General features: G+C 35.5%; 2 protein-coding genes across 2 annotated transcripts; one reads left to right on the forward strand and one right to left on the reverse strand.

Annotated features, from left to right (window-relative positions):
- The first annotated feature begins 343 nt into the window (after positions 1–343).
- LOC123668054 (P protein-like) lies at positions 344–30,483 on the forward strand. Its single transcript, XM_045601847.1, has 16 exons — positions 344–419; positions 3,870–4,072; positions 6,799–6,958; positions 7,343–7,376; positions 8,208–8,343; positions 9,291–9,451; positions 12,314–12,517; positions 13,899–14,014; positions 14,446–14,584; positions 15,600–15,735; positions 19,243–19,445; positions 23,090–23,183; positions 24,220–24,362; positions 26,336–26,446; positions 27,394–27,541; positions 30,270–30,483. Exons 2-16 carry the CDS (start codon positions 3,886–3,888, stop codon positions 30,446–30,448), a joined length of 2,151 nt encoding a protein of 716 aa, XP_045457803.1. The 5' UTR covers positions 344–419; positions 3,870–3,885; the 3' UTR covers positions 30,449–30,483.
- An 8,148-nt stretch (positions 30,484–38,631) lies between these two features.
- On the reverse strand, positions 38,632–66,745 carry LOC123668273. The gene is made up of 18 exons (XM_045602037.1): positions 66,631–66,745; positions 62,633–62,714; positions 61,989–62,087; positions 57,752–57,855; positions 56,656–56,754; positions 52,764–53,540; positions 52,440–52,516; positions 51,822–52,124; positions 46,705–46,846; positions 45,698–45,793; positions 44,824–44,940; positions 44,304–44,417; positions 43,286–43,408; positions 42,655–42,810; positions 41,629–41,772; positions 40,767–40,909; positions 39,825–39,927; positions 38,632–38,931 (listed from the first exon to the last, which is right to left on the reverse strand). The coding sequence occupies exons 1-18, from the start codon at positions 66,667–66,669 to the stop codon at positions 38,632–38,634; spliced, it is 3,018 nt and encodes a 1,005-aa protein (XP_045457993.1). The 5' UTR covers positions 66,670–66,745.
- Between the last annotated feature and the right edge of the window lie 2,979 nt (positions 66,746–69,724).

Consider the following 69,724-nt stretch of genomic DNA (forward strand, 5'->3'; position numbering starts at 1 on the left):
TGGTATATATATTAAATATACGTAATTATATTTATAAAATAAAATATACGACAAACAACGTGTTAATTTAATTAATTTAATGATAAATGGTTCATTATTTGCATAGTAATTAGTTATATACGTCAAGAATCTATTTAAAAAAAGTGAACAAAAAAATCAAGATTAAAAAATATATCTTATTATTGTTGGAGGTCGTAACTGCTATATATCAACTATTATTATTAATATAAGCACCATTGAAATACTTTAAAATTGAAACATCGATATCATTCATCGTATACAATATAAAAAATCGATATTTCGAGGTATCGATACCTTTAGACCACGCCTATTTAACATTGATTATCTTTATTTTAGTTTAGTGTCGAATCATGCGCAGGCGGAGACGCATCTTTTTAATTTGAATTGTAAATATTTCGGTAAGTTATAAACAGAATTTATTTATTTACATTTTTATTTAAAAAAATAATTTGTTGAATTAATGCTTTTGCTATAATGTTAAATCTTCCGATATATAGTAAATAATACTGTGTAAAGCTATTTATAGAGTAGGTATATTTTATAAAGAGTATATTTTTCCGTTGTCAAGGCAATATCAGAGTAAAATATGTGTTAATGAACTAAGATATAACAAAGTCGTTTTGTGAATATATGATTAGCAGTACAATAAGTAATTATTGTTGGCTTATTAAAATGCAAAATCGCCTCTCTTTCCTATTCTTCTCAGCAGAATTTACACTCCGAATCAGTGGTAGCTTCACGTTATCTATAATTTAATTTTTACTAATGTAATTCCTATTTTTAAAATGACAAAAAAATCGACTTCAATTACATCGAAAAGTAAACGTAAGTAGACGAAAAAATAATCATATAAATGTGCGTTATCAAAGATTATTAAAAAAGCAGTCATAATATCTCAATCATATTTTATTAGAAATACAAAACAATCATTAGCTGTCGATCAAAATAAGAATCATCAAAATCGGTATATCCAGTGAAAAGTTATGCGGTATAATACAACGTAGGTCGACGAAAAAATTGTCAAGTTAATACGCACTATTACCTATAACTAGAAAAGAACTTGTCTGATCTCAATTAAATTGAAATGGGACCATGTGACATACACTACCGTTCGATTAAAACAAAAATCATCAAAATCAGTCTACCCAGTCAAAAGTTCTGAGGTAACATACATAAAAAAAATACAATCGAATTGAGAACCTCCTCCTTTTTGAAAATTGGTTAAAAAGTGCTTATGAAGCCTGATCGAATTAAAAAAAATGAACGAAAGCAATAGCAGGTTAAGAAATCCGAAATTATTTTAAACAAAAAAAATCGTATGTAATTTGTGTACAATATTCTAAAGTATAATTATGTTCGAAACAAAAGGACACTTTGTTGACCATTTATTTACATACAATATGTAACAATAATACATGTAATATTAACATAAACAAATATTAGTAATTGTGTACGCGATTCTTAATGAATTTAATTTTTTTCACTTACCAATTAGGAACGTCTCGGTGTTAACAGATGTGCTTATTTAATATTCATAGTTATCACCAGCTGGCCCCGCAAACGTTGTTTTGCCATATATTTTATTAACCTTCTCATTCCCCCGCCCCCCCATAACTTAGGGGAATGAAAAATAGATGTTGGCCGATTCTCAGACCTACCCGATATGCACACAAAATTTCATAATATTTTATTAACCCTCTTAATCCCCCCCCCCCCCCTCCCTTATAACTTAGGGGTATGAAAAATAGATGTTCGATTCTCAGACCTACCCGATACGCACACAAAATTGTATGAGAATCAGTCAAGCCGTTTCGGAGTAGTTTAACTACAAACACCGCGACACGAGAATATTATACATATATTAGATCATAGTAAGGGGTCGACAAGATCGATGTTTTTGTAGCAACTTTTTTTTTACAAATTTCTAGGCTGGTATCAAGGCGGAGTCTTTTTTTATAGTTTTTCTTTTTGGTTTACAAATTGCGCGTTTGATCCCCCCCCCCCCCTATAGGTCCTCAAGTGATCAATGAACGACCCCTAATTATTTTGTTTAGTAGGAAAAATATAACATTTTTAACGGGTCCCTTTCACTGTGTAATGTGCACTACGATTATTTTAATATATATTAGTAAACCCAGCAGACGTTGTCCTGCCCGGAAAACAGCTACCAAATTTGATTGTTTTCATACCGATAGCAGCACTACCTCCCGGGTCCAATTAAGATACATCTACCCTATCACCCAAGTTGGACCGAATTACAGATACATACAAAATTTGATAAAAATTGGTTTAGTAGTTTCGGAGTTTATCGCCCACATACATCGTGACACGAAATTTATATATGTAAATATATATAGTAGTCATTATAGCATTAATAATACATTGGGTATGATAATTGTGTTTGCTGGCAAACGACAAAAAACCGACTTCAATTATATACGCATTATCAAAGATTATTCCAAAAGTTGTAATCAGATATCGATGAAATTTAAATGTGACCACATGATAAACATCGGCTTTCGATTAAATTAAAAATCATCAAAATCAGTACACCCAATAAAAAATTATGCGGATTTTCGAGAGTTTCCCTCGATTTCTCTAGGATCCCATTAGCAAATCCTGGTTTCGTTATCGTACCACATTTAGGATATCACCTTTCCAACAAAAAAGAATTATCAAAATCGGTTCATAAACGACGAAGTTATCTCCGAACATACATAAATATATATAAATAAAAAGGGAGGCAAACATCTTAACCTTAGCGTATTAATATATAAGATTTTAAATATATTTACCTCAAATATAATAAGTATATAAAGTCCAACATATACGGTCGAATTGAGTAACCTCCTCCTTTTTTGAAGTCAGTTAAAAATAAAATTAAAGAAGAAATTGATATCGGCATTTACGTCTAGAAACTGTGACTGTAAAATAAAAAAGTAATTAATCTTTCGTTTAAATATATAAATTAGTCGGCAAACAAGCGTACGGCTCACCTGATGGTAAGCGATTACCGTAGCTTATAGACGCCTGCAACACTAGAAGCATCGCAAGCGCGTTGCCGACCCTACCCCCAATTCCCTCCAGGAGCTCTGGTCACCTTACTAACCACGGCAACACAACACTGCTTGAAAACAATGTTATTTAGCTGTGATCTGTAAGGTCGAGACTACTCCAGTCGGACTGAAATTTCTTGCTGGCCCTACCACAGTGTCAACTATAATACATTTAAAGTCACGTGAAAATATAAAATACCAGATATTTTGACAAAAACCTTATCTTTTTAGTTTTATCTCTTTGACAATTCGTCTTAAATTATTTTGTTATCTTAATTTTATGATCGCTCGCATTTTGTCAAGTAGATACTATGTAAGCCCTCAGAACCGCATCAGTGAAATGCTTACAAGCTGATCCATTTATTAGATTTAAGACAATTTAAATTATATACAAGTCTACATAACGTTTTACTGGGTGTACCGATTTTGATGATTTTTTAATTTAATCGAAAGCCGATGTTTATCATGTGTCATTTAAATATCATCAGGATCTGATTACAACTCTATTTTTCTTCTACCTACGTTGTACGTGTATGTCGATGTAATTGAAGCCGTTTTTTTTTTGTTTTCCAGCAAACACAATTATCACGTCCCTATTTCGTATTCTTGGCTTGCACCACCCATCGTAGAATGCTTCCCCGTGCTCTTTTAGCCCTAGGATAAATACGCCTGAGCAATTAAGAGTCTTCGGACGCTACCACTCCAGAACAGAAAATACCAAATTCAACTTAACAAACACAGTTTTACAATACTATTATAGACTTTTGACAGTAAATTATAATTAATTTACAGATAGCATTTAAGAAGAATGGATAGAATTCGACGTGCCTTTAGAAAGAAAAACGATTCGAACCAAATTCTAAACAAGAGTACGTACTCCCTGGTATCATGTGGGGAGCTTCCACCAGACACGTTAGAGTTATGGATCACCCTCCCAGAAGAAGTCAAGTACGATCCCTCTATGGAAGAAATAAGAAAAAAAGTGGAAGAAATCGGTAAGCTTAATTTTTTATTAATCTGAAAGCTATTTACATTTGGGCTCATTGTGAGCCAAAATAAATTTGTTTCCAGTCATTTGTAGTTATTACAATAGAATAACGTGAAAATTAAAAACAAAGACTACACACGGTACCACTAGAATATGAATCAGAGAAAGAACTTGTCAGGGATCCCGAAAAACCATACACGAGCTTAAACGCTTAGACCACGACAAACATCTATAAAGCCAGTAAAAATATTTCTCAGTACGAAGATCCAAACCGTGATCACTGCCAACGCGTCGTGTTTGTGAGCCAAAATAATTTAAACTATTAAACATTTAGATGTGTGCAAAAATATAGAGATTCATTTATAAAAAAGATAAAATAACATTGATCAATTTGTTCAATAGAAGAAGGAGTTACATTTTATTAATACTAAGCTAAGCCTAGAACTACTCTCTTTTAGAAAATCAGTTTTAAGCGTACATTGTCTGAAACCATCCATAACATACATCATTCAAAACCTAACAAGATATTCAATTGAGACTGATAACATAAGACAACTCCAAAATAAGCCCAACCAAAACAAACAAATTCCTTAACTGAATTGTCATTTCATATTTTTCCTTTAAATTAGCAGAATTGAAAATGGACACTCGTTTTGACACACCTATACATGGTTGTGTCAATCTTTAGCGTATTAACGTTGATTTTACATGACATCATGGCAAATATACTTTGATATAATTTATTGTAGATTCCTAAGTATTATTTACATTAAAACTTAGTTTTGAAATGAAATTTTTGAGAGTGTATTGAAGTAAAAATAAATTTTCCTGATTTTTTTATATGAAAATTAAATCATCAATCGTACCGACGACGGTGATAATACAAATATTAAGATTATCTTGTAACTTGGACTAATCGTCCAACATGGTTCCTCCCGCATTACCTTTAATGGTTGTTACTGTTCTGTTTTTAAATTTTATATATGTACTAGCTGACCCAGCCCGACATTGTTTATCACATAAATTGTATCTTTTTTTTCTGTAAATAAGTAAATAAATAAATAAAATAATTGTGTTTGCTCGCAAACGAAAAAAAACCGACTTCAATTACATCGACGAGTAATACAACGTAGATCGACGAAAAAATACTCAAGTAACTGCGCGTTATCAAAGATTACTCAAAAAGTAGTTATCAGATCTCAATGAAATTTATATGTGACCACATGACAAACATCAGTTTTCGATTAAATCAAAAATTATTAAAATCGGTACACCCAGTAAAAAGTTATTGCGGATTTTCAAGAAGTTCCCTCGATTTCTGTGGGATCCCATTATCAGATCCTGGTTTCCTTATCATAGTACTAAACTAAGGATATCTTCTTTCCAACAAAAAAAGAATTATCAAAATCGGTACACCCAGTAAAAAGTTATTGCGGATTTTCAATAATTTCAATCAATTTCTCTGGGATCCCATCATCAGATCCTAGTTTCCTTATCATAATACCAAACTAGGGATATCTCCTTTCCAACAAAAAAAGAATTATCAAAATCGGTACATCCAGTAGAAAGTTATGCGGTATAATACAACGTAGGTCGACGAAAAAAGCGTCAAGTAAAAACGCATTATTAGATATAGCTCGAAAAGTAGTAGTTAGATCTCAAATAAATTTAAATGGGACCAATTGGCACACACCACCTTTCGATTAAAAGAAAATTTGTCGAAATCGCTCCACCCAGTCAAAAGTTCTGATGTAACATACATAAAAAAAAATACAGTCGAATTGAGAACCTCCTCCTTTTTTGGAAGTCGGTTAATAAAATAAATTGCTGTGGCTCAGTTCGTAGTATTGAATCAATTTTTTTTACTAATTCATTTAATACAATCAAATTAATATTTTCTAAAAAAAATAAAAAAATATTCATTCATACGGGATAAAAATATATGCAAAATTTTATATTCAAACACGCCATCTACAATAATCTAGAATTAGAAATACGGCGACATCTACCTGATATCTATGCAACTTAGATACCAAAATTCCATCTATTAGGATTTTATAAAACTAACCGATAAATAATAAACATTTTATTTGCAATAACAAATATTGATATCAATAATTGAGATAAACAACAACTGTCACGTTTAGGTCGTTTTACATTGAAAAAAAATGTGCTATATTGATTCTATAAAGATTTTTGATTACGGGGATTCTTTAACTAATATTTTTTTTATCAATCATATGTTTTATTATGCGCCGCGTTGGCGCAACGGTTACAGCCATGGATTGTACCCGTTGTGCTGGCGGTTGCGGTTCGATCCCCGCACATAACAAACATTTGTATTGGCCATACAGGTGTTTGCCGTGGTCTGGGTGTTTGTGCAGTCCTTGTGGGTCTCCCCACCGTGCCTCGGAGAGCACGTTAAGCCGTCGGTCCCGGTTGTTATCATATACACCTGATAGCGATCGTTACTCATAGTAGGGAATATATCCGCCAACCCGCATTGGAGCAGCGTGGTGGATTAAGCTCTGATCCTTCTCCTACATGGGGAAAGAGGCCTATGCCCAGTAGTGGGATATTACAGGCTGAAGCGTATGTTTTATTAACGATGGTGAAAGAGTGGCGATGGTGAAGTGGTGGTAAGTTGTCCATATGCTTGTTTCCCACCCTATCGGTATAAAATAAATACTTGCATTGAAATATTAAATATGAACATATTACAATTACTTTCAGAAACCAATTCCAAAGATACCAAAGAGATTATACCCAATAATTCAGAAATAACCCAATCAAGAGAAGAAGAATTAGGAAATGACGAAGACGTAACATTAATGGATGATGTTAAAAACAGAAATACAAAGTACAACAATGTTTCCGATCAGAAGAAAGACAAGTAAGCTATAATGGTACAGTTGATAGAAGTAAATATTCCATATCTTAAAGGTATTTTAGGGTGGACTGTCGTCTTTGCAAAATATATGTCACATTTAAAAGGATCGAAGAATTACAAAAATTACAAATCCTCATAAAGTTTCGTACATTTTTTTTTACATTACTTCTTTTTTTCAAATATTTTATGCACGTAACATCCGTAAGATAAATCTTCAGATATTTCCTTAATCCTAACGAAGAAAAAAAAACTATTTTTTATACAAATATCAATAAAATTAAGACCAAGTTTTCACCTCTTCATAATGCAAAGCTTTTGAAATATTTATCAAAACTAAGTGTATTTTTTACGATATTGTTATTACATTTATATAAATTTTCTTTTTAGAGCTTCGCGAAATTTAACAGGACATAATACGCAGGTAATTATAATATAAGGTTTTCTTTCGACCTGTCATATACCACTTTTGGGCATAGGCCTATTTTTCCATGTAGGAGAAGATTGTGGCTTAATCCACCACGCTGCTAACTGTCTGTTGGCGGATATGTCCCCTACTTCGAGTAACGATCACTATCAGGTGTATATGATAACAACTGGGACCGACATCCTAACGTGCTCGGTGTTTGGGCCTCTTCACGCACCACTACACCAGTTGTTTTTATAATTATATGGAAAGCTGTGTGTCACTCATTCACTTTAGCTTATCGCAGTCTACTGCTGGATGGGCCTCCCCAAGTTTGCGCCAGACATCCCGCTTTCCAGCAATCCTCATCCAACCACCACCGGCAATCTTACGTAGATCGTCAGTCCAGCGGGCCGGAGAACGTCCCACACTGCATTTGCCAAAACGCGGACTCGACAAACGCAAAATTTATGTTAACTTTAGTTGAAAACTTCTGTCAATGTTGGAAAAAATGGAATATACTAGGGTCGCAAACAAGCGTACGACTCGTCTGATGATAAGCAGTTACCGTACAAGTACGTCGCCGACCCTACCCTCGTCCGTCCAGGAGCTCTCTACCTTACACAGCGCTACTTGAAAACTATTTTGCCTGTGATTTTCCGTAAGGCTGAGGTACTTAGTCAAACTGCTCCAGATTTTGAACAAGTATTTTCTAATTTTCTCTATCTTTACAAAAGGCAGGAATTTTATAATTTAGCGTCACCTTAAGTGGATAAAGCTCCAACATATACATAATATACAATTTTATCATTTCAAGAGCATACAGATAGAACATTTCTATACTTTTAGTGGAAAAAAGCAAAACACTACATCAAAATGACGGTACTTCTGGGTTGTTGGACATTTTTCACCGCTGTTTTTCTGTTGTACAATGAAAAAAACGAAGTTTTCAAAAACACCGCCGTCAGTATTACTGAGGAGAAATGTAAGTGAGTAATGTCTATCGTTTCATATTGAGTATCTAACGGTAAGTTCAATAAGCTATATCAAATTTTGTTTAGCGTCTGTATCACCACTTCACTTCATTTATTGCACTCCACTGCTGGACATAGACAAGTTCGCGCTAAAAATGACGTGAACTCATGTGTGTTACCCATAGTCACCACGCTGGGCAGGCGGGTTGGTGACCGCAGGGCTGGCTTTGTCGCGCCGAAGACGCTGCTGCCCGTCTCGCCCTGTGTATTTCAAAACCAGCAGTTGGGTGATTATCCCGCCATCGGTCGGCTTTTTAAGTTCCAAGGTGGTAGTGGAACTGTGTTACCCCTTAATCGCCTCTTACGACCCTCCTCGCCTCTTATTAATTGAAGTGAAACAAGTTCAAATGATACAGAATAAGCTGTATTGGCAGTCAGTGAAACGAGCTCTAAGTCTTATAGATAACAGGTCAAACTCGTTTTGAGGCCACGTCAAAATTATATCTCTAGTTAGTAAAAATAAGATAGATTAGTGAACCGATCGCAAATGATATTTAAAAGAAACTCAGTATTCTTGTTATAAAAAAACGTAATCTTGATCAATTATGATTCTCATCACACGTATACTTGACTTCAAGCACATTTATCTAAAATTCAATCTGCTATTAAAATGTCACAGTGATCAGCCTGTAACATTCTACTGTTGGGCATAGGCCTCTTTTTCCATGTAGGAGAAGGGTCGTAACTTAATCCACCACGCTACTCTACTACGGGTTGGTGGATATATTCGCTACTATGAGTAATAATCGCCATCATCTATGATAACAACCGGGACCGACAGCATAACGTGCTATCCGAGGCAAGGTGGAGGGACCAAAAAAATGTCACGATAACTCTGTTTAATGAAATCTTCACTTTCTTCTATCAAATTTCTTCTATCGATCCCATTTATTTTCAGATTATCCTCTAAATGTAGAAAAAAGCAGTTCAATACAAGTAAAACTCTCAGGCCCATTTTTATCTGAGCAAGCTGAAGAGAAGCTAAATTATAGCGAACGAAAAAACTACTCACAGTTAATTGTCTGGATTGAGAGTCTTAATGACAATAAAACATTTGAGGTAAAGGCTTAGGACTCCCTTATATAGTTATACTAGCTGACTCGGCAAACGTTGTCTTACCGCTAAACGCTATTTAAAAATAGGGGTTGATGGTAGAAGGGTGAAAATTTAGGTTTATATGTATTTTTCAGCGCCAAACCATAATAAAATAAGAAATATATGATTTATCTAAAAATAAAAAAAATATAGCTGTGGACTACCCTTGACATTTAGGAGGATGAAAAATAGATGTTGTTCGATTCTCAGACCAATCCAATATGCACACAAAATTTCATGAAAATCGTTTCGGAGAAGTTTAACTACAAACACCGCGACACGAGAATTTTATATATTAGATATAAGACAAAGTTAAATTTAAAAAAGGGCTAGGATTTTTTTTTGAAGTAAAACTTCTTTACACACGTTTGAATGCGTGACGAGAACGTTACGAAAAGTGTGATCGGGCGAGGTAAACGGAAGTTGAGAGGGAGATATAAATTAGATGGAGCTAAAGAAGCTTTACTTCAGTCGTGTGGTCTAAAGCATAGAACCCCCTCATTTGAAGGAACACAGTAGTTGAACACACTATATGCATGCTTAAAATTATATCTACAAATTCGGCTACAATCATCGAAAATACATATTGGCTCATTGGCTTAAGTAAGCATGTATTTGGTTCATCTATACATATTCTGAGGTAGGGCACAGCAGGAATTTCCTGCTCAAAATATGGAGCAGCCCGACTGGGGTAGTACCTCGACCTTACAGAAGGTCACAGCTAAATAATACTGTTTTCAAGCAGTGTTGTGTTCCTGTAGGTGAGTAAGGTGACCAGAGCTCTTGGGGGGATTGGGGATTGGGTCGGCAACGCGCTTGCGATGGTTCTGGTGTTGCAGGCGTCTATAAACTACGGTAATCGCTTACCATCAGGTGAGCCGTACGCTTGTTTGCCGACCTAGTGACATAAAAAAAAGATAATAATAATAATAAATTGGTGGGAATCTTTACTAAAATTTCAGATAACCGAGACTTGGGCAATAATTCTCCAATCAGACATAGATCTCAACGAGGGTGAACTACGTACAAACATATTTCCCATTAAATACCCATCAATGAAGTATAAATTACGAGCGGCTACAAATGCAACACAGATCGTACCTTTTACAATGAGTTATACAAATGATCCGCTAGATGCCAGTACTGGAGTGATATTTGCTGTTGTATTATTATTTGGACTTTATATACTTATTATATTTGAGGTAAATATATTTAAAATCTTATTTTAATACGCTAAGGTTAAGATGTTTGCCTCTCTTTTTAGAAAAAACCTCACAATTACGTATCGTAAATTATATATAATTTTATAGATAATTGCTTGCTCTACCGGTATCAACTACTAAAAAAATATTATTGCTTATTTGTAAATTAACTAATTATTAAATTATATATATGACGGCTTTAATTTTGAAACAACGTCAACACGATTGACGGTCGGTAATTTTGTTATTGTTCAATTTTAAACAAAGTCACGTATAAATATTTTTTTGTAGTTTTGTAAAGTGATAATTATTATACATATTTAGTGCGAATTATTCGCACGGGTATTGCTAGTTAAATTTAATACGCTTGTAATATAATGAAGCTTAATTTTAATAATATCCTTTAATTGTTAAGAGGAGAAATACTTTGGATTATCAAAAATGTCACATATGGTAACGTACCATTTTTAAACTAAATACAAAGTAAATATTTAAACAAAACACACTTCCTGGGCCTAAACAATTGCTTATATTAGACTATTCAATTTAATTCCTCTAATTTATATCCACTGTATAGATATGTATACGCAACTGTAACATCCCACTGCTATGCATAGGCCTCTATGTAGGAGAAGGATTGGATCTAAATCCACCGCGCTACTCAACTACGGGTTTAGCAACGCGGTGGATTAAACACACTATACAGTAAGGTCCAATATACATATCGACACCAGCAATTTATACTAAGCTAACTCTTAAAAGTGAACTTTACAATAGAGGCTTATAAAAGGGAAAAACGTAATACATTTTATATTAATAAGGAAACTTATTTGAAATTTGGTATCTTTAATAGTTAAGTTATTCATTGCAATTTCACAATTTTTTTATTACATATAAAAACACATTTTATCAAGTTCGCATTAAAAAAACAAACTTATCGAAAAGTCGAATTGGCGTAGTATAAATTGTTGGTGTCGATATATCAATTCAATATATATTTTTTTCATAACACAAACACAACTATTAAGTATTGAAAAAAAAAGAAATTGTTATAAAAATTGATTATATTAATTTTTAACTGATTTCAAAAAAGGAGGAGCTCACTTAATTCGACCGTATATATATATATATATATATGTTTGGGGATAACTTCGTCGTTTATGAACCGATTTTCATAATTCTTTTTTTGTTGGAAAGGAGATATCCCAGAGGTGGCAACATGATAAGGAAACCAGGATCTAATGATGGAATCCTAGAGAAATCGAGGGGAACCCTCGAGAATCGTAGTGACGACTAGTGTGTATGTTAATTTCTTTCGTCAACTTACGTTGTCTATGTAACTGAAGTCGGTTTTTTTTTTCGTTTGCAAACAAACACAATTATATCAATCACTTCTAACCAATGCATAAACATAATACACATAATCGTTTTCTCCCTTTATAATAAAACAACTATTTCGAATTCTATGTGACCACGTCAGTCCTCCCGTGACCATTGCTGTAATGTATCCGAAACGTCGAGAAAAACTTAATATTCCGCGATAAAATTTGAAAAAGTTGTTTTATTACAATGAGTGACATTCGCGTAAACATTAAAAAACGCTTTCTCCCTTGTCGCCCATCAGGTTATTAACAGAACAATGGCAGCGATAACAGTGTCGACGTGTTCGCTCGCCACGCTAGCTCTGGTTGGAGAACGGCCGACTCTAATGGAGCTGATCACGTGGCTCGACGTGGAAACTTTACTGCTGCTCTTCAGCATGATGATCCTGGTCGCCATCATGGCGGAAACTGGAATATTTGATTTCTTGGCTGTTTTTACTTTTCAAGTAGGTGTCTTGTGATGGATTATTGCGTTTTTGCAAATATTACACAAGTATTTATTGCTTCGTGTTAAATAGTGTGTGCTTGTTTCATTGTTTGCTGATAAATCTATCAGCATGAAACGGTATCCAAAAGATAAAAGTTTCACTAATTTTCTTTATTACCATCAATTTCCTAACACTACTCACTTTATGGAGATTCCTAAGGCCCTGTTTAACTACCTGCTGATTAATCCTATCAGTAACTTACGTCTGTAATAAATAAATAATTAAATCAATATCTACAACATACACACACGGTCGTCTGTTCCTAAAGTAAGCAACTTAATGCTTGTGTTATAGGTAACAGCCGACTGGTATAGCTACCTTTAATTTTTTCGATAAACATACTTATAAATAATACACATATCAATATATAAATAAATATTTATATTACACCCAGACTTGAGGTGGGACTCGAACTCACAACCCTCGGAGCAGAAAGCAGAGTCACTCCAAACTTTGTATCTGCGTTCCTTCAAATGGGGTCCTTCAGTTTCTGTAGGTGGATCACGTTTATTTATTTAACTATTTATTTTATTTATCTGAGAAACAAACAATATAAACATCACATACAATTAAATTCCTTAAATAACACATTTGTCAATAAAGTTTTCATCAACAATAATAAACAGACATGTCATTTGAAAAGTTGAAATTTTAAACTAATTAACAGAAATTGAATTAACTAATAACTTTATAATAATGTATCTTAACAGGATAACTTTGCATGTCGTGTTTGCTTTAATATGGTTGTACATTTATAAATGTAGTCTATGATAAAATTAATATTTTCAAGTATAATAAATGTAACAACTGCTAGCAAACCATATTAAATAAATAAATAAATAAATAAAATATCAAAATGAAAAAAAAAAAACAGTTAAATATAAAAATTATGTGATTTAAAAAAAGTACGTATTAATAATACATATATCAAAAGATTAACAAATATAACTCATTCATTTATTTAGCGTAAGTTACTTTTCAGAAGTTTCACTTCTGCCGTGTGTGAGTGCACACACACACTTTTTTATAAACAGTTACAAATGTTTTATACCAGTACTAGCGACCCGCCCCGGCTTCGCATGTTTGCAAAAACTATCAGTGTTCCTCTACTATATTATACATGTATTATACATATAAACCTTCCTCTTCAATCACTCTATCTATTAAAAAAAACCGCATCAAAATCCGTTGCGTAGTTTTAAAGATTTAAGCATACATAGGGACATAGGGACAGAGAAAGCGACTTCGTTTTATACTATGTAGTGATACTTTACTAATGGGTCCATTGCTTAGGAAATAGATACGTTGAAGGTAAGCCATTATCTATTATAATTTTCAGGTCACCAAAGGCAAATTGTGGCCATTAATTTTCTTGCTTTGTATCGTGACGGCGGTCCTGTCGACTTTCTTGGACAACGTCACCACTGTACTATTGATGTCTCCAGTTACAATAAGGTGATCAATTCATATCCATACTAATATTATAAAGCTGAAGAGTTTGTTTGTTTGTTTGAACGCGCTAATCTCAGGAACTGCCTACTTGTCCAATTTGAAAAATTCTTGCAGTGTTAGATAATCCATTTATCGAGGAAGGTTATAGGCTATATAACATCTCGCTACGACCAATAGGAGCGGAGCATCAATGAAAAATGTTTCAAAATCGTTTTTTTTTTCTTTTTCTTTTGAGAGCTTCTGCTGCTTGCGCTGCGTGAACAGTTAAAGTTTCGCTAATTATTAAAGTTAGCGTTAGCCCAAAGTAACTATTCCAAGCTAACTCTTATAATTAAACTTTTTTCATTTTTTATTTATTAAGCTTTATTGCACAAAAAAAAGAAGATAAACAACATTTATTTTGCTTCATACACATACCATGCTTTATATTTCAGGTTATGTGAGGTTATGGACTTGGACCCAGTGCCAATATTGATCTTCATGGCGATATACAGTAATATAGGAGGCACAGCGACCCCTGTCGGCGATCCACCAAATGTTATAGTAGCTTCTAATAAGGCGGTCATACAAGCTGTGAGTATAAATATTATTTTGATTTTCAATCGCTTCAGCCTGTAATATCCCACTACTGGGCATAGGCCTCTCTCCCCATGTAAGAGAAGGATCAGAGCTTAATCCACCACGCTGCTCCAATGCGGGTTGGCGGATATATTCTCTACTATGAGTAACGATCGCTATCAGGTGTACATGATAACAACCGGGACCGACGGCTTAACGTGCTCTCCGAGGTACGGTGGGGAGACCCACACACACGACACATGACAAACATTTGTATTGGCCATACAGATGTTTGCCGTGATCTGGGTGTTTGTGCAGTCCTTGTGGGTCTCCCCAGCGTGCCTCGTAGAGCACGTTAAGCCGTCGGTCCCGGTTGTTTGGTTTTCAAGGTTACTGTTTTTTTTACTTTATGTTATGTTTTATAGCCTACTTTATATGATTGCTATGTTTATTAAAAATTAAGTTTTCTAATTGGATTGGCAGATCCCGAGATTAGAACATTGTGAGTCAAAATAGCAACATTTTTATTTGTAATATTTTTTTTCTTTTTTTTTTGGTTTTGAAATATTTTTATAAATCAAGTATTTAATATTATAATATATTATATTTTATTGTTTTTATTCTATAAATGTATTTTAAATTTTTCAAATGAAGTTTTTGAGTATTGCAACACTGTATGTAACCATTTTAACAATGAAATGAAATATCTTAAAATTACATTAAAAATCAAATAAATAAAAATAAATAAATATCATATAACATACACACACGGTCGTCTGTTCCTATGGTAAGCAACTTAATGCTTGTGTTACAGGTAGCAGCCGACTGTTATAGTTAAATATTTTTTAATAAATATACATAGATAGAAATAATACATATATAAATATATAAATGCAAATATTACACCCAGACTCAAGCGGGAATCGAACTCGCAACCCGCGGAACAGAAAGCAGGGCGATTACAAACTACGCCAACGGGCTAGTCATAAATTTTCTATATAATTTTAATAATATTTGTATATAATTTCAGGGTATTAATTTCACGAACTTCACGGCCCACATGTCGCTCGGTATTTTACTCATCTTAATACAGACATCAGTGCAGTTGAGATTTATGTACCGAGACAGTAACAGGCTCCGTCAGAGGGTTCCTCGAGATATTCAAGGTGAGATCTACGATTTTACTAGTAATAATAATTTTTGAGGATATTTTACTAAATAATATTTAAAAAAATAATACATAATTTTTATTAGTATTAAATGGTGAAGTTTACATAGTGAAAAAATATAGGTATTGCGCCAAATTGTACTTAAATGTATAAATGTATGTATGGTAAAACCGGGAGAGATGCCACAGTGGGATAGATGCCTCATGTTCTAAAAACCTAACATGCCGAACTCACAAATAAAAATTAATCGCATAAGTAGGAGTCGAAGTCATCCCGTCCCTCAGATATCCACAGATATTTGTGTAGCAAGGACGCGTTTTGATCGTGTGTGTAATTTTCTCCGTGGCGAAATTTACAAACACGTCAAAGTTTTAAAGGTTAGTATTTAAGGTTGTATAATTTTATAAATAGTAATAAATTCCGTTATATTTTTTATCACGTCTATATACTGGATCATTGAGTCTGCATATAGTTGTAAATAGATGCTATTTTGTTTATAATTTATTTAAAAAATACGTAGGCATCTATCCCAATCACAAAGGATAGTTGCCCTGATTTTTTGAGGTATAGGTGCCCTTAGGGGCATCTATCCCTTCATTCACCATATAAAGAGTAAGTTTATATGTATAATTTTTTTTTGTGTTCGTTATATTTTTTATGCATTTACGTATATTTATGTTTGGATGTTTTACTGATTCTAGCAGAATTATGCCACGAAAATATAAAAGAAAGGAAGAGATGCGAGCTCGAGTATGTTCTTGGACTATAGAAAACCTACAGTCAACTTTCGATGAGAAAGTATGATTGTGCAATGTGCATGTTTACACTTGATATGAATTTTTTAGACCAACAATTAAGAATTTATACTTTTGTTGAATAAATGCTTGTAAAATTTAATTAAATTTATATATATATATCATGTTGAGACTTAAGAATTTATATTTTAGTTAAACAAAAGCTCTAAAATATTTAATTGGGTATAGTAATCTGTGTGATATAAAAATTATATTCTAATTATAACAATTAAAAGATATAAAATAATTGTGTTTGCTCGCAAACAAAAAAAAACCGACTTCAATTACATCGACGAGTAGTACAACGTAGATCGACGAAAAAATAGTCAAGTAACTGCGCGTTATCAAAGATTACTCAAAAAGTAGTTATCAGATCTCAATAAAATTTATATGTGACCACATGACAAGCATCAGCTTTCGATTAAATTAAAAATTATTAAAATCGGTACACCCAGTAAAAAGTTATTGCGGATTTTCAAGAAGTTCCCTCAATTTCTCTAAGATCCCATCATCAGATCCTGGTTTCCTTATCATGGTACCAAACTAGGGATATCCCCTTTCCAACTAAAAAAGAATTATCAAAATCGGTACATCCAGTAGAAAGTTATGTGGTATAATACAACGTAGGTCGACGAAAAAAGCGTCAAGTAAAAACGCATTATTAGATATAGCTCGAAAAGTAGTTGTTAGATCTCAAATAAATTTAAATGGGACCAATTGGCACACACCACCTTTCGATTAAAAGAAAATTTGTCGAAATCGGTCCACACGGGCAAAAGTTCTGATGTAACATACATAAAAAAAAAAAAAGAAATACAGTCGAATTGAAAACCTCCTCCTTTTTTGGAAGTCGGTTAAAAACACAAAAAATTTTTCATTGCTATGGCCCATGTTTCTTGGAGACAATCGATGTTTTAGGAGTAGAACTAACCTAACCTAACCTAACATTTGGTTTGGGTTTTTCGTTTACACGGTTTAAAGGGCATCTATCCTACTCACTATTTTCATGGTGGGGGCAACTATCCATATAGGTAGGCATCTATCCTCAAAAAAATAGGTTCACGAAAAGCTAATTTCTGCTTAATCTGCATTGGCTAGGTTGAAAAAAATAGTCATAATTCAACATAAAGGATTGAGCTAGCTACATTAATAAAAATTATTCGTATAAAAATCATATTTTTAAAATTAGGTGGCTATTTCGAAAAGTGAGGCATCTATCCCGGTTTTACCCTATATTTTAATTTATTTTTACTAGCTGCATGTACCCTGCGCTTGTTGCTACGCTTTTTTTTTCTTTTTTTTTGGTCGTACCAACGTAGAAACCTTTATAGGCTCATGCAAAACACTTTACTGAAGATAATCACATGATCAAATGCATAGTTTACGATTCTATAAAGGACATACAGACAAACATTCATTTCTGTATGTATATACTAGCTGACCCTGCAAACTTTGTTTTTCCATATATTTTATTAACCCTCTTAATCTACACCTTCCTTATAACTTAGAGGTATGAAAAATAGATGTTGGCCGATTCTCAGACCACGATATGAACAAGAAAATTTCATAAAAATCGCTCCAGCCGTTTCGGAGGAGTATTGTAACTAATATTGTGACACGAGAATTTTATATATAAAATTTCTATAGAATCGACAGCGCTTACAAATAATCAGTTCAATTTTTAGTTTAAAATCACAAACTCCACACTATAAAATACAATACAATACATACTGTAGTAAACTTAGAACGTTTCTCATCATCATCATCACTTCAGTCTATCACAGTCCACTGCTGGACATAGGCCTGCACAAGTTAACGCCAAAAATGGCGTGAACTCGTGTGTGTTGCCCATAGTCACCACGCTGGGCAGGCGGGTTGGTGACCGCAGGGCTGACTTTGTCGCACCGAAGACGCTGCTGTCAGTCTTCGGACTACGTATTTCAAAGCCAGCTGTTGGATGGTTTTCCCGCCATCGGTCGGCTTTTTAAGTTCCAAGGTGGTAGCGGAACTGTGTTATCCATTAGTCGCCTCTTACCACAACCACGGGAAGAAAGTTACAACGTTTCTAAGGTTATATAACTGCCAAGTTTTTGCAAACGAAGGTAGGGACTGAGTCCAAACTAGAAAACTGTGTTTAGGATATCACTTCCAATTATATCTGGCCTAGTACAATAGTTAGCAAAATGTTATGGATACGATTTCAACCGAGGGTCTTGGTTAAAGTCAGATTTATAAATAATTGAAATGGAAATGGAATGTCATAAATTTCTCTTTTTATAAAAAATACGAATAGAAGATAGAGCAATTAATAATTTGCTGTTAGAGTGTCATGTAACTTCATATCCCAAAATAGTGTAATTATAAATTTAGTTGACATAAATGTAAGAGAAATTTGATTGTATTTTCTGATGCTCCAAGTATTAAGCTTCTAATATAAATAAATAAGCGCTTCACTCTCAACACCTTCAGTAGGATTATCTCCTGTTTTTGGGTCCGGAAACACATAATACACAAGCACAAACGCCCAGACCACGACAAACATCTATATGGCCAATAGAAATGTCTGTCGTGAGCGGGGATCGAACCCACGACCGCCAGCGCAACAGTCAGTACTGTGACCGCTGCACCAACGCGTCGTCAGCTAATGTCACTACTAGTTCAAAAATATCTATGTGTAAAAGAAAATTATAGCTTGGATCATCTTTTACAGATTTACAAAACCAAATTTCAATATGGCGCAGAGCAGCGGACTCATTGCCGCATTTAAGCGAAGGTGTCAATATTGTTAGAGAGAGATTGGAAAGGAAAATAACTAAAATAAACCTAAAACTGCATAAAACTATCAAAGAACGGGAAAAAAGGGCTTGTCCTAAAGATACATTCCACAGGACGCTTGGAGAATTGAGGGATAAGGTTGGTAACATGATGTTGTAGTCATAATTGTTTCCTAAGTATTTCGTTTGTATGAGTTCACGTCATTTTTGACGCCAAGTTGTGGAGGCCTATATCCAGCAGTGGACTGTATTAGGCTGAAGTGTGTGTGTGTGTGTGTTCTTTTGTACAAAGAAACGTGTGATTCATTTTGGCGTAACAGACTAGCTTACATGCGATATTCACCTTAAATCAATAATGTATTTAGTTATGACTCAATTGTAAAATATGTAAGTAATGTCCTCAAGGGAAACTTGTTAAATCCAAATAAATCAAAATTATAACACGATTGATCTACAGGGAGGGAAAACTGGTTCACTATTTAACATTATGATTGGTTGATTTCGAGCTAAAATAAAAAAGTATGAGTGTACTTAAGTACGCACGTTAGAAGTTATACTTCCGCTGCTAACTTCTTTGTTGACTAGCTAACTTCAGGGTTTCGGTTTTATGTGACGGGGTATGTGCGTGTGGTAAAAATTTACTGTCATCATTTTTTCCCTAACACGCCAAGAAGTATAACTTCGAAAGTTTCCATTTACTAATGCTAATGTATAGCAATGTTTTATTTTGAAATGAATCAATCCGTTCAAGCTTTTAGAATATAAATTATTAATCGGCCATTCTCCGATTAGCAAATTTTTCGTGTCCGGGCTTGTTTAAACCGTAATATCATCCTATTCAATCATGCACTTTTTTATATATTAAAGATAGCATCCGTACCTAGCTGTAAAAAAAATATTGGCTTCTGTTTTAAGTAATTAACACTAAATTAATTTAACTTATGTTCAAAAAATCTCTGTTCTCTAATTACCGTGGCGTGTCCGCACACCAACTTAATCTTAAAACTTGCTTATAATTTTTATAGCGTATAGATTTACTTTGATCCATTCAACGTTTTAAACGATATTAAGCAGCGTCTATCGCATAACAAAATATCAACTCAATAGAACCAGTCTACAAATAATTATTATGAAGTAATCGTATGTCCAATGGAAACTTCTAATTACCGTAACATCTGCTGTTCTCGAGTGCACATCCCTAAATAAAAGTATTTGGCACATCACTACCGTACGCATCGCGTCTCCTCAGTATGTACCGAGGTCCATCAGCAGTTGTATGACTCTCATGTTAGTGTACCGCCAATGAAGCACGTAAGTATATAATTACCGTAGCCTTGGTTAAAAACTTTTCTAATTACCGTTGTTCTTATTTTAATACTAGATTTTTAAGATAGACCCAAGTTGATCATGTAAATGAAGACAGTACTTTGGCCTCCGTACGTTATAATAAGCTAGAATTTGTATACTGTGTCGGTTTTAAACATTTTTATGAAAATTTATCGTTTTCTAATTACCGTATACTAATTACCATATGTTTATAATTACCGTTGTATGAAAAAGTAATACTTGTTTACCGCGGTTTTCGTAGATTATTATTATTATTGTCCGTAAATATGTCTATATTATATGCTGACCATTCATCAAATTATTTAATTTATAAGATAAACCTAAAAAGACCAAAGAGGAAGTTAAAGAAAATAGAAGACTTGCCGCGCGACAATGCCGAGAACGAAATAAAAATGCCCCTTTTTGTATTAGCAATCAAAAAAAAAATAAAGGAGAAAGAAGGGTACAATAAAAAAAAATACTGCCTATCTGCGAAATGTCACCAAAAGCCGGAAGAAAACTCAAAAAAGAAGTAGAGAAAATTTCAGAGCTTACTATAAAAGACAAAAGGAAAAGGGAAAATTGAAAACAATCGAGGAAGAAGTGACCTTAGATATAGAGGTGCTTGATAACAATATAACAGATCCTCTTGAAACTTTGTCACACCACATCTCAATGATTTATCATACTCGCTGCACTAAAAAGTACACTAAAAGAGTACAAAATTGTCCCGAAAATCCCAAATCAAAAAAAGAAGATAATCAGCAAGACGAAATTTTTCTGCAGTCGACTTCTTTTGAAAAAGAATTAGTTCCCTTGAAAAAGGCACCAAATTTTAAACCTTCTTTAACCACATCAACGCCGCGTCCATCTAGTGCTCTGTCATCATTTTCTACTGAAAGTATGTTATTTTATTATTAATCAATAATGAGCATTTGACCGAAAATAAAGATACAAGTGTGAATATTACGGAACGAGCGTCTTCCTTGTGTTCAACACCAACTTCACCAACTTCACCATCTTCAAAGATAACTGTCGAGAAACCGATACGTAAAAAAATCTCACTCTTATTGTTATTTAGAAGGCATGTATAGAAAACACATAAAGAAATGTCATATTTGAGACCAAACAGTAGAGCTAAGAAGAGCAAAAGAAAAGTACAGGAAGCAAGCATTGAGACTGAAATATAAAACACGCCACATCCAAAACCAAAACAAAGTCATGATAAAGAAATAGAACCAAAGTATTTACATAGTAATAATATAGGGACTACTGTAGAGAAAACCAAACAAGACGTCCAAATTTTTGTTGAGCAAGATGAGATCAGTCGCATTTGTCCTGGCAAGAGAGAATATATTTCAAGAAAAACGTGGCGTGAACTCATGTGTCTTGTCTTGTCTTGCCCATAGTCACCACGCTGGGCAGGCGGGTTGGAGACCGCAGGGCTGGCTTTGTTGCACCTAAGACGCTGCTGCCCGTCTTCGGCCTGTATATTTCAAAACCAGTAGTTGGATGATTATCCCACCATCGGTCGGCACTTTCAAGTTCCAGGGTGGTAGTGGAACTGTGTAATCCCTTAGTCGCCTCTTACGATACTCACGGGAAGAGAGGGAGTGGCTATATTCTTACTGCCGTAACCACACAGCATATTCTAATATTATTTCTAATTACCGTTACATTAAATATATAAATTTTCTAATTACCATACCCATAAATTTTTTAAGTCTCATTATCTAGAAAACCACAATTAACTGTTACATGCCAAAATGATTATTGAATTCGTATTTTTGATTTGTTTCATATTTTAATGTGTTTAAGTCAAATCAGTGAAAAATAAAAAACGTCACGGTAATTAGGCAAAGAACGCCGAATTGGAGAATGACCGTAATCTTAGACGATCGTTCTAGTGACCATCCTAGTAGATCGTATAAGTATTAAAATAGTTATCTAATATATAAAATTCTCGTGTCGCGGTGTTTGTAGTTAAACTCCTCCGAAACGGCTTGACCGATTCTCATGAAATTTTGTGTACATATCGGGTAGGTCTGAGAATCGAACAACATCTATTTTTCATCCCCCTAAATGTTAAAGGTAGTCCAGCCCTAAATTTTCTTTAGATAAATTATTTATTTTTCATTTTATTATGATTTGGAGATGAAAAATACATATAATCCTAAATTTTTACCCTTCTACCACCAACCCCTACCTACATCTATTTTTCATACCCCTAAGTTATAAGAGGGGGGGGGGTTAAGAGGGTTAATAAAATATTATAAAATTTTGTGTGCATGTTGGGTAGGTCTGAGAATCGACCAACATCTATTTTTCATTCCCCTAAGCTATAAGGGGGGAGGGGATTGAGAAGGTAAGTAAAATATATGGCAAAACAACGATTGCGGGGTCAGCTAGTTTTACTATAAATTCCTACTAAAATAAGTTGTGATTTTTATTTTCCAGTACAAAATCCGTGACAAAGTCCTGCTCGTCAAGTCGGTGATAGCAGTAACGTTTGTCGTCACAGTTTTCTTCCTGCACTCTATTCCTGAACTTAGTAAGTTACTTACCCTATTGAATAAACCTCATAAAACATGGATAATGCAGACCAAATTCTTAAATCTCATAGCCTCTCATAACTCGGTATGAGAATTTGGCACAGTTTTCAGTGAGTTCTTGTGCCTCAGTCTTGAATTAAAAAAATGTAGCTATGTATACCAGGAGTAAAATACAGGCACATCGCCTATCCTTGGAACAGACGACCATGAGTGTATGCTAAAGATAAAGAAGACAATATTATTTTATCGATTACAATAAGTGCTGTGTGGCTACGGCACCAAAGAATATAGCCACCCCCTCTCTTCCCGTGGGTGTCGTAAGAGGCGACTAAGGGATAATACGGTTCCACTACTACCTTGGAACTTAGGAAGCCGACCGATGGCGGGATAACCATCTAACCGCTGGCTTTGAAATACACAGGCCGAAGACGGGCAGCAGCGTCTTCGGTGCGACAAAGCCAGCCCTGCGGTCACCAACCCGCCTGCCCAGCGTGGTGACTATGGGCAACACACATGAGTTCACGCATTTTTGGCGCGAACGTGTGGAGGCCTATGTCCAGCAGTGGATTGCAATGGGCTGAAATGATTACAATAAAGAAATGCGTTTGTTTATAAGCTAGACAATTTAATCCCATTATTTCAGAAGAACAAAGTATTGGAAGTCTTATAAAATAAAGTAGCCGATTTGGTCCAGCTGATATCCATTTGCACTTAGCCTAGCAACGTATTTGCGATTAATATTTCCACCGACTTTTGAAAAAGGGAGAAGGTTCTCAGTTTGACTTGAATTTGAATTGATGATTCTTTTTGTAATCGAAAGATGGTGCCTGTCGTGTGGTCCCGTTTTAATTTGAGCGGGATCTGACGAATGATTTTTGACTTAACACTAATAAAGCGTGTTTACTTGACTATTCTACCCACTACCTATGTTGTATTACTTGTCGATACAATTGAAGTCAGTTTCTTTTTCCTTTGCGAGCAAACTCAATTCTTTTTATGTATAGATTAATATAGTACATTGTTACATCTTTCAAGACCGCGTGTCTCTCGGTATGACGGCTCTCCTGGGCGCCATCCTGCTGCTGACGCTGGCGGACCGCGAGGACCTGGAGCCCATCCTGCACCGAGTGGAGTGGTCCACGCTGCTGTTCTTCGCTTCACTATTTATTCTTATGGAGGTAAACGTACATTTTATTTTGTGACTCTTTCTCCCTCTCACTCTCTTTTTTGCTCTTTAGCTCTCGTTTCAGCCTGTAATATCCCACTGCTGGGCATAGGCCTCTTTCCCCATATAGGAAAAGGATCGGAGCTTAATCCACTACGCTGCTCCAATGCGGGTTGGCGGATATATTCCCTACTATGAGTAACGATCGCTATCAGGTGTACATGATAACAACCGGGACCAACGGCCAACATGCTCTCCCAGACACAGTGGGGAGACCCACAAGGACTAACAACCAGACCGGAAATAAATATTTGTATAAACACTATTTAACTGAGGTAGGACACAGTAGGAAATTCCTGCTCAAAATATGGAGCAGCCCGACTGGGGTAGTACCTCGATCTTACAGAAGACCACAGCTAAATAATACTGTTTTCAAGCAGTGTTGTGTTCCTGTTGGTGAGTAAGGTGACCAGAGCTCCTATAAGCTACGGTAATCTCTTACCATCAGGTGAGCCGTACGCTTGTTTGCCGACCTAGTAATGTAAAAAAAATCACACAAACATCTACTCCGAGCGGGAATCGAACCCGTGATCGTCGTTGTTTAGACGCCGGCGGCACGGCACACGCACTGCTTTGTCATTAATGATTCTAAAGAACTATTAAAATAATACAGCTTAAATATGCTTCAGTTATTATATTTTATTTGACGTGATACAATTTATGTTTCTAAAAAAAAAAAACCTAAGTTACTCCTAATTACATCGGCTATCTGCCAGTGACAGTTCCGTCAAACTCGGTCAGCCGTTTTACCGATTAACCGGAACAAGCAGACAGACAAAAATTGTAAAAAAAGTATTTTGGTATATGTACCGTGTATAAATCTATACGCATTTAGTAAAAAGCGGTTATTTTTTAATATTACAAACAAACACTCCAATTTTATTTATTTGTGTAGATAAGTTTTGGAACACTCTTAGTCTTTTATGTCTTCAAGACCTTGGATTGGGGGAACGAGGCATCAACGTCAACGGTGAATTCATCTCTCACCTTCGTTTCGCCGACGATATTGTCATCTTTGCGGAGACGCTGGATGAGTTAGGCCAAATGCTGGCCGGCCTAAACGAGTCCTCCAGACGTGTCGGTCTCTGTATGAACTTGGATAAGACGAAAGTTATGTTTAACAACCAAGTCATACCGAGACCGGTATCGGTCGATGGTACCCTTCTCGAAGTTGTTTAGGATTATATTTACCTAGGCCATACTATCCAACTAGGCTGCAACAACTTCCAGAAGGAGGATGACAGGAGGATTCGGTTGGTTTGCTTTTTAATAAATTATAAGTCATTCAAATTAATATTCTTTACGGATAACATGTAGAATTAGGTCTCCTTTATCATACCTATTATAGATTTTTCCCAACAGTGAGATGATAACTCTACATTACAATTCACTACAGTAAGTATGTAATATATATAAGGAGTCCACTCCTAAAGAAATCTTAAGAGGCACGTGGTAAAGGTAGACTTGATTTTACCGCTCAACTCTTACGAGAAAAAAACGAGTTAGCTTTAGACCACACGACTGAAGTAAAACTTTCTATCTTCAGTAACTTATATCTCCCTCTCAACTTCCGTTCGCCTCGCCCGATCACACTTTTCTTACACTCTCGTCACGCATTCACCAGCTTACTTTCCAAGTCAAGCATGTGTGTAGAAGATTTACTTACAAAAGATGAGTATATTTTTAAATGTCACAATAATCGATCTTAATTCACGTAACTAAACTTTTTTTTTTAAATTGTTACCAGAGGAAATCCCTATCGGATGCCTCCAGACCAGGGGAGCTGGAGGATATGCCCGATTCGCACGGACTAAAACCTTTGGGGTGTTTCTTCACTTGCCTGGGGGCGGGTTATGGGGACGCTAAGCACTTCCGCGATTCCGCCGGTCACGTATCGGACCTGACACACACGTTTTTGTTTCACAGGCTTTGTCTAAGCTCGGTCTTGTGTCATACATCGGAGGGTTGATGGAGCAGCTGATTTTGCAAGTGGATGAAGGCGCCAGACTGGGGGTAGCGATAATGCTCACATTGTGGGTAAGTCAAGTATTTGTTCATTAACTCATGTAGATTAACGCCTTCTAATAGTGCCAAAAATGTTACATTAATTATGCCAAAAGAGAAGGAGAGTATAAGTTTATATAAACTAGGACACAGGGTATTTTTTATCTCCAAACATTATTCCAGTATTTTTGGGAGGGGTTATGAAAATGAAGGACCGTAAGCGAAGTTGCGGCAGAGCTTATATTAACAAATGTTTTAAACACATAAAGATTAGTATTTGAGAAGGTCGAAGGTAGTTTGTTAAAAAAAATGCATTAGTGAAGCAGATAAGGAAATATCCAGCTCCAAATTTAGAGAAGCCTGATTGTACAAATATAAGTTGCTCAAAATCTAATAGAATATCACGCTTACGCGCTTCAGCCTGTAATATCCCACTACTGGGCATAGGCCTCTTTCCCCATGTAGGAGAAGGATCAGAGCTTAATCCACCACGCTGCTCCAATACGGGTTGGCGGATATATTCCCTACTATGAGTAACGATCGCTATCAGCTGTACATAATAACAACCGGGACCGACGGCTTAACGTGCTCTCCAAAGCACGGTGGGGAGACCCACAAGGACTGCACAAACACCCAGACCACGGAAAACACCTGTATGGCCAATACAAATGTTTGTCATGTGCGGGGATCGAACCCGCAATCGCCAGCGCAACAGGTACAATCCATGGCTGTAACCGTTGCGCCAACATGGCGCCGGGTAGATTATCACAGTTAAATAATATTGTTTTTAATCAGTGTTGTTTTCCTGTGTGAGAAGGTAGAGATGTCCTGTGGGGATTGGGGGTAGAGTCGGCAACGCGGTTCCGATTCTTCTGGTGTTGCAGGCGTCTATAGGATACGGTAACCGCTTACCTTCAGGTGATCCGTACCTACACTTGTATCCTATAATAGTGTTATAAAAAAAAGAATATATATTTCAGGTGTCAGGCATTATATCAGCGTTCGTAGACAACATACCACTCACCACCATGATGGTGCGTGTGGTGATATCCATTGGGAGCAATCCTAAATTAAACCTGCCCATGTCACCGCTAATATGGGCGTTGTTGTATGGCGCTTGCTTGGGGGGTGAGTTTATAATATACGACCAGAACTGTCACCCTTACCTATCAAATTTCTGATAGACCGGATATGGAAATACATAAGTTGCTTCTTAGGGTCGTTTTCAAAACAAATTATTTTAATACTTTATTTTTACGAAAAATATTCAAATAGTATTCAAAAATTATAATAAACTGCACTTTACGGTAGGTAATAAATATTTTTAACCGACTTCCAAAAAAGGAGGAGGTTCTCAATTCGACTGTATTTTTTTTTTTTTTTTTTTTTTTTTTTTTTTTTTTTTTTTTTTTATGTATGTTACATCAGAACTTTTGCCCGTGTGGACCGATTTCGACAAATTTTGTTTTAATCGAAAGGTGGTGTGTGCCAATTGGTCCCATTTAAATTTATTTGAGATCTAACAACTACTTTTCGAGTTATATCTAATAATGTGTTTTTACTTGACGCTTTTTTCGTCGACCTACGTTGTATTATACCGCATAACTTTCTACTGGATATACCGATTTTGATAATTCTTGTTTTGTTGGAAAGGGGATATCCCTAGTTTAGTACCGTGATAAGGAAACTAGGATCTGATGATGGGATCCCAGAGGAATCGAGGGAAACTCTCGAAAATCCGTAATAACTTTTTACTGGGTGTACCGATTTTGATAATTTTTAATTTAATCGAAAGCTGATGTTTATCATGTGGTCACATATAAATTTTATCGAGATCTGATTACTACTTTTTGAGTAATCTTTAATAACGCGTAGTTGCTTGACTATTTTTTCGTCGATCTACGTTGTATTACTTGTCGATGTAATTGAAGTCGGTTTTTTTTTCGTTTGCGAGCAAACACAATTATTACAATATTGTTTTCTTCAATTTAAACTTAGAAGAAAAATAGTTAGCCCACTTAAAAGCAAATAAAGTTGTTAAAGGTTTATTTTGATCAGCTATTCATCGATATAAATTTTTATGTTATCTATACTAATAAATGGAGAACCCTTTTTTTTGTTTGGTTATACCGCGAAAACTACTGAACCGATCGGAATAATACTTATACTATAAGATGCAGCGTGTTTCGGAGAAGGTTTTAGTATATGATATGTTGGTGATCACTTATCATGTAAAAAAATGTGAACGGACAGACGTCGCTAGTTTAGAATATACAACATCCAGCACTAAATTTCTCGTACTTTTTGCTATACCACGCATCACAGTTATTAAGGGGCTACCTTAGCTCGAATTCAAATTTCACCCGTACTAAAAACACATGAGAATTGAGAGCGCTTGGTTGTTCATCGCGCGAATGATATGTATTTTCTCCCCACAAACATTACCGATAGTTATTTTTTTAAAAACGCAACATATAAAATGTTCTTAATACTAATTTCAATTACCATGCGTAATCTCAAGTCCATAACTTCTATATTAACTGAGATATTAAGGTTTTAATACATAATTGTGTTTGCTCGCAAACGAAAAAAAAAACCGACTTCAATTACATGGACGAGTAATACAACGTAGATCGATGAAAAAATAGTCAAGTAACTACGCGTTATCAAAGATTACTCAAAAAGTAGTTATCAGATCTCAATAAAATTTATATGTGACCACATGACAAACATCAGCTTTCGTATAAATTAAAAATTATTAAAATCGGTACACCCAGTAAAAAGTTATTGCGGATTTTCAAGAAGTTCCCTCAATTTCTCTGGGATCCCATCATCAGATCCTGGTTTCCTTATCATTGCACTAAACTAGGGATATCTTCTTTCCAACAAAAAAAGAATTATCAAAATCGGTACACCTAGTAAAAAGTTATTGCGGATTTTCAAGAGGTTCCCTCGATTTCTCTGGGATCCCATCATCAGATCCTGGTTTCCTTATCATGGTACTAAATTTGGGACATCTCCTTTCCAACAAAAAAAGAATTATCAAAATCGGTACATCCAGTAGAAAGTTATGCGGTATAATACAACGTAGGTCGACGAAAAAAGCGTCAAGTAAAAACGCATTATTAGATATAACTCGAAAAGTAGTTGTTAGATCTCAAATAAATTTAAACGGGACCAATTGGCACACACCACCTTTCGATTAAAATAAAATTTGTCGAAATCGGTCCACACGGTCAAAAGTTCTGATGTAACATACATAAAAAAAAAACAGTCAAATTGAGAACCTCCTCCTTTTTTGGAAGTCGGTTAAAAAATAGAGGTAACTGCGATTTTTTTTTGTATCGAGAAAATTTTATGGAGTCTTTCAAACTTAAATATTCAGTAGTTTGGAAAATATGGACATCCTGCCGAGTGGAAAATAAGCAATTTGAGGTAGCATACACTCTTAATCAAGACAGTCTTGTGACGCTAAGTAAAGCTAGTACGTGGCCCGACACTTATGTTGCGATGTATTTCAATTGACACCAATGTATACACCGATTCAGAATGTAGATGCAGAAAAGAATGGGCAAGAAACTCCGCAATTACTTTAACATAAAAAAACTGTATTTTAATATAAAATTGATATCTTGCATGAAAGATAGTGGGGGGAGCGTACCCTGGAGCTGCACGCGCCTGTATTTCCGAGTTCATATAACCCGAACATGTTTAAAGCGCGAGTGAACAGGCTTCTTCTGGGCGAACTCGCTCCATCTTCGACCTCGTCTGTGCTCTAGAGCTAGACAGAGGTCAAGAGTAAGCCCATAAAATAATTTAAAAAAAAAAAAACAATAATATTTTATTTTAATCACAGGTAACGGTACACTCATCGCCGCAAGTGCGAACGTTGTCTGCGCCGGTGTTGCAGAACAGCACGGCTACAAATTTACCTTCTTGAAATTCTTCAAAGTCGGCTTTCCAATCATGATAGGCCACTTTATCGTTTCATCGATTTATTTACTAGTTTGCCATTGTGTTTTTACTTGGCATTAGGAAATAAACCTGGAATAAAATATATATATCATCATTATCATCATTATTACAGCCTATACAGTCCACTGCTGGACATATGCCTCCACAAGTTTACGCCAAAAATAACGTGAACTCATGTGTTTTGCCCCTAGTCACCAGTCACAACGCTGGGCTGCCGGATTGGTGACTGCAGTACTGGCTTTGTCGCACCGAAGACGCTGCTGCCCGTCTTCGGCCTGTGTATTTCAAAGCCAGCAGTTGAATGGCTATCCCGCCACCGATCGGCTTTTTAAGTTCCAAGGAGGTAGCGGAACTGTGTTATCCCTTAGTTGCCTCTTACGACACCCACGGGAAGAGAGGGGTGGCTATATTCTTTAGTACCGTAGCCACACAGTAATATAAGTATAATAAGTATATATAGCTACTAAGTGTTGTTTGTTTCAATCTTAACTTTAAAGTACAATCGGCTACAAAATATTCCCACACTCTCCAACATGACTCTGTCCACGTGACTTCAACAACAAATGACGTCACCGCGTTTACCTCTTACTACTATAATCAATTCTGCTACTTTTAATTGAAATTATTGTTTTTCCACGACATATGTATATTTGGGGGAGGGGTGGTATCAATGAGCAGAAACTTTGGTTATCGTTGCGGATACTGAACGCTGATCTCCAACTTTACTTCCAAATTTTATAAATATCGATATTTAATGAATACTAAATACTTTTACGTTTTGATTACTTTTACTTTTGTACTTAATAAAAGTGTTTTCGGTTTGCGACCCATGCATGACGCTCAAAGCGATCCACACTACGAGACAAGCGTTCAAAATCCGTACCGATACCTGCACCACTGTATAAGCAAGTTATTTTACTCTTTGCTGTACCACTTGATTTCAAGTCTTAAGTAATTACTAATTACTGCCCAACCATCTGACAGATTGCAGGTGTTGCCAGCCCTTTAGGACAAAGTTGTCAGTACATCCAACGCTAAAAATGCGAGCATTTTCAAATATTATTTACGCAAAAATGTTTATAAAACAATAATGTTAAAATTTGAATAAAATATAAACTGCAAGATACAATTTATTGATATTAAATTTAAACTAAATGATATGTATCATCACTTAATAATATTGTGATCATTTTTGCTCAAAAATGCAGTATTTACGTGTAGTAGAGTAAAATTGTCGGTCTCAAAAAAGCGAAAAGTATGAAGTTGAAGTAAACGTATAACATTTGCACATATTTGCTCATAAAAGAGCAGATTTGCACATTTTTGCCCATAAAAGCGCAGATTTACACACAAAAGTGTAATTGGCTATAAGAAATCATTAAATGACGTATTTGTTTTTTTTCTGTTACTATAACTATGTTTATACAGACGTACACAGAATTTATATTTAAATGTGTATTATCATAGTGTCATTTAGATGTTAGTATATTTTTTATATTTCGTTTTCTAGCTCTAAGTTGTAAATGAATTTTGTGTGCAATAGCATAATGATGTAACAAATCCAAAAAATATGAATACCTGTGTTATTTATAAATTCAAAGTAAATGTTTTAGTATGTTAGAATTTTTTTATTTACGGATTACGGATACATAGATTATAAACTATTCTTGCAATATTGTGTACTCGTTGAATTATTATTATTATTTTTTTTTTGTCAATATTGATTATTATTGTGACGTCCTTTATAAACTTTAAGTACAATTTTAATTTGGCTTTAAATTATTTGTATTAAATATAATAACTAAATATAAACTAAGTTTTATTATGAATTGCTAGAATTAAAAAATATTTTTATTACCTTTTGTTGATTTTAATTAAACATTTAAGAAATTAAATTTGTTTTATTCAAAATATTTGAAACTGGACTTCGATGACAATGAAGGGCCCAAGCAGTGTTAGGGCCCGGCCCGTTAGTGTCGCAGCACGGTGCCGTGAACGGTGTACAGTCAAGTTCATTAATATGTTCACGGATCGTTCATTCTTTGTCTGTATTGGTAATCGCGCTTCTTCTCCTCAAATAATTCCGGCCGGAGTTCCTCAAGGATCTATCCTAGGATCATTCTTGTTTCTCCTTTACCTAAACGATATACCTATTCAACCTAAAACCAGTCTGGCGTGCTTTGCCGACGATACAGCTTCATACACATCTTCAAATGACATTGATTTAATTATTGGGCGTTTGCAATTATCCATTGATCGGCTTCATAGCTATTTCTCCAAATGGAGGCTACAATTAAACGAGGTGAAAACCGAAGCCATTTTATTTACTCGGCAACGAAAGGTCCCTAAAAGGACACTGTCAATTGCAGGGCATAATATACCATGGAGTAGTTCGGTTCGTTATCTAGAGATTACTATGGATAGTAAACTTAATTGGTATATATCAAACTTACTTAATTGGTACATATTTCAAACTTACGTATTAAGGGAGCTCAGACAATTAGGTGCATAAGCCCGATTTTCAATAGAAATAGTACCCATTCTTTCTCCACTAACCAAACTTAGAATTTACAGTACCCTAATTAGGCCTTGCTTAACCTATACTTGTCCCGTTTGGAGTAGTACATGGATAAGTAACCACCAAATACTTTAAGTCATTCAAAATAAATGTTTAAAATTTTCATTTAAAACCCCTTACAAATCGAATCTAATAAAATTACATTCCAAAATCAATTTTCCGTTACTCCTAAACTTCATTCTCAAAATTACTCACAAATTTTATAATAAAATTCAGAATCATAAGAATCCATTAATTTCAAATATATGTAAAACAAAAATATCAGATTTGCCTTATATAGACAAATGCGGCACGTATCGTTTGCCTCACCTATTGCTTCCGCCATCCAATAGCAGTAGTTGCTATGAGCACGCGCATGACCAATTGAGCGAGCCTCGAACGCCGTATCGACATCTCCGCAAGTGTCTGTACAGTAAGAGGGAGCGGGCGGCGAGGTAGCTCGCATCGCGTAAATTACACTGGTCGATAAGATCGCCTACTATTATGCAGTTACCTGTTTGATATTTTCTTTTAATTTTAAATCTACCTTCTTGTCAAAAGTGATTCTACTATTAATAGATCACAGTAAAACATATTATGTGTATTTATCTCGTCATATTTAGTATTTTATGTTGTTACGAGTAATAGTAAACATTTTGTAAGCTTTGATAGGTGATTGTTAGCCTCATAAAGTGTATGTAACAGTGATATAAATGTTTGACATACATTTATTGTACTATTGTTTCGTTAAATTAATACACGGGACACGGGGCCGGGCCCTTACACTTGAGACACGTGAATTAGGATTGCTATGTTTAATTTAAGATATTACTTATTTTTTTAATAATATCTGAACTTAAAACAAAGTGTATTCGTTATTTGATAATTTCAATTTAAATCTGGAAATTTAAAATTAAAAGTATATTAGTGTGAAAAATATATTTTGTTTATTATTAATAATAAATACTTTAATTTAATCTTCTGAAACCTTAAAACAATATAATGAGCGTAGCCCGTTCTTGTTAAATTATTTGAAAGTTACACCAATGAGGTGGGTTACAAGCCCGCTTTGAATGAATATAACTTAACAACTTCAAGGAGGCTTTCAATTTGTCTCTGTTTTTATGGGTCTTACCCCATAACTTTTCATATGGTGTCCCGATTTTAATGATTCTTCGTTTATTTTAACGCTGTCATGTAATCCCATTTAGATTTGATTTCAATCTAACGAGTGGTTTGTGATTTATATCTTAAAATGTGTATTTATCCAAACGTCCAAGTGGTGATGACTTACTATGTTTATGTATTATGTTACTTAAATATATAAATATGTTTTATGTATTCAAAATGAAACAAATTTTTACTATAAACAAATTGCAATTTATTTTACTGATAAAAAAAACTAAAACCTACCAATAGATAGTAAAAAAACTAACTCCACCAGCTAAACGAAATACAACATTTAAAAATATATGCGATAACAAATCGATTCACTGATACTGGCAGTGGATTCATACATAAGATGTTCGCGCGTAAATAATTTAAATTTCTTTTTAGTTGGCTACACAAAATGTCAAAATGACAGGCTGTTTAATAACAAACCTTTGCCTTTTCCAAATTAAAAAAAAATCCGATAAAATGACATAAAATTTGGCGCGCAAAAATCTTTTTCGACAGAACATTTTAAAAATTGCATTTATAATATATTTTAATTTAAACATTTCTATAAAGACGGGAATTATTGAGATGTTTAAATTTTTTTAATCTCTTACAAGGGCTCTATATAAAAATATTGTATAGACATCTATATATGCTGAAGCGCCATTGTGCTGCTACTATCGTGCCATTATACGAGATCAGTAGTCAAACAGTGACTTCATGATAGTTCTTTTAAACAAATTTAACTATTTTAATACAATCGTGTCTTAATAAAGTCGTCATTGTGTCATAATGATCACGTACCAGTAAATTTTATGAATTAAGATATGAATGAAAATGAAAATAAAAATCTTCTTGGCTTTAGCTCCCTTGCTAACACTATCAAAGTGTGTAAACATTATGACGATCATGGATGTACAGTGACACTATTACAGCACTATTATTGCAAGCCATTAACTTTATATAAAATATGTATATATATATTCTTTATTGCACTAATTTTACAACACAAGAAGATGATGGCACTATTAAGACAAAGTTATCATAATATCGAGACCACATTGTGACTAATTGTTCAACGGTTGTAATACTCGTTTGACATTGTGATGCTACGGTAACAAACATTGTGACACAAGTGCGACTACATCGTGACATGATTGTGAAACTATTATCAATATTCTATCAATAACATAAAAAAAATGTTTAACATTTTCGTATCTTCTTTAGTTTTAATTCCGTTACAACGTAATTATGTTAGTAAATTACTTAAATTATCAAAATCAACCATTAATGCCAATTGTAGGTCACCGACATACTATAGTTACACGATTGCAACAGCAGACTAGCACCGAATATGTGTACGTGTTTCGTGAACGGAAAGCTTAGTTGCTTACATGAGTTTATTTAGGAGATGAAGTCAATTTCACTACTTAACAGTTATACTTAAAACATTTGAAATATTGCTATTTTTCAAAATGTAAAAAATAGAAAAAAAAAAATAATTTTAAATTTGTCCAAAGTTAAAATTATTTTTCAGCAATTGACATCATCTAAACTTGGTTTGAATGGAAATAAATTGCTACCAAAAACGAATGTGATTTTATTTTTTGACCGATTTGATTCAGCCCGTAACAACCCACTGGGTATGGGCCTCTTCTTCTCTGTAGAAGGGTCAGAGCTTAATCCACCACGCTGTTCCACTGATGGATGTAAGCCCCACCGAGATGATACTCTACTAAATGTATATGATAGCAACCGGGACCAACAGATATGGAAATGTTTACAAATGGTTAAAAAAAAATAATTTGGAAAATTTTGACAACTACCCCCTAATTTGATATTAACTAAAATTCCCGTCAATTTAATATTTATATACTATACATAATAGTGCACTTTTTAATTAAATCAGCCATAAAACAAGTTCTGATTTATTGTTTCTGTAATAAAATTTTAGCGTTCAACATTATCTCATTGAGGCATATCGACTGGAAAATATAACGACATAGGGCCCATGCTACAAATAAAATATGAGTTAAATCATGTGAATCAATAACGAGATCTGCCCTGAGAGTGACGTAATCGTTCGTTAGGAGTCAACTCCAGTCATCTGTCAGATCTGACAAACAACTTTGACTGTCTGTGGTTTAACTTAATGCCTCTAGTTTCAATCTGTACATTAAAAACGTGTATCAAGCAAATGAAATGATACACGAGTAACCGTGGATCAAGATTTGTTTTTCTAGAATAAGGCAGTTTGGTGTGGTTATAACCGGTTTATACCGATTATTCGTCATTTTTAATTTGAAATGCAATTAAAGTTATTTAATATATTTCGTTGGATGACACGATAATCGTAAATTTAGTTAGCATGTCAAAAGTATTAAGTCAAAGTCAAATATATCAATAAAAAAATTAAATTAAATGAATTAAATGTCAAAACAAAACTACGATGACCTAAATGAGACAGTGCTATTTTAAATATTTTTTATCATTTATTTATATATAATTATATAAAATTCACATAACATAAAACAAATGTTGAAATGTGATTTTGTCGATGGGACTGATTTTTTCCCGCGAAAAATTACAAAAAAAAAAATAATGCGATCACAGACAACAAAAAAAATAGAAAAAATCAGTCCCTCACCTTCATTTTTTTTATTTATTTATTTCCACGAATTCTTATGGATTACAAACATATATCTCCATATTATAAAATTCAATGGATATAGCCTAGTAACCCCGTTATTAAAAAAGCAATATTTTTTATTTTTCCATTTTTTTAAATTAAAAAAAAGCTCTATACTAATGTTACATTTCTTAATATTTACAAGAGATGCCTCATTAAAATATAGATAATATATTTTCGAGTGTTGCCAGGTTTTAGAAACGTCAGAATTAATACTTGACTGTCAAAGTCATCGACAAGAGAACACTTATTATTTATAAATAACTTTAAAATTCAACTAACTTGGTCTTTCCGCGCGTCAGAAAATTAAATTCAGGGCCTGTTTTGCCGATGGTTAATAAAGTTTATCTAGCACATAAGTTACTGATAGAGTTTATGCTGATAAAGCGGGTATAACAGACCCTTAGGGCCTGTTCACCTCTACTAAAAACTAAAACTTTTGACAGAATTTGACGGGGAAAATGAAAACTATATCATAAACTTTAAGTCTCAGATACCTTATATGTTAGATAGCGTTATCAGCAACCGGCGAAAAGCTCTTTATTAATATAAAATTCGATTAGTATCCGGGTTTTCCTTCAATATTTAACCCAATATTCTTAAATCCTAGATTCTTATGTCAATGACTCAAAACCTGGCAACACACTGGTGTTACCATCTTAAAATAATAAAAGCTTTCCAGTATTGCCATTGTCTGCTAAACTAATATCAGAATGACGTCGCATTTTGAGATGAAAATAAGCAATTTTTTTACTAAATTTAATAAATATTAAGATTTAAATAAAAACCGAGACCAGTCAATATAACCACAATTACAAAATTGCTTAGATTCGACTCATAAAACATACATACACCTATCTTACATTTAATATACAAAGATTATAATAATAACGGTTTAAAAAAAGACAATGTTTACAATTTTTAAATATATTTTCTCAAATTCCCTCGAAACGTCGAAGTAACATAAAACGAGTCTTTTGAAAATTTTAACATACTAAGTCTAGTTTCTATATTCAGAAAACGATCCGTTTTACTAACTGGCCGTTCAATTTAAAAAAAACTGTCGGAAATTGAACCGTTCGTAAGCAAAACGTATCAGTTTACGTAACGGACATTTACGCGTCAAACGTCGAGTACTAATTTTAACATATCGTGGACATAACCAATCGTTTTGATAACGGACCGTTAAATTTTAAACGTGTAAGTTGACAATTCGTTAGCAAAACGAATCGTTTTCTGAATATAGAAAAAGATCGTCAATCGTATCATCGAAATGAGAATATAGTCAAACAGAAAAAAAAAGATAAAACAAATGATTTTTATCATCATTAACATATTGAAACGTTTACTACAAGTTACTATCTACAATTTTATACAAGACGAACTTTAAGAAAAATACGTTGATTTTTCAATTAATTCATTTATACAAATAACTATGATTTTTTTTTAATAAAAACCATATTTTTCTTATCGATGTCACGTTTGTTCGAATCGGTCGATTCGGTCGCCCTTTACATACAAACATAGCAACCTCTTTTTATATAAAATCGGTTAGTTAAAATGTGAAAAAAATAGAAAATATATCCATTTCTATAGATAAGTAGCTTTGTAACGCTGATATGACACTCATAGATCTCCGCTTTACATTAATCATCTGAGATAGAGTAGAACAGAAAAGACCTCGGCTACCGTTTACATTCTGAAACTTTAAATATTATCAAACTAATATATAATAACAATACACTACAACGTGTAAAAAGCACAAATTTAGACAATTTACCGTCAACTTTTGACCAAACCGACCAAACCCGAACACATATAACCGTATATAGGCCAACATCAACACAAATGTTTGACCAACGTTTCCGTCACCTCCGTTTTTGTCAAACCAAAGTCAGCAGTTTTACCCCGCTGTAGTATCTCTATGGTGGACCTCGACTCTAGTTGTTTTATGTGATGCAGGACCTTTGACTCCGGTAGAGGTTGAACCGGCTTCGCGACAATGAGAGTTGTGTGCTTTAGGGTTCTCGCTAGAGTTTTGAGGAATTTGTACCATTGTCGTTCGTTGGAGGTGGCGTCGGGTGTATTTACTAGTATGATTGCTCGCTCCATTAGTGCGCATACGCAGCTTAGAGTTAGCTGGAAAGAGAGAGAGAGAAAGATTAATGGGTATAGAATTTTATGTATATCAAGATTATAATGTAGAAGAGACATAACACTTGTTGTAATGTACCTATTGATTATAATTTAGCAATTTTTCAATTATTAATTAATGTCACTGCCATGAGCCTTTGTTTTTTTTTATTTCGTTTTTTTTTTATAAAACCAGGTCGACAAACAAGCTTACGGCTCACCCGATGATAAGCGATTACCGTAGCTTATAGACGCTTGAAACAGCAAAAGCATCGCAAACTCCAACCCTATCCCCAATTCCCCCCCCCCCCTGGAGCTCTGGTCACCTTACTCACACGGGGACACAACACTGCTTGAAAACAGTGTTATTTAGTTAATCAATGAGAGGCATAGGTTACCTTTCGTTCCGGTAAAATGGGACAACCCTACAATATATACTTATATTTGTTGTTAACTCTTTGATTAATTGATAACCCATTCCAAGAAATTATAGCATATAAAAGGCGTTTCAATTTCCAATTTGGGGTTTTTGTTTTAACATTTGTCCAATTTGGAGGTACACTAAAAAAAGTTTGAGAGCCACTGGTTCACATTTATCAAAAAAAATATATATTTTAAAGTAATAATCTTTGCGTTTACTGATAAATAATAAGTATGCTTCGTTCTAAAGACCATATTATAACTATCTCACATATAAAATTTATTTTGGTAATGATCCTTCCCTTACATGGTGAAAGAGGCCTATGCCCAACAGTTGGATATTGCAGGCTGAAGCGATATGATATTAAGGACATATCAATAACTTTTTTTCTATTTTTTCGTCAACTATCTGTAACTTTATCAGTAATCAGTAAGGCTGGAGCTCGTAAGGCAAATACTGTTCGTAAAGATAATCTTACCGAAGTAGTCAAGGCGTGGGGCGTCCTCGCCGGGTCCAGAGCTTCGGAGAGTATTCCGCAGGATTCTATAACAGTGGACCAGCCCGACGTACTCTGGATGTACCTGTTATTAATAACGAAATATATTAAGTGTGGGCTGTTGTCAGTGCATTGTAATATCTATAATCTGATTAAATTGTTAATAATTGTGTTTGCAGGCAAACGAAGAAAAACCGACTTCAATTATATAGACAAGTATTACATCGTAGGTAGACGAAAAAATAGTCAAGTAAATACGCATTATCAAAGATTACTCTAAAAGTTGTAATTAGATCTCGATGAAATTTAAATGTGACCACATGATAAACATCGGCTTTCGATTAAATTAAAAATCATTAAAATCGGTACACCCAGTAAAAAGTTATACGGATTTTCGAGAGTTTCCCTCGATTTCTCTGGGATCCCATCATCAGATCCTGGTTTCCTTATCATGGTACCAAACTAGGGATATCTCCTTTCCAACAAAAAAGGAATTATCAAAATCGGTTCATAAACGACGGAGTTATCCCCGAACATACATAAAAAAATATATACGGTCGAATAAGTAACCTCCTCCTTTTTTTGAAGTCGGTTAAAAAATTATGAAGTCGTGATACAGATTTCCAGGCAGATATGCTAATTCCAAAGTGTTTGGTGGTTGTTTGTTTCGTTTAGAAATCGCACGATCAAAGATAAATAAATACACGTGATATCATATTATCTCGTTACCCCTCCTCTTTGTGATATTTCATAATGTTTACCGAACCCCCCTTTTGAACCTCCCGTGATTAAACGACGACCCCTTACATCATTTTCTATAAAGCACTCACTGCCCTAGTAGATCACTTTGTCCACTCAGATCCCTAGGTGCGCTTTGCCTCCTAAAGGGGCAGCCGATGGTGGAGTACGGTGTGTGGCACTCACCGACGGTAATGATGCGATAGAGCGGCTAGACCACCGTCGTCTCTTCTAGAAGCAGATGGCAGAGCTCGTAACACACGCGACCACAGAGCACGGAGGCGTCCGTGTGGCGTTGGAGCCCGGCGTAGGAACCGTACCACCAGCGACTGGAGGAGGAATTATTGTTATTTGTATTGTGATAGGCCTTCATCATTACAGCCTATACGGTCCACTGCTGGACATAGGCCTCCACAAGTCTACGTCAAAAATAACGTGAACTCATGTGTGTTGCCCATAGTCACCACGCTGGGCTTGTGACCGCAGGGCTGGCTTTGCCGCACCGAGGACGCTCCTGTCCGTCTCTGGTCTGTGTATTTCAAAGCCAGCAGTTGGATGGTTATCCCGCCACCGGTCGGCTTTTTAAGTTCCAAGGTGGTAGCAGAACTGTGTTATCACTGAGAGGCCTTATTAGGTTCTAATTTTATAGGCCTTGTTAAGGCCTGATTAAGTTTAATAGTAAGGGCTTTATTAAATGTAATTGTTATAGAACTAATTAAATATTTTATTTATAGACCTATTAAATTCATTTTATAGGCCATATTAATCTGCCAACCCGCATTGGAGCAGCGTGCTGGGTTAAGCTCTGATCCTAAGAGGCCTATGCCCAATAGTGGGATATTACAGGCTGAAGCGTCATAGGCCATATTAAATGCATTAGTGCTGAATAAGACCTATATGGGCACTAAAATCTAGCTGTTGCACAGCATTGTCATGACATAGACCTTATCACAAATATTTATTATTTTACCACAGATATTGAAACTCAATCTAACGAAAGCCGAATCAATCAAACAAACAAACACTAGATCAAAACCTCTCAACTCACCCTGCCTTTCCTCACGGTCAAAATCTGGGGCAGTCTGTCCCCGTGCAGCAAACCAGAGAACATCTTATTGAGAAGCTCATCTTTATCCTCGTCCAGGAGATTCTTGACAGGCGCTGGTTTTGTGCACACCGCTAGGTTTACTACCTGTCAACATTAATATATTTACATCATTGACGATTTTGGAGCAGTCTGTCTGGGGATGTGCCTCAACATTACAGAAGATAACAGACATATCACCCTGCTATCAAGTAGTGTTGTGTTCCTGTGTCAGGTAATATTTATTAATAGAGTCGCTAGGACCGAATATTAAAAATCATCATATCAAAGATTTTAACCTAATGGGGTACAACGTTCCATAGCCTAATTGGCTAGAGCACCGACAAGGTTCGTCGGAGATGCAGGTGCGATTCCCGCTGGAACGGTCGGCAGTTTTGATATGATATATAAAATGTTTATGATTTCCTCATGTGTATTACAAATATGAAATAAATATTGTACTGTTGTATTGTACTGTTGTATTGTACTGTTCTTTAAATGAGATGGGGATGAGATTCTCAGAGTGTTATAGATAATGTCCCCATAAAAACAAAAGCATTCTTTTTTGGTTTGTCTTTGCCAAAAAATACGAGTTACTCTCGTTTGTCTCTACTGCATAAAACCGTCCAAGTGTCAACTTTTTCAGTTTTAGATTTCAATGACTATTAATCTATTAGGAGTGTAAGAAGTTAAATACGCAGTTCCTTAGTTACGTTTGGTAGTATCAATGTATTAATTTTATCTAACCTTTCTACGAATGAAATCAGCTGTAGGATAGTCTTGTCCCAATCTCAGTAGCAGGAAATTTTACAGTGGGTGTACACTTGGCAAACGGAGAGTGAGACCTCCTCCGGCCAGCTGGACCAACGATCTATGTAAGATTGCCGGTGGTGGCTGGATGAGGGGATTGGGGAGCCCTATGTCCAGCAGTGGACTACGATAGGCTGAACTGACTGATTGCAGGCCTAATTGAAAAAGCAAAAGACTTACCTGTCTCTTGTCTATACATTCGCTCTTAGGGCTGTCCTGCTTCGGTCTTCTCTGTACCGACTCGATGTTCTTTAGAAATAGATTCGAGTCTTCCTCTAACTCATTCTCAGCCTCCTTCTGGGCCGCTTCTAGTTGCTTCTGTTTTTCTTCTCTTTCCTGGTGAGATTAAGTACTGTTTTAACATCATTTTTAACAGTAAGGCTATAATTTGTAATACAGTCTTAAATTAGGAATGAATTATTTACACCTATTTGATCTAAATGTGCTGTGTGGCTACGGCACTAAAGAATTTAGCCACCCCCTCTCTTCCCGTGGGTGTCGTAAGAGCCGACTAAGGGATAACAAGGTTCCACAACCACCTTGGAACTTAAGAAGCCGACCGATGGCGGGATAACCATCCAACTGCTGGCTTTGAAATACACAGGCCGAAGACGGGCAGCAGCGTCTTCGGTGCGACAAAGCCAGTACTGCGGGCACCAACCCGCCTGCCCAGCGTGGTGACTATGGGCAAAACACATGAGTTCACGTTGTTTTTGGCCTATGTCCAGCAGTGGACTGTATAGGCTGTAATGATGATGGTAATGATGATCTAAATGAGAGGTCTTAATAGTCGATGAGGAGTTCGACTTACTTTTAATATAAGTGCGTTCGATATAGCCAAAGGGTCGTTTAACTCTTCAAGTCTGAGCAGTATTAAGTATAACGCCTCTATATCCAGTAATAGTTGTTTCGTCCTTCGTACTTCTCGAGGTACCTGTAAGAGAAATATTAATATGTAAAAAATGCTTTATTAGATTTATTTACGAACACCAGGAGACGAGTTAGGTCTTTATGTCTGCTCCAATGCAGGTAGATGGATATTCCCTACTATGAGTAATTATCGCTATCAGGTGTATATGATAACAACCGAGACCGACGGCCTAACGTGCTCTACGAGGCACGGTGGGGAGAGCCACAAAAACTAGTCAATAATAATTACAAAAAAATTAAAATATTTATTGGCTGCTTCTTTCGCCTACCACTTGATTTCATAGGAATGTCAGGATAATAATTAGCCTATGTGTAGTTGTATGTCGTGTGTTGTGGGTCTCCCCACCGTGCCTCGGAGAGCACGTTAAGCCGTCGGTCCCGGTTGTTATCGACAAAATTTGACAAATTGTGCTAATAAATCACACAAAAACATTGGATAATATAGGATAATCTTTTAAAATAAATTCGAAAGCATATAAACACAACAAGCAGGTAATTGCGGCTTCAAGCAAGTGACGTCATCATAAACCCGACCCGGTTGTTATCATGTACACCTGATAGCGATCGTTACTCATAGTAGGGAATATATCCGCCAACCCGCATTGGAGCGGCGTGGTGGATTAAGCTCTGGTACTTCTCCTACATGGGGAAAGAGGCCTATGCCCAGTAGTGGGATATTACAGGCTGAAGCGTGTAGTTGTATAGCTAGTGCTTTGAACGGAGCCTGTAAACAGGGAAAGCACTGAGTACCCAAGGTTTAACCACAGACTCGAAAAGATAGCATTCGAGAGTGGATATTTACACTACAGCTTATTTTGATCTGGATTTTTCCTGAGGTATATCTCTAAAACTACATATCTCAGATAATATTAGTTGGACTATCAGGACTATGTACTAACTTCAGCGGGGTTAGTAGTGCTGGCGACGCTCGGGGCGCGCGACTGCCTACCGGACGCCGGTTCCGCTACCACTTCTACGTCGATTATTTTTCTAGGGGCCGTAACACTGCCACACTGTAATAAATAAGTTATTAAAAATTTAAGGTATCATAGGATCATAGTGTATTGGTCACCCTCGGGGGATCATAGTGTAGTGGTTCAGCTACAAAGGATTTTGACTAGCCCGTTAGCGCAGTTTGTAGTGACCCTGCTTTCTGCTCCGAGGGTTGTGGGTTCGATTCCCACCCCGAGTCTGGGTGTAATATAAATATTTATTTATATATTTATATATGTATTATTTATAAGTATGTTTATCGAAAAAAAAAAAAAAGTAGCTATACCAGTCGGCTGTTACCTATAACACAAGCATTAAGTTGCTTATTGTAGGAACAGACGACCGTGTGTGTATTGTGTAGATATTTATTTATTTATTTATTTGAGAGTAAGGTAGGTTACCGTAAGGGGGTCGTCTTGTGGTTACCTGCAACTTCCCCAATGAGTTTTCGAACTGCGTAGGCACGTAGGCGCGCGGTGCCTCGTCTCCAGTGGAGTTGTGGCGGTGAGAATTGTGACGCTCCCGTCTTAACTCTGTCTCTTGCTTAACAGCTGGAAAGATTCAATATTAATTAATTACAATCAGTTTCTAAGATTTACTCTTAGGACTCTCAACTCTTAGGAGTCATCGCGTAAAAACATACAGTCGACTATATTATGTCCTTAGTGAAGGCGGTTAAAGATAGCTGAATTATTCTCTACTACCGCCGTCTCATACGTTCTCGAATTTAGACACACATATTTAGGGTCTGTTTCATCGGTTGTGTATAACGCTATTTGACAGATGATGGTATCCAACAAATAAGTTTATGATAAAAATGCTATTCATTTACTTTTTAAAATTTGGAGTTTATCAATTGAAGTGTAACGTTGCCTATTTCTACTTGCAGCTGTTAAAGTTGATTCAAAATCAAAAAGAACTTTATTAAAATTAAAATTTTGAAATGATTATTATTTTTAAAAGTGAAGCTAGCACCGATTCAGAATGTAGATTCTACAGAGAAGAATCGGCAAGAAACTCCGCAGTTACTTTTTTGAAAGATATTATATAAACTGTGTTTTAGTACAAAATTAGAAACATGTTGCATAAAATACAGCGTCACTAAGTCCACACATCTTTATCAACTATGTAATCTTACACCAAAGTACCAATATATCTGCAAATCCACAGTGGAACAGCGTGGTGCAATATTTAGTACTCATTTGATAACTATTCTGCTGTAACAATATAATTAAATGTAAAGCTGAAAGTCAGCAGGTCAGCGCTCAATATCCGCGCCGACAATAGTAAACATTCAAACCTCACCTCCACTATAGAATGGATGGTTCTGCTGGTTAGCCTTGTGGGCCTCCTTAATACCCTCCTTCTCTTTGTTAGCCTGCCTTTCTAAGAATACCTGCAAAGAAAAAAAAAATATGTATTTGAAGAATTAAAGCTTGCAAATAATTTTCTATTCTTTATAATTATTTTTATATTTACACAATTTTGATCAATAATAATTAAAAAAAAAATCCTGTCATATCATGAATATTCCTCTCAGACGCTCCTCAATATCAATACTAGGCCATAGCTGGTAAGAGCAATGCAAATATTATAGTAATACTACAGAAAGTTCTGACAATGTATCTGCCTTCCCTACATTGAAGAAAGAGGGCTATGCCGAGCAGCGGGATGTTACGGCCTGGATCACCCAAACAAAATACATAGTGTACGCTTCAGCCTGTAATATCCCACTACTGGGCACAGGCCTCTTTCCCCATGTAGGAGAAGGATCAGAGCTTCATCCACCACACTGCTCCAATGCGGGTTGGCAGGTATATTCCCCCTACTATGAGTAACGATCGCTATCAAGTGTACATGATAACAACCGAGACCGACAGCTTAACGTGCTCTCCGAGGCACGGTGGGGAGACCCACAAGGACTGCACAAACACCCAGACCACGGCAAACACCTGTATGGCCAATACAAATGTTTTTCATGTGCGGGGATCGAACCCGCAACCGCCAGCGCAACAGGTACAATCCATGGCTGTAACCGTTGCGCCAACGCGTGTCAAAATACATAATTGCATTCATTCTCAAAAAAAGAAAAAGTCATTTCAATTTACATCGACAAGTATAATCAGATCGTTTTCAAAATTTACACCATACCACGACACGACAAGCACAAGCTTCCGAACAAAAAAATTAAGATCAACAACGGTACACCCGATAAAAAGTAATTAGGGAAACTCATATTAGAAGATACAGTTGAAATGAGATCGTCGTTATTCTGAAGGCAGTTAAAAATAGACTATTATAACTCACGGTGTAATAAAAGTCGTGTATATACGGTGTTCCGGTATTCAACTGCAACATCTGTATGTTAATCAGCCACTGCTTCTCCCTCTGGGTCATGAGGCCGGCGTACTCGTCTGTGTCGCTGGCACCGTCGTCGCTGTTTGTGTGCCTTGAAAAAATAAAAATTTTATACTTATTAGCTGACCTGTCGAACCTCGTATCATTTTAGTTTTTCTTAATCTAGCATATATCAAAATAAAATATAGCCTATCTTTCAAGTTGGATCAAACTGTACACGGTGTGCAAATTTGATTAAAATCGGTTAATTAGTTTAGGAGTCCATCGCGGACAAACAATGTGACCCGTAATTTATATATATTAAGATTACTGACATTAGTTATATTGATAGGTCGTACATACTTAATCCCTAACGGCTCTGCTTCTAGAATACCATGGTGTTAAAATAAATATAATAGATTATAAGGGTTAGGGGTTAATTATGGGTTGACTGATAGAGATCTCGGTAAAGCTTTAGATTAGGTAAAATCGAATTTCGGGACCGTGGGGGGAAGGGGGGGGGGAGGGTGGGGAACACTACCCCTGGTACCACTATCACACCTCGGAACCCCATAGTTATGTAGATATCGATGGTTAAAGTTTTGAGGTTAGAAGAAGAATTTCGTACCTTTCACACGTTATTTTCACATTTCACACGCGTTTTTTCACATTTCACACATTATTTTCACATTTCACACATTATTTTCACATTTTATAAGCTATTTTAAAAATAAAAACGATTTCGACTCCAAAATCAACAAACAATACAACTTCGATACTCATGCTCCATTCTATAGTTTTCACATCTTATTTTCACATTTCGCACTTAATTATAACATTCCACACGTTAATTTAACGTTTTCACACGGTTTCACACGGTTTTCACACTTCAAAACCCCATAGTTATAGAGATATCCATGGTTAAAGTTTTGAGGTTGATTGATCAACAAACGATACAACTTGCGGTAACTATGCTTCGATCCGTAGCTTTAAGATGTTATATTCACATTTCGCACTTGATATTAGCATTTTAAACGTTAAGTTATTGTTTTTACACGATTTTTTTTAACAACTGAGAAATAGATGTTTTAATAAAAAATGACAGGCCACTTATCGTTTCGTTCTAAAACAATATACATTGTTTTTGTTTAAATAACTGTAAAGGCAAAAGTCTTACACCATACAGCCTTGTTTCATATAATATTTTTTAATTAAATAAATAAAATATAATGAAGTAAAAAACATGACATGAATAATTTTTTTTTTACAATAATCTGACTTCAGAAAAAGACCGAAAGAAACCCATACCTATCTAATTTAAAAATTACACCGTTTGTAGACATAGTTTTGTTACAAAAAAAAACCCTAACCTATCTAATTTAAAAATTATATCGTTTATAAACATAGTTTTGTTACAAAAAAAAAAAAAAATAACCCTAACCTATCTAATTTAAAAGTTACACCGTTTATCGACAATTTTGTTAGTAAAAAAAAAAAAATAACCCTAACCTATCTAATTTAAAAATTATATCGTTTATAGACAGTTTTGTTACAAAAAAAAATAATCTACCACCTTTAAAGTTAGAGGAACGCTTGGCTCCGGCGCTGCGGGAAGTGCAGCCCTTCCGCCCTTGCGTGCGAAAGCACGCTCACTCATGCTCCGTTCCGCAGCGGAGGCTGGTCGCCTTCGGCGACCAGCCTCAGCCGCTCCTCTACGCATTCGTTCGCGCGCTTTCGCACGGCGGGCGAGGGCTGCCCTCCCTCCGCGCCTCCGCGACACAAAAAAAACACTCTAGGGGTAGGACAGACCAAGACCACGTGGACAGTGGGATGCTCCGATTCGGTTTTGGGTATTTTTCGAATTTCTAAACCTATATTCTAGCACGCAATGTTACTAAATATAAATTAATTTTGATACTATAATTTAAAATTATAGACCATAAATTTTGAAAATTAACTACATAGGTATTTTTGTTTCACCTATATTCAACATATTTTTATATTTATTTATTGTTATATAAAATGAACTAAAATATTGAGTATTTTTCGTTTATAACAGTAAATAATTAAAAATAAAATATATTTAATTAAAAAATATAATATGAAACAAGGCTGTATGGTGTAAGACTTTTGCCTTTACAGTTATTTAAACAAAAACAATGTATATTGTTTTAGAACGAAACGATAAGTGGCCTGTCATTTTTTATTAAAACATCTATTTCTCAGTTGTTAAAAAAAATCGTGTAAAAACAATAACTTAACGTTTAAAATGCTAATATCAAGTGCGAAATGTGAATATAACATCTTAAAGCTACGGATCGAAGCATAGTTACCGCAAGTTGTATCGTTTGTTGATCTTGAAATCGAGATTATTTTTACGTACTTCTGTTCGAAAATAACTTATAAAGTTGCAAAACGGCGCATGAATTGCACTGCCCGCAGCGTTGGAGCTAAGGTGAAGTCAGACGCGGAGCTCAAAGGTATAATAATAGCTTTAAATTCTTCTTCTAACCTCAAAACTTTAACCATCGATATCTCCATAACCATGGGGTTCCGAGGTGTGATAGTGGTACCAGGGGTAGTGTTCCCCACCCACCCACCCCCCATCCCCCCACGGTCCCGAAATTCGATTTTACCTAATCTAAATCTTAGCCGAGATCTCTTTTAGAAATAGGATCGCCCTTGCAAACTTTCTATATTATAACTAGCTAACTCGGCAAACGTTGTGTTGCCGCTAAACGCTATTTAAAAATAGGGGGTTGGTAGAAGGGTGAAATTTTGAGGTTGTATGTATTTTTCAACGCCAAAAAATAAATAAAAAATTAGGGGTGGACTACCCTTAAAATTTAGGGGGATGAAAAACAGATTTTGTTCGATTCTCAGACCTACCCAATATGCATACAAAATTTCATGACAATCGGTTAAGCCGTTTCGGAGGAGTTTAACTACAAACACCGCGACATGTGAATTTTATATATTAGATGAATATTTTAAAATTATTTCTTGCAATAAAGAATATATAATAAGTTATACCTACTCGACTTTAGCGATCATATTAATTTAAACAATACAGTAAATAGTATTATTGCATTAAAACAGATTCTTATACTCTGTGCCCACCTAAATCTTTATCCATCTTAACTTCAAGTCGATACAAGCGAGAGCCATGACGTGAGATGACATGAGAAAACGACATTTCAGACATAAATTTTACTGTTATGGAGTTCAGTTAGTTAGTTTCAGATAGATTATGCTAACAAAGCTTTGTAATATCTTTTAATTAAACTATGTATAACATACTATGTATAACCAATCTCAACTTGTGCTGACTGCATTATGGCAGAAGTACGCATACGCCAAAAAGAGATCCTTAAAATCCTGCAAACTCTAGACGTGAACAAGGCCAGCGGACCGGATGGTATACCAGCGATAGTCCTGCGTACCTGTGCCCCTGAGTTGTCTCCACCTCTTACACGCATGTACCGCCTGTCACTTAAGACTGGCAAAGTGCCGAAGTCTTGGAAGCTTGCCAACGTGCAGCCTGTGCCCAAAAAAGGTAGTCGTGCAGACCCTGTCAATTACCGTCCCATCTCGGTCACATCCATACTCTGTAAGACTATGGAACGTGAACTAAACAACAAACTCTTGGCCCACTTGGAAGGTAACGATCTCCTCAGCGACCGGCAGTACGGTTTCCGCCAGCACCGTTCGACTGGGGACCTTCTAGTGTATGCCACACATATTTGGAGTGAGGCCATTGACAAACACGGCGAAGCACTTGCCGTGTTTCTCGATATCTCGAAGGCCTTTGACAGGGTTTGGCACGCGAGCCTTATAAGCAAGCTTCCTTCATATGGTATTCCACCTGGCCTTTGCACTTGGATTTCTGACTTCCTGAGCGAACGTTCAATACAAGTTGTCCTTGACGGGTACTCGTCGGACCAAAAGGCTATCGACGCTGGTGTTCCTCAGGGATCAGTCTTGTCCGCTACCCTCTTCCTGCTGCATATTAACGATCTGCTCGTCCCCGGTACCTTTGGGTACGCTGACGACTGCACAGTGACGGACAGATACTTTTCGAGTGCAAGGGCTAGTAAGGATGTTGTCCAGTCTTGTCGAGAGGATATGGTCAGCCGCTTGAACGTCGCCCTCCAGGCAGTCTCCAAATGGGGCGATGCCAATCTGGTCACGTTCAACGCTACAAAAACACAGGCGTGTGTGTTCTCCTCTAAACGGAGCCCTTTACACCTGGCTCCGACTTTCCGGGATGTTTCTGTGGAAATTACCGACTCCCTAAAGCTCCTCGGTGTAGAGCTATCGTCCAATCTGAACTTTGGGCAACACATCGAGTCCAAAGCAAAAACTGCAGCAAAAAAACTAGGTCTCTAAGGTCAGGCGATACTTCACTCCAGAACAGCTGCTTCAACTATACCAAGCACAAGTTCGGTCTTGTATGGAGTATTGCTGCCATCTTTGGGATGGATCCGCCAAATACCAACTGGCAACTTTGGACTCGGTGGAAAAACGAGCTAAGAGACTTATAGGTGACCCTACTCTGACAGACACCAAGTTGCAGAGTCTCGATCATCGGCGTAGGGTAGCTCGTCTGTCGGTGTTCTACAAAATATATTTCGGTGAGTGTGCGAAGGAATTACACGATCTAATTCCCCCAACAACCTTCCGCCATCGGGACACTAGGCGCGGTCGATCGTTCCATCCTTATGTCATCGATATGCCACCTACGCGCACAAAACGCTTTGGCTCTACTTTCCTGATGCGCACAGCTAAGGAATGGAACTCGTTGCCCGCGTCTGTGTTTCCCGAACGATACAATCTGGGTGCCTTCAAGGCCAGAGTGAATAGGCTGTTATTAGGCAGGCATGCTCCACCTTCGACCGCATCGTCACTTAACATCAGGTGAGATTGTGGTCAAATGCCTGCCTATTTGTCATAAAAAAAAAAAAAAAAAAAAATACTATGTCGAAGCTAAATATCAACAAACCTGTTAATTAGAGGCAGTAATTGAGTCATAGAATTTTCTCTACTACAAGCAGTTTTTATACAATAATAAAATAATCAATACATACCTATTAACATTTCCGAATGATCCGTTCTGTCGATTGAACATAGGATGATTATTCATCACTTGATTATTAAACAAATTACGATTATTTAACATCGGATGATGGCTCGCATTGTGATAACTATTATTGAACTGTAACATCGGATGGGTGTTCTGAATAATTTGAACCATATTCTGAGATGTTAAATTCTTGGAATTATTATACACTCGAGTCTTCAGTTTCTGATTCTGGAGATTCTGTGTTACATTTTGAATCGGTTTTTGTAACTTGTTCTGGGGAGATTGAGTCATCTGGTTGGGTTTGATCGGTTGATTCATTGGTTGGTTCATTTGTTGATTCATTGGTTGATTCATTTGTTGATTCATTGGTTGATTCATTTGTTGATTCATTGGTTGGTTCATTGATTGGTTAATTTGTTGATTCATTGATTGGTTCAATTGTTGATTCATTGGATGGTTAATTTGTTGATTCATTGATTGGTTCATTTGCTGATTCATTGGTTGGTTCATTTGCTGATTCATTGATTGGTTCATTTGCTGATTCATCGGTTGGTTCATTTGCTGATTCATTTGCTGATTCATTGGTTGGCTTATTTGCTGATTCATTGGTTGGTTCATTTGTTGATTTATTTGTTTATTAATCTGGTTAATGACCATGTTGGATTGGTTGGGTTGATCGTTTTTTGGAATTGATGATCCCTGAAAAAATTGTTTATTGATTTTTTACAATTTCAAAATATGAGTTTTCTAAAAGTAATTTTAAAAACCAGAGACGATTACCTTCTTGATATTATTTTCAATTAAATAATATACAATACGATTTTGTATGCTTGATATTTGTAGTTATTATATTGTTCTAATTATATTTTAAGCCTAAGTTTAAAAGCAATTATTTCATACATTAACTACTCCAATAATTTAGTATATAAAATTAATTTATACTTACACGAAAATTCGGGTTAAACTGATTCATATTTGGGCTGAAATTTTGTCTGGGCATGCCAATGCCAGGGGGCGGCGCCATCATCCGGGGTTGCCCCATCATATGAGAAAATTGATTCATACCAAAATTATTACCATTTGGCATCATCTGGTTTTGCCCCAATTGATTCATATTTTGACTCATCTGATTAATATTTTGTCCCATTTGATTAATACTTTGTCCTATTTGATTTATATTTTGTCCCATCTGATTCAAATTTGGAGGTATCTGATTTTGCATTTGATTCAAATTTTGGTTCATATTCTGGTTCATCTGACCCAACTGGTTCATTATTTGATTATTTTGATGGTGCATGTTTTGCATCTGATTCATCATACCTTGTCCCATTTGGTTGTTTTGAAATTGATTCATTTGGTTCGAATTCTGCATAAATTGGTTTACATTGTGACCCATTTGTCCCATCTGGTTGACATTTTGTTGGAGATTAATGTTCTGACTCATCTGATTCATATTTTGAGGCATCTGATTAAGGCCATGAGACATATTCTGATTAGGGGCATGAGACATATTCTGTCCCATTTGGTTGATATTCTGGGTCATATGGTTCATCATTTGGTTTTGACCCATTTGGTTCATTTGGGAGTTTTGACCGATTATCTTATTCAACGGTTGGTTCATTTGGCTCATATTATGAGCCATAGGTTGTTGTGGCGCAAATGGTAGTGGTACGGGCGCTTGAAGACCTGGAGGCCTTTGAAGGATGACCGGTGGAAATCTTGGCTGTGACAAATAAAATTAACAAGTTTTTATGACTGGTATAACAAAGAAATAAGAGTTTATCACATTTAAAAATATAGGTGATGTAAAAAAAAAAGCTAGTAATGAAATTGTTAATAAACGGTAAAAAAAATTCAAGTATTACATAAACACCGAAGGGGGTGGGGGGTCTAAGTTTTGCTTATTTTTGATGACACAGGGACCGGGGGATCTAGTGGTAATTACGTCAGCAATATTTAGTTATTATTTTTGAATAGATTAAAAAAATATATACCAATGTTTACATGAGTACAGGGGGAGAGGGTAGGGTTTTGCTGACTTTCGCTGACAAGGGTGAGAGGGTTAAAAATTACTAAAATTCTACTTACGTAATACTTGACTGACCCCTTAAGGCTCTAGTAAAAAAAAATGGATAGCTCTTTAAAAGCAAGTCTTACAAGCATGGTGTATAGTGTTTTCTTAGTTGTGGCTAAATTACGTTTCTCTTGCAAATAAATTAAAAAAAATTAAATGATGCGAAAACTTGTTTCATCATAGGGCGACACATTTAACGAATGTCAAAAAAAATCTAAATTTCAAAAAAAAAATCACAAATTACATACAATACAGGTCGAAAAATTAACAACTTTAAAATTGTTATGTTATAACCAGTGGCGCAGAGAGTGGCCCCGGTGTGCACACGAAAAAATATTTCCCAATTACGTCCACAACGTAACAGATATAAAAATACAGTTAAATTGACAAACTCCTCCTTTATAAGTGGGGTTTTTTTATTATAAAAATGTTTAACACATCCACGGGCTTTTGACACCCGCTTCAGCCTGTAATATTCCACTACTGGGCATAGCCCTCTTTCCCCATGTAGGAGAAGGATCAGAGCTTAATCCACCATGCTGCTCCAATGCGGGTTGGCAGATATATTCCCTACTATAAGTAACGATCGCTTTCAGGTGTACATGATAACAACCGGGACCGACGGCTTAACGTGCTCTCCGAGGCACGGTGGGGAGGCCCTAAGGGCTGCACAAACACCACAGCAAACACCTATATGGCCAATACAAATGATTGTCGCGTGCTTTTTATTATTAAAACATGCTATTTATAAAGTAGGCGTTTTTCAACAACATCATTACTTAACTTTTCTTTTTAAGTGGGTTAATGAAAATAATGAAAATTGGTAAAACAAAAATGAAATCAATTGTTCTTTTATGAATCAGTTCAACACTTTTTTGTTTAACCGCTCAGACTAGGTGTGTCCCTTAATAACCTTGAGTTAATGACAACATTTAGTAAATTACTTTTATAACGTATATAAATAAATAAATATATGTAAATATCTTATAAAATACACACACTGTCGTCTGTTCCTATGGTAAGCAACTTAATGCTTGTGTTATAGGTATAGTTCGCGTCATGTAAAAAGAACGCTGAAAGAAACTGGAGGGGGTGCGTTTGCGCATGGGTATACTCGCGCACAAAAGTACTACTGTTTTATTTTTTAATTAGGCTTTCACTCGCAGCTTCGTATAGTGATTATTGGTAGGTACATTAAAAAATACTAGAAATAACAGTGTGAATAATTCGGACCAAATAAGTATAATAATTATCACTTTACAAAACTACAATTTTTTTTTTTAAACAAAAGCAATAACAATTTTTTTAGTTATTGAAATGTCGTATTCAAAAATATTAATTATATGTACTCTCGATATTCATATCTTAACAGTTTTTATGTGTTTAAAATGATAAATTCATATTAGTTTTTTAGTGAAATAAATAGTAAATGGAGTTTTACAAGTGTCTGTAAGCTAATGTGTTGTGAAAGTGAGTGATAAATGCAGAAAAAACGTGAATTACGATTGACAGTGGTTTGTTTACCAAATAAGACTGTTCCAAAAAATGGACAGTACGAAAAAGTTTTTTCAAGAGTTGGCAACACTACAGTGCCGCCTTTGCGCATTTTGACAACCAGCGTCCTTTTTAAATGACGCGAATTATATGTTATAAATATTTTTTTTTTTTTTTTCGAATTGTGGAGTGCTGTTGGCCCTAGCGGCCTTTACAGCGTCACCGGTGAGAGGGGCCGGGCACTTAGGCAAGCCGGCCGCGAAGGAAGAATGGGAGCCCTCTGGGAGGGCTCGGGGGGAAAAAACGCCCGCCCTAAGGGTGTCTCCTAGCGAGAACGCACCTCGGCTTAGAGCGTCGTCGGAGTGGAGGAGGCGCTATGCGGAGCGCTGAGACGGCTTACGGACGGTCAGCTACGCGCCTGGCGCGTGCGAGCCGTCAGAACGCGGGGACCTCGCCCTCGCCGGCGGGGGCGGTGTGTGTGTGTCCTGTGTGTGGTGTATATGGCGTTAAGCGCCGTGATCCTATCGTCAGGGTCGGTTAAGACGTGCATGGGACGCCTTTGTACGGTCTGTAAGTTTCCTCTACCTACGTATTTGTGTTATAAATAAATTTTCCCACTTCTTTATGTAAAACTATTTCGTAATTTAAAACTTTTGTGCGCTATAGTATTTTGAGTCGACGTCGAACTGTCCAACCAATAGCACACCGGCAAGCATGCGACACGTGATAAACACTCCCGTCCCCTACCCCGTACCACCAAATAGACCGATAAATCGCTTCTGCGCAGCTTCAAGGCCAGCTTTCTTTTTACATGACGCGAACTATAACATTCGGCTGATATAGCTAAATAATTTTTTTCTTTTTTTTTATTCAAATATATAAATGCAAATATTACATTTTTTTTAATATATAGACTAGTGCTTGACTGCGATATCACCTGATGGTAAGTGAAGATGCAGCCTAAGATAGTGCACGCTTGCCTAGAAGATGCCTATTCACTCTTGATTTTAAGATACCCAATTTATAATTATTTGGAAAAACGGAACGAAAGGGCATTCCAAACTTATGCGGTGCGTATTAAGAAAGAGACTATTAAGTGTATTAAGAGATATCCAGACTTGGGCGGGAATCGAAACCGCAACCCGCGGAGCAGAAAGCAGTGCCACTAAAAACTGCGCCAAAGAGCTATTCAGAATATGATTAGTAACAATGTAAGGTGTATTATAAATATAAGATTATATACATAACTATTTATGAAATTGAAACATACCTGATAGTAGTTCTGTGTGAAGTTCTGAGGTGTTTGGTTCTGGCGCAGTTGCCTCTCCAGTTCCTCGACTGTGCAGACATTTTTGAGTGGTGGAATCGGCTGAAAATTATAATAAATAAATAAGTTTAATCTAATATATAAAATTCTCGTGTCGTAGTGTTTGTAGTTAAACTCCTCAGAAACGGCTGGACCGATTCTCATGAAATTTGGGTAGTGTGCATATTGGATAGGTCTGAGAATCGAACAACATCTATTTTTCATCCCCTAAATGTTAAGGGTAGTCCACCCCTATTTTTTTTTTGATATATTATTTATTTTTTATTTTATTATGATTTAGTGTTGAAAAATACATACAACCCTAAATTATCACCCTTCTACCACCAACCCCTATTTTTCATTTTTAAATAGCGTTTAGCGGCAAGACAACGTTTGCCAAGTCAGCTAGTTATATTATAAATCAGAAATATTGACACTATCGTTGTTTTATAGTTTATTTTTTGTTAAGTTTAAAAGAGATGATTAATTATGATGGAGTTGTCGTACGCCTCTGTGTGATAAAACCTACTAATTTTTTTTCAATAAAAAAAGATAAAATTGTGTTTGTTCACAAACAGAAAGAAACTTCAATATAAATATAATATAAGACACATTTAGGGATTAATCAAAAACTACTTGTCAGATCCCCGTGAAATTTAAATGGGACACATGACAAGTAGCACTTAAAAATTAAAAAGTAATTTATTTTTGAAAATAAATTCTTTAAATCTAAGTAATTAACAATACATTAATAGTGTACAATAAAGTATAAGGGGCCGTGCATTAAATACGTTCGTTTTGGACCCCTTTGTCATATTAAGTTACTTATAGTGACCACCTTAACAAATATTACATCACATAAACTGAGCCCTTTCTCCCTTTAATGTTTTTTTAGTAAAAAATAGCATACAAATAAATAATTAGACTTATTTATTTTGAATATAATATATGTGTGTATGTATAAAAAATCTACTTGTCTACATATCTCGTTACGTAAGCGCCCTAATTGCGATCATATTTTATTGACAACCCCTAAGTTAAGTAAATAAATATAAATTACCGTAGGCGCTGAGAATGATAGATCGTGTCGCCACACGCTGGAGCCGAGACTTCGTGTCTGTGGGGCGTCCGTCTCATCCAACACTAGCTGAGACAATGAAGCTTCTGTAACGAGAAATTGATTTATATAGTAACAAAGTATAGAAAAAAATAATTCAAAATAGATAACTGGAACGAGGAAGCCCTTATAAATAAAATTATCTCTTAGAGACCATTACCATTATGAGTCTATTCAAAATGAGGCAGAACGAGAAATTCGTAAAATACTAACATTATTTTACAATGACAATAAAAATAAAAATAGGTAAAAAAACTTTTTAAGTTAAACGGTTTTATGTTAAACATACATTGCAATGTTTAAGATAAATGTACTAAAGACCAAAAAATAATAAAATAGATACAGTCGTGGGAATTATAAACATATGCATAGACTAGACTAAAATAAAACCGTGGGGCACGTCAATTGTCTACAAATTATCGACTTAATGTGCGATAGAAGAATCGTTTAATTTGTCGTTAAAATAGGCAGTTGGCCCGCAGACGGTGAGGAAATTACTTACTATTGACGTGCCCCACGGTTTTATTTTAGTCTAGTCTATGCATATGTTTATAATTCCCACGACTGTATCTATTTTATTATTTTTTGGTTTTTAGTACATTTATCTTAAACATTGCAATGTATGTTTAACATAAAACCGTTTAACTTAAAAAGTTTTTTTACCTATTTTTATTTTGTAGTTTTTAGTTTTTATTTCGCATTCTGTTTAATTCATTTAGTGCTTCATTATTGCAAGGCCCATCTTAAATATTGAGGTTGTATAGTGCACTGTATTCTTCTTGTCAAGCCCTTTTATTTGATACCCATATTGGTGGGATTGATAAAAAATTGTTATCAGACATTTGGTAGCGGCGGCCAGCTTAGATTTCAATTTTGCATAGTAAATTGTATTCTACTTGTTGAGACCTTTCATTTGATACCCATGTTGATGGGATTGATAAAACCTAAGTTATCCGCCATTTTGTAGAGGCCGCCATCTTGGATTTTAATTTTATATAGTACATTGATTATGATATTGAAAGAAGAGTGAATGCAGGAAACATGGTGAACGGAGCTTTGAACTCCTTTATGAGCAGTCGGAAGGTGTCTAAAAAGGCTCGTTTGGCTGTGCATGAGGGGGTGTTGCTTCAGACACTCATGTACGGAAGTGAAAGTTGGGTATGGCAGAAGAGACATGAAAGCAGAATAAATGCAGTTGAGATGAGAGCGTTAAGAAGTATGATAGGAGTTAAACTGAGTGACAGGATGAGAAATAGTGAGATAAAGAAACGGTGTGGTCTGAAAGAAGATGTAGTGACAAAAATTGAGAAAGGTATGCTGAGATGGTTTGGTCATGTCGAGAGAATGAATGAAGAACGACTGACGAAAAAAGTGTATAAGGCGAGTGTGAGTGGAAGTGTTGGAAGGGGTAGACCTAGGCGGACATTTCAAGACCAAATCGGGGACGTCTTGAAAAAAGGCCAGGTCAAGAGTACCCTAAACCGACGAGCATGTATGAAGGGAATAATGAAAGTGGATGAAGCGAAACAAGTATGTAAGGATCGTAGCAAGTGGAAAGAAGTGGTCTCTGCCTACCCCTACGGGAAAGAGGCGTGATTATATGTATGTATGTATGTATGTATTGATTATACTGGTTGAGCACTTTCATTTGATACTCATATTGATGGGATCGATAAAACCTACGTTATCCGCCATTTTGTAGCGGCCGCCATCTTGTATTCCAATTTTTTATAGTATATTGTATTCTGCTTGTTGAGCCCTTTCATTTGATACCCATGTTGATGGGATTGATAAAACCTAAGTTATCCGCCATTTTGTAGAGGCCGCCATCTTGGATTTTAATTTTATATAGTACATTGATTATGATATTGAAAGAAGAGTGAATGCAGGAAACATGGTGAACGGAGCTTTGAACTCCTTTATGAGCAGTCGGAAGGTGTCTAAAAAGGCTCGTTTGGCTGTGCATGAGGGGGTGTTGCTTCCGACACTCATGTACGGAAGTGAAAGTTGGGTATGGCAGAAGAGACATGAAAGCAGAATAAATGCAGTTGAGATGAGAGCGTTAAGAAGTATGATAGGAGTTAAACTGAGTGACAGGATGAGAAATAGTGAGATAAAGAAACGGTGTGGTCTGAAAGAAGATGTAGTGACAAAAATTGAGAAAGGTATGCTGAGATGGTTTGGTCATGTCGAGAGAATGAATGAAGAACGACTGACGAAAAAAGTGTATAAGGCGAGTGTGAGTGGAAGTGTTGGAAGGGGTAGACCTAGGCGGACATTTCAAGACCAAATCGGGGACGTCTTGAAAAAAGGCCAGGTCAAGAGTACCCTAAACCGACGAGCATGTATGAAGGGAATAATGAAAGTGGATGAAGCGAAACAAGTATGTAAGGATCGTAGCAAGTGGAAAGAAGTGGTCTCTGCCTACCCCTACGGGAAAGAGGCGTGATTATATGTATGTATGTATGTATGTATTGATTATACTGGTTGAGCACTTTCATTTGATACTCATATTGATGGGATCGATAAAACCTACGTTATCCGCCATTTTGTAGCGGCCGCCATCTTGTATTCCAATTTTTTATAGTATATTGTATTCTGCTTGTTGAGCCCTTTCATTTGATACCCATATTGATGGGATTGATAAAACCTACGTTATCCGCCATTTTGTAGCGGCCGCCATCTTGGATTTCAATTTTTTATAGTATATTGTATTCTGCTTGTTGAGCCCTTTCATTTGATACCCATATTGATGGGATTAATAAAACATAAATTATCCGCCATTTTGTAGCGGCGGCCATCTTGAATTTATAATGATAATGAATAAACATAATTGTATTGTCACCAAAATCCAAAGTGTATACAAAATTTCAGATTAATCGGTTGACAGGAAGAGGGTGAAATTTGAATTACTAAATTTGACCCAAGAATAAAAAATAAAACAAACGGGGTGAGCTAAATAAAACCGTTTAACAATCTCACTAGCCACAAAACCATACCTTTCCACAATTTATAACAGGTGCTTGTTTTTGAAGAAAAACATCTTTACGAACGCTTGACTTGGGGAGTAAGCTGGTGAATGGATGACGAGAGCGTTACGAAAAGTGTGATCGGGCGAGGTGAACAGAGCAACAGAGAGAAGTGCGAGCACACATTTTTTTACTCTTTCTCTCATAGCCAGTTACGTTTCGTATATGATACTAAGAGAAGACAGTGCAGGCTTCTTCTTCTTTAAAGACTCATGGCTCCATCAGCTTTTCGCCGATAATTTTGCCGATGACAAGCGCTGAAAGTGTATTGAAGTCCGGAGACAGGGTCCGTTTTTGACAGTACAATAGTGGGTTAAGCCGCTTAAGCTGCGGTTAATTGAAAATATTTGAAATGATTATTTAATTTTATTTTTTGTGTAAATTATAATTTTATATCATTGATTGTAATAAACTTAGCTAGGACAACACAAAAAGAAGATGGCACTAAAGTTAGAAAAAACAAACATTAACCGGCCGCGGAATGTTTTGTTTGCAGGCTTATTGTGTACAAGTTTTACTTCCGTCGTGTGGTCTAAACAACATTCGCCGTTCGCTTTTTTAGCATTTTGTGAGGTAAAATAATATGTAAATAAAAGTAATCCAAAGCTTGTAGATTCTTACAGAAAAGTATAAAAACTATGTTCACTAATTTTAATAATTACGAAATTGACGGTTATCACTCTGCTTCTATGAGCCAGCGTCGTATTTTTTCATTTAACTAGGTCGGCAAACAAATGTACGGCTCACCTGATGGTAAGCGATTACCGTAGCTTATAGACGCTTGCAACACCAGAAGCATCGCAAGCGTGTTGCTGACCGACCAACCTTATCAATAATTCCACCCAGGACGTATTTTTTTTATTTCCCAAAGAAGCTATCTAAAAAAGCGTTTTACTGTACTTTATATTGAATATTTTACCATTTATTTAATTGATTTAATGAAACTCATATTTGTTAGAATTGTCTAATATTTGCTGTAGTTGAACAACATTCTGATGGTGTATGTTTTGCACTTGATTTATCATAACTTGTTTCATGATTGTTTCGAAATTGATTCATCTGATATATATGATGCATAAATTAAATAAAAATCAAATGAATCGATCCTCCCACTACCAGTACTGTACATAATAAAGCCTGCATAAACTCACCGAGCCTCGAGTCCGCCTCTTCGAGCGCTGCGTTCCGACGACTGCTCTCAAGTTGCTCGGCTAGGTGTTCGTGTTGAACTTCCCAATCAAATTCTTCAGCTGTAACAAATTATTAATACATATTTACAAGCTATGTATATATGTATGTGTATATATATGTGTGTATTTTTTTTTTGTTATTATTATTATTATTATTTTTTCCTTGCTTGTTTCTTTTTCTTTTGTGTTACATGTAATGTTTCTGGTTGTACAATAAAGTATATTTGTATTGTATTTGTATATATGTACATTTTTACCCCATATTTCTATTGTTAAACACTTACTAATGAATTTGTAAGACTGTTTTCTTTTGTGCACACAAGCATACGGCCTACCGGATGGTAATCGATTAACATAGTCTATAGACGACTGCAACACCAGAGGCGTCACAAGTGCATCGCTGAGCCTACTCATGACCATCCCCGAGAGCTCTGTCTACCTTACTCACCACAGGAACACTGCTTAAGAGTCATTTAGCTGTGATCTTCTGTAATGTTGAGGTATTTCACCAGCTGCTCCAAATTTTGAGAATGACATTCCTTGGTGTGTCTTCATAACCAATAATAATTTTTATATAAATAATAAAATTTTAAATATATACTCACAGTCTTCACCAAAGGTCTCATCGTTGAGTGCATCGTACTCCTCTTCCGATGGCTCCCCGCCTCCCTCGTCATCATTTAAGTTCTGAAGACATGTGATACGTTTATTATTATAATTATTACTAACTACTAACAGCACTGTAACAAATCTTTATTTTACAAAAAAATAAAACATAGTTTTAGTACATGGTTTAATAGTAATAAAAATGGTGACATATCCTATTAAAAAGCTTATGCTGCATAACCCACACACATATCATTGTTACTTACTATGTCACTAACAATATAAAACTGATGAATTTCATTTGCACTCATTTTCTATCTTCTGGACTGATTTCCCTTAGTAAGCCTTTTAACAATTTAAGGATACAAAAGGGACAATTTTAGTGAGCCTAAACATTAAAGCAGAAATAAAAATCACACTTGATTACTTATATCTAATTCTGCTGTAGCATGTGTGACAGAGTTTAAATATAAACATTACGGCTGTTGCGTTGGCGGTCGAGGGTTCGATCCTCGCTCGTAACAGACATTTTTATTGGCCATATAGATGTTTGTCGTGATCTGGGCGTTTGTGTATTGTGTGATCTTCTTCTTCTTCTTGTATAACGGCTTCCGTGAGGATTTGCCAATGTCAGAGTGAGATTATGTTTAGGGTAAATGCTCTGCTAAGAATATTGGTGTCATGAGAGTACAAGTGTTAAATATTTATACGGTATTAAAGTGGCAGACTTTCACTGTTGAATTACCTAAAACAAACACAAACACAAATTGTTAATTTATTAGATGGACATGACATTACAATTTAATGTTGTTAGTTGATATATACGAACATAAAATATCAATAAAAGGGGTATGTACATATGATAAAATAGATTTGAAATTACAAGGACGGGGAATAGATGGAGGAAGTAGGTCATAGAGACAAGAATAATTCTTTGGGCAACAGAAAAAGATATGCTCTGGGGTACCTTCGTCGATCCCACATTCACAAAGAGAGTTGTCCCTGATCCTGATCTTTGCAAGAAATACAGGAGTACATGAGTGTCCAAGTCTAAGGCGACATATTGTTGAACAGACAAATTTGCAAGCTTGACGGTATTGGAAAAACCAAGGTCTTGGAGGGATGGAGTCTTGAATTTCAGCATAATATCTGCCACAGGATCTGCTTGACTGAGACCAAAGGTTATTCCATTTAGTCATCATGTGAGACTTTGCAAATGGGATGAGATCCTGGCAATGTACTCTAAATTGACTAAGGATACCAGATATTGTAGCTTCTTTAGCAAAAGCATCTGCACTTTCATTACCTAAAATCCCACTATGTCTAGGAATCCAGCACAACCCGAATTTTCTGTGAGGGGCATTTAAAAAGTAACTGTCTTATTTTCAGAATGTAAGAAAATTTGTTTTTTGACCGAAATGGGTTTGACACAATAGCTTTAAGAACACTTCTGGAGTCTGACAGTATAATGGACTTATCTAAATGATGTGATTCTATAAAAGAAAGTGCTTCTAAAATAGCTATTGATTCCCCTGTAAAAACTGAAGACATGGCAGGTAATTTAAAGTTTAAAATCACATTTACTTTAGGGATCCAGACGGACACACCAACGCAGCTATGAACAGAAAATTTTGATGCATCCGTAAAAATAAGTATCCAGTCCTTAAACTGTTCGTTTATTATTTGATTAAATTGAGTGTTAGCAATAGCTGAGCCTTTTTCAATAGAAAAGTTAAGGATAATGTTAGGTGCGAATATAAGAGATTCAAAAGGAGTATCAAAAGGGGGATTAAGTCGGCATTCATAGATAGGGCAAGGGAGACTAGTCAGTTTTTTGGTAACTAATTAAGAGGCATGGGGGATCTTTGTGCAACCAATAATTAGAGGAAGAGAAGAGTTGGGAAAGAGTATGGAGTTTACTAATAAGTGGGTGATAGTGAGATTGAAAGACTTTAAAAAGGTATCTCTCAGATAGGTATTGTCTTCGAAGATGAAGAGGAGGGTCAACACAGTCGACTTGGGGAGCATTAACTGGAGAGGATTGCATGGCGCCTATAATGATTCTTAGTGATTTGGACTGGACCTTGTCTAATGACTTTAAAAATAATTTATTACAGGGTTCTAAGAGAAAAGATCCATAGTCTAAATGACTACGGACAAGGGAATTATAAAGTAGCTTCTGGGAATAAGGGTGGGAGCCCCACCATACTCCTGAGAGGGACCGTAACATATTAATGTTCTTTTCACATTTCTGGTTTATGTGATTAATGTGATGTATACCGGTCATCTTTGAGTTCAGATAAACTCCCAAGAATCTTACACTATCTTTAACCGGGAAAACTTGTTGGTTACTAGTTATATTAATGTCTGGAATGAGAGAAAACCACTACAGTACTTTTGTCAATAGATATAGACAACCCATGATTACCTAACCAATCATTCAAATAGACAATGGCAGAGTTAAGTCGAGTAGTGCATTCATTTATGTCTTTGGATATTGTGTGTTTCCGGACCCCCCCCACACAGGAGTTAATCCTACTGAAGGCCGCATCACACTCAACGGAGTGTGTGATGTGTGAAGTGTTTATTTATGTTATTTTATATAATATATTTTTAGAAATATTTGTCATTAGCAGGATTCAAACCTACAAGTTTAAAATTTATCAACATATATCAGGCACTGGAATATATTTATGGTTCTTTTTCAAATTTAACATTAACGTTTTTGAGAACAAATTGTTTTATACGATAAGGCTGGTTTTTTATTTATTTTTGAATTTTAATTACTGTAAAAACTTTATATTTGAATAAAAGTGTTACTCATACGACTTTCACTACAGACTTTATTCTTATAATGTGACATGCTTGCTTATAATACATATGTAGAGGTTAGGCTAGTGCTATGATTCATTTTAAGATTCACGTAAACAAGATATTGGTAGTTCCACTATCTGATAGGTTTCAATTGCCACATTTTTGTTTTGTGTGTTTATTATACAACTATTTCTTTTTTTAAATTCTAACCTTAAATACTTTCCAATTTTTTTTTAATTTACTTATATGTAATGTATAACAAATATAAACATAAATAATTTTCTTGTCACAGCACTGAACAATAAGATAAACACATGTATGTATTCACATGTTTTAATGTATCACACCACACCACACTCACTTCTTAATAAAAATCTGTCTTCAAATCTTTAAAATGGTAGCATATGTTCAAACAAGAATTTTATTAGCAATGCATAGTTTCATTTCTTTTTAAGATTCTTTTTCACACACCTTGTAAAGAATTGTTGCTTTTGTTTAGGTTAAGGAACAAATCAATTTATCATCTGTTATGACTTTAAATTTATTAAAAAGTAGTTAAGAAACAGTTGTGTTCATATTACTTAGATTAAAAAAACGATTATTGTCTTAGGAAAAATGTATCCTGCGCACTAAAGATTTCATCATATCTTCCAAGCACTATTCACATAACAATATTATATCACAGTCCGTATAAATTACTATTTCACAATCGTGTAAACCACTTATATCCTGTGGATTTTAAAAGAAATTTAATAATACAGAGTAATTAAAGATTTTTGTCAAATTGTTTTCTAAGTAAAATCTCGTAATGGAACGTGACGAGTAGGTATCAAAACAGCAATGAGTAATTCAGTGAAAAACAACAGATATAGTAACCTTAGTACCAACTAATGACAAAATATATATGCATTTGCAACTTTTAAACAGTTGAGTCAAAAACAGTACATACCATTTCCTTCTTACTTTACAGTAAATAAACACTTTTAAACCATAGAGTCGAACATATTAACGTGTCAGAATAGTAAAATAAGGCATATGTTGTAATAAAACACGAGATAAATGGTATAAATGATTGCAATGATAAATTGTATTAGCATGCTGGCGCTCTACTTACAGTTGCATATTGCTATGTATTATATACCGATTAAATAGTTAAAACAAAAAGAAACTTATTGTTACTTACCGATAACGAAGTATCGAACCCGAAAAAAGAATCTGCCATTGGATTTTTTCATGTATCATGAGCAGAAATGACATGACTTGTCACGCTACTGTGTCGCAACAGCGCTGGCGCCATGTCGGATGCATGTTCGTCTACACGCACAAAAATAAAAGTTATAATATTAATAGTTTCGGTTCAACTATATTATTTACTTATGATAAAAATCGTTTTATTATTGAAATATTATTATTATTTCAATCAAAAATATAAGAACACTTGTTAATAAGGTTTGAAATTAATTAGTTATGTAATTGACATAAAAAGAAGTTTCGACATCTATGAGCAGGGTTCGCCAAACCGATTCATAAAGGTAACCGTTTGAAACGGTTACCGTATGAATCGGATACCGATTGAAAAGGTTACCGTTTTATTTCGGTTCCAAAACCGTAATAAAACGGTTACCGATTAAACTGTAATACCGAAATATAACGTTATGTATTTCGGTTTTAAATGATTCGGAGAAGTAACAGAGGATGACAAAATCTGTGAGCCATCGTTTAAAATGAAGAATCTGTAATGTTCCTTTGCTTTTTAACCGACTTCAAAAAAAGGAGGAGGTTACTCAATTCGACCGTATATATATATATATATATATTTTTTTTTTATGTATGTTCGGAGATAACTTCTTCGTTTATGAACCGATTTTGATAATTCTTTTTTTGTTGGAAAGTAGATATTCATAGTTTGGTACCATGATAAGGAAAGCAGAATCTGATGATGGGATCCCAGAGAAATCGAGGGAAACTTTCAAAAATCGTAAGGGTGACTAGTAAATTTAATCATGTTTTCATTAAGTACTATAAAGCACTACTATTTAATAAAGGTCTGGAGTCGATCTGATGATGGAGAAGAAAGATAGTCGAGGGAACTCTTCAACAATTTATAGCAATTACCTGGTTTTTGAACTTAATTCGTTTCTATTGATAAGAACTTTGCATATATATGAGTTATAAGTGCCATTTCAGTCTGATGATGGAGACGAAAGATAGTCGAAGGAACTCTTCAACGACTTATAGCAATTACCTGCTGTTTGAACTTAATTCGTTTCTATTGATGAGAACTTTGCATATATATGAGTTATAAGTGCCATTTCAGTCTGATGATGGAGACGAAAGATAGTCGAGGGAACTCTTCAACGACTTATAGCAATTACCTGCTGTTTGAACTTAATTCGTTTCTATTAATGAGAACTTTGCACCTATATGAGTTACAATTGCCATTAAAGTCTGATGATGGAGACGAAAGATAGTCGAGGGAACTCTTTAACGATTTATAGCAATTACCTGCTGTTTGAACTTAATTCGTTTCTATTGATGAGAGCTTTGCATATATATGAGTTATAAGTGCCATTTCAGTCTGATGATGGAGACGAAAGATAGTCGAGGGTACTCTTCAACGACTTATAGCAATTACCTGCTGTTTGAACTTAATTCGTTTCTATTGATGAGAACTTTGCACCTATATGAGTTACAAGTGCCATTAAAGTCTGATGATGGAGACGAAAAATAGTCGAGGGAACTTTTCAACGATTTATAACAATTACCTGCTGTGTGATCATCTGTGTCGCAGGACCAGGTTTGATGATGGAGCCCATAAACACTCGAGGGAATTTCTCAACAATTTACAGCAGTTACCTTTTGCTGTTTGACGACCGCTTTGATATAATGATGCATGTGCCGTGTCGGCGGCATCTAAACACCGACGGTCGCGGGTTCTATTCCCGCTCGGAGTGGATATTTATGTTTATACAAATATTTATTTTCGGTCTAGTTGTTAATCCTTGTGGTTCTCCCAACCTAGCCTCGGAGAACACGCTAGGCTGTCAGTCCCGGTTGTTATTACGTACACCTGATAGCGAACTTTACTGATAGTATGTCGACGCGTTAGCGCAGCGGTCATAGCACCGGCTGTTGAGCTGGCGTCAGTGGGTTCAATCCCCGCGCACGACAGACATTTGTATTGGCCATATAGATGTTTGTCATAATCTGGATGTTTATGCTTGTGTATTGTGTATGTTTCCGAACCCCCGACGTAAGAGAAAAAGCATCCTTGTTACCCAAACCGACTTCAAAAAGGAAACTAAAAAGTTTGCTTCTTTACCCATCACTAAAAATTGTAAAATAAAATAATTTTTAACAAAAAAAAAACCGACTTCAAAAAGGAAACTAAAAAGTGAAAAATAAATTTACTTAGTACAAAGTAATTCGTATTTTGATTTAGTTAATCAGAAATGATTAAATAAATATTTTATAATTTTGAAGTTGGTGCCAAGTAAATACTACAACAACCTGGCTACAATAACAAATACAAACAACACACACACAACAAACAAGTATAAAAAATATAATTAGATATGTCAAAACAATAACAGAATAATAACAGTATTCAACCTAATAGTCAATGAAACAAATTATGAAAGAAAACTGAATACAACTTACGAGTAGATACTAGAGTAGTTATTGTTTTACTTGGCATCGACTTCAAAATTATAAAATATTTATTTAATCATTTCTGATTAACTAAATCAAAATACGAATTACCTTGTACTAAGTAAATTTATTTTTCACTTTTTAGTTTCCTTTTTGAAGTCGGTTTTTTTTTTGTTAAAAATTATTTTATATTGATAATGCTTGGTTTTTCATAAGACTGGCTTCTTTAACTATGAAAGTAATTAAGTTTTTTGTTTTGAATTATTCGTTATATGCAATATAAACATTAACGCGAAAAAGAGATGAAAACTTGCTCGCGCCACGCCCGGGGCCTGTCGTCTATCACAAATAAATAAGTTTTAAGTAAAATCACGCAACACACGGGAGTGAATGAGATAGAGATACGGTGTACGTTCGGACCGCAATCCGAGCTAGCGCAGCGCAGCTACAAGAACGGGAATTGCCCGCTTAAACTTACGACGCGAACGTTATGCCTACTACCGGTTTATTTCGATACTGTATTACCGATATGATTCGGTTACCGAATGATTCTCTTACCGTTATTTTGATTCGATAAGTACCGTTTTATAAAGGTAAATAACCCATACCGGAATATCCCTGTCTAT

Source organism: Melitaea cinxia, chromosome 30 (genome assembly GCF_905220565.1).
Source record: "Melitaea cinxia chromosome 30, ilMelCinx1.1, whole genome shotgun sequence".
In the NCBI taxonomy this organism is placed as follows: Eukaryota; Metazoa; Arthropoda; class Insecta; order Lepidoptera; family Nymphalidae; genus Melitaea; species Melitaea cinxia.

Coding starts and splice junctions, on each gene's coding strand:
- LOC123668054 (XM_045601847.1), top strand. CDS start 3,886: ATGGATAGAATTCGACGTGCCTTTAGAAAGAAAAACGATTCGAACCAA. Junction 6,959..7,342: donor TCCGATCAGAAGAAAGACAA/GTAAGCTATAAT, acceptor TTTTCTTTTTAG/AGCTTCGCGAAATTTAACAG. Junction 19,446..23,089: donor TTGGAGAATTGAGGGATAAG/GTTGGTAACATG, acceptor TTTATTTTCCAG/TACAAAATCCGTGACAAAGT.
- LOC123668273 (XM_045602037.1), bottom strand. CDS start 66,669: ATGGCAGATTCTTTTTTCGGGTTCGATACTTCGTTATCG. Junction 53,541..56,655: donor TCACACAGAACTACTATCAG/GTATGTTTCAAT, acceptor TATTTGTCACAG/CCAAGATTTCCACCGGTCAT. Junction 38,932..39,824: donor CCCACGCCTTGACTACTTCG/GTAAGATTATCT, acceptor CTCTCTTTCCAG/CTAACTCTAAGCTGCGTATG.